The 72,089-nt window shown below is 39.4% G+C and overlaps 1 protein-coding gene across 1 annotated transcript; it reads right to left on the minus strand.

The window, feature by feature from the left end:
• Window positions 1–5,031: 5,031 nt before the first annotated feature.
• On the minus strand, window positions 5,032–20,407 carry ednraa (endothelin receptor type Aa). Its single transcript, NM_001309968.1, is given in 8 exon segments — window positions 5,032–6,042; window positions 6,713–6,821; window positions 7,568–7,701; window positions 7,794–7,946; window positions 11,027–11,225; window positions 13,385–13,512; window positions 17,888–18,418; window positions 20,157–20,407. Coding segments are annotated over 7 exon segments (1,278 nt in total). The 5' UTR covers window positions 18,305–18,418; window positions 20,157–20,407; the 3' UTR covers window positions 5,032–5,904.
• Window positions 20,408–72,089: the final 51,682 nt, after the last annotated feature.

Consider the following 72,089-nt stretch of genomic DNA (forward strand, 5'->3'; position numbering starts at 1 on the left):
CTCTGGAGTCGGAGCCATCCTCAGCCAGCAGGGGGAGGATGGTCGTGTGCACCCCTGTGCTTTTTTTTCCAGGAGGTTATCCAGTTCTGAGCAGAACTACGATGTGGGCAACCGTGAACTTCTGGCAGTTAAACTGGCCCTTGAAGAGTGGCGGCATTGGCTCGAGGGCTCCAAGATACCATTCCTAGTCTGGACTGATCATCGCAACCTGGAGTACCTCAAGACAGCAAAAAGACTCAACCCCAGGCAGGCCAGGTGGGCACTATTTTTCAGTCGGTTCAGTTTCACCCTCTCTTACAGACCGGGGTCTAAAAACACCAAGCCGGATGCCTTGTCAAGGGTCTTCGAGGCTAACGAGGGGAATCCGGAGGAGGAACGGGGGTTCATCTTGCCGGATTCTGTGAGGTGTGCTGTCTCCCGCCTGGAACTTGAGAGGGAGGTAAGGGAATCCCTCGTCTCTGTCCAGATGCCCGAAGCCTGCCCCAAGGACAGGCTCTTTGTCCCTCCTGAACTCAGGTCTAAGGTGCTAGAGTTCTGCCACAGCTCCCGGTTATACGGCCATCCAGGCGTGAGCAAGACCATTCGCCTCATCAGGTCTCAGTTCTGGTGGCCGTCTCTGGTCAGAGATGTCGGGGAGTTTGTCGCAGCCTGTTCCTCCTGCAGCCAGGCTAAGGTGTCTCGTCGTCCCCCTTCTGGCTTGCTTCATCCTCTCCCAGTCCCTCCTCGACCGTGGTCCAGCCTATCAATGGACTTTATCACGGGTCTCCCCTCCTCAGACGGTCACTCGGTCATCCTCACGGTGGTTGACCGTTTTTCTAAGATGGTCCATCTGGTTCCCTTAAACAAGCTTCCCTCTGCCAAGGAGATGGGGTTCATCCTTGCCAGGGAGGTTTTCAGGCTGCACGGTCTGCCCTCTGACATTGTGTCAGATCGGGGTCCCCAGTTTGTGGCTCGTTATTGGAAGGAGTTCTGTGCGATGCTGGGGATTTCTGTAAATCTCTCCTCCGGTTTCCACCCCCAGTCAGATGGACAAACTGAACGGATGAACCAGGAGGTCGAGACGAAGATCCGCCTTTTTTGCCAGGCAGACCCCTCTAAGTGGGCACAGAACTTACCTTGGGTGGAACATGCGATAAACGCTACACCCTCCTCCTCTACTGGCCTCTCTCCCTTCTATGTGGTTTACGGTTTCCAACCACCAGTTTTTACCACAGAAGAGGTTGAGTCCAGAGTCCCGTCCGCCCGTCTTTCTGCTCTGAGATGTCGGCGAGCCTGGAGAAGGGCCAGGAAGGCCATACTCGCCGCATCTCAGAGTCAGTCCCGTGCAGCCAATCGTCGACGGGTTCCTGCTCCAACCTATCAAGTGGGAGATAGGGTTTGGCTGTCCACCAGGGACCTTCCTCTGAGGGTGGACAGCAAGAAGCTGGCGCCACGCTTCATTGGACCGTTTCCCATCATCAGAATCATCAATCCAGTGGCGGTCCGTCTCCGTCTGCCTTCTACCATGAAGGTTCACCCCACCTTCCACGTATCCCGTATCAAGCCTGTCAACACCTCCAGTCTGTCTCCCACCACCACGCCCCCACCTCCCCCCCGTCTGGTGGATGGCTCTCCGGTCTACACCGTGAAGAGGATCCTCAAGTCTCGTAAATGGGGTCGAGGCACCCAGTACCTCATCGACTGGGAGGGTTATGGTCCTGAGGAACGGCAGTGGGTTCCGGCTCGCCACGTCTTGGACAAATCCCTCATTCGGGATTTCCACAGAGCCCATCCAGACCAACCTGGGGCGTCTGGAATCCGCCCTTGAGGGGGGGGCTCTGTAACGTTTCTGGCACTGGAGCTGCTGATTGCAATCAGCACACCTGTGTCTGTCTCCACCCTGGCTGCTTAAAAGCTCTGCTCATCGTAGCCTCCAGTGCCAGAACGTCTCTAGCCATACGGTGAGCGCTTCCAGCATTTTTGAAATTTCCTGTCTGCCTGTCTGCCTCTCGACCTGTTCTGCCTCTGTTTTTTGGATACCTGCCTGCCCCTTTGGATTTGTCTGCCTGCCTGGGTTCTGCCTGTCAGCCTCAGAGTTTTGGACTGCCTCACCGTGATTCCGACCCCAGCCTGTCTGTGAGTAAACGAGTTCGCCTGCTCCCCCCCTGTTCTGTCTGTGCCTTCTGGATTTGACCTGGACCTGGACCTGGACGCTCTATTGGATTCCCCCTTGGAGACCGCTGCCTGAACTAAACGGATTTCCCCCTGACAAAGACCCGGACCGGACCTGGACAAAAGAGCCCTGGATAACCCCCTCTCGGACGCCTTCGTAACAAGGAGTCAGAGTTCTGCCCTCAGCACGTCCAGGTTAGTGACCTCACTTCTCTCTAACAAACCTGTTAATATCTGCTGGTCACTAACCTGAGACTCTGCCTTCAGGAGCGGCCTGTCGCAGAGTGCGAACCACCAGGGGCCGAGCCGCAGCGTCATAAATAAAGACTGATATTATTTTTGTACTCACTTGTTTTCGGGTATTTCTTGGGTCCTCCTAAATTCATCACAAAAAGTATTTATTTGTCTATTTATTTTTTTTCCTATGCCTCCTTAAATCAAGGACTACAAAGTAATAACTTCTAGTGTTTTTAGCAACAAGTCCTCCAGGGCTACGACTAAATAAACGCTTTTATATGAACAATGTGAAATAGCGTCGAAATATTTATGACCTGGCTAAGATTTATCTCTAAAACAAATGACAGAACTAAGTCTGATAAAACCACTGCTGCAAGGGCCTAGGATGGTTATCAGGTTTGTATTTGCCTTATTTGGCGCTGTTATTTGTCTCTTTTTGACACTAACAGAGTAAAATGAGTAAAGAGTAAAACCCAATTAGATGCAAAAAAATAAGTGCTCCACTAAATGAATTTCTAACAGAAGAAAAGGTTTTCATCTGCTTACTACTGAGTTTTCAGAAGCGTCTAATACTTTTAGGACATTAAATGACTAATGCAGACCTTTCTGCGGTCAAACTTTGGTCTGGGCGGGAGAAACGAGAAGTGAATTACGTGTATCAAATTCCCACCATCCAAGCGGTTCACATCCTCTCTGCTGACATTAGCAACCCTAAAGGGCTCAGTTTCTGAGTAGGTCACAGCGTGCTTTAAATCACTCCCAGACGCCTCTTTCACACAGGCACAGAGGAGCAACGGAATAAGACGGCTTGATTTCTCAGACAAACCGGAATGACATCTCAATCAGATACAGTTGGAGGAGAAAGCGATTTATTGGTTTAAGCAGCAGCACTGACATGAATATAAAACAACGAAAACAGATCACTGGTCACAGGTTATCATACATCGCGTTGATGAATAGTGGTAAAATAACACTTCAACGAAAAGATTTCTCTGTACACAAGTGTGCAAAAACACTCAGTTCTGTGCAAGTAATGGTGCACGTGCATGCAGGTACGCATTTAAACTCACACAGGTTTGCAGTTATTCACATATCAATGACAGAAAACATAGATACGGTAGTTAAGGACGTTTTTTTTTTTTTTTTTTTTTACTTGACTACATTTTCACATAAAACTATAGACTGATACTTCAGAAAACCCCAAAACTTTTACACACAACTTTTCCACCATGTTTACAAATCAGAAATTACAGCTAAAGTGGCCAAAAGTGACAAGCTGGTGAGTTTATTCTGTCTTAGAAAGTAAGTACTTGTGTTCACTTAAGAAAAATAAAAAAAATGTAATCCTTTATGCTAAAGAATTACAACCTTGTGTAGATTTTTGCTACTAGTTCACTGTTAAATAGGGTTCTGTTTGATAGCTGTTAGCTATTTGTTGGCCTTTGTACGACCAACCCACATTTTAGTTGAGCTGTACTTCCTGTCCTATAAGTCAAGCTACATTTTTGGATTTAAATTATCTTCTAACTGTAGCATACGGGTAAGTAATGATCAGCTTTATTTGTCATTGAACTTTGTTCTACATACCAGTGAAATTAGTCCTCTGCATTTAACCCATCCCTTAGGGAGCAGTGGGCTTCCACTGTGCAGCCCCAGGGGAGCATTCTGGGGCTAAGGGTCTTGCTCAGGGACCCAGAGTGGCAGTCTGTGGGAGTTGAACCAGGGAACTTGCAAACTTTCCAGGAAGCAAGCGCCCTTTTCTAACCACTAGGCCACTACCCCCCCCCCCCTTAAAGTCAATGAAAGTAACATTGTAAAGTACTACTTATTACTACTGAGATATAACACTTTATAAAAGTGAACGTAATAAAGATATTTATGTTCATGTGGTTATACAAGCTTAAATGACACATTTACTGATGCGTTTTTATGGTAAAATTCACAGTGTTGCGATAAAAAGTTAGTTTCAGTACATATGAGAGTTGATGCCAACGTCCCACTATTCATTAGCTTAAGAGACAAATTATCATCATATGTGAGCCAGAAAACCAGCAGATAAGCAATTTTAGAGGAACCAACACAAAAAAAAGCCTTATGCCCTGCTTCCTTAAAGCAAAGACACTACCACCTTTGGATGATTTTATCATTTTATACAGAATTGTTTTTTCTCTTGACAAAAAGATAACTTTTTAATAGAAGTATGCCTAGTGGATGTGCTTCTTGACAACAAAACAAATTTAGAGTTAGCACTCCTACCGTCCCCAAAGACTCTTTTTGCAGGAAAAGTGGTGTAGATTTGTGAAACTAATGAGGGTGGATTTATTCACACTGACAAAAAGAAATAGTCTCTCCCTTCAAACACCTTTTTTCGCCATCATTCAAGGACAAAGCTGATAACTGAAGACGCAGAATTAGTCGATTCAAAGGCTTGAATGCTTAAGCGGTGTCGACCTCTCAGAAAGTATTTCTTCTGACTTCCTTCTCTCTACTGGACACATTGCTTTAAAGCAAATAATTGTATCATTTTATATGAGCTCACATTCAAACTGGAAATTTTTGCCAAGACTGCTTTCTTCTTGGGAGGCCAAGCATTATTTTATCTTTGGCAACTTTCATATGGATTCTTGGCTATTTTCCTTTTTCTTCACATATTTCTCAGGTTTGGACATAGAAATTAATAAAAACTATTGTGAACTACAGTCCAAAAAACAATCTGAAATGAAAAGTTATAAAAGTGATCATAATCGTCATGATGTCAAGAGCTTTAAAAAGCAGGACTGCAGCTGTCACTATTAGTCCTGTAGATGTGAACCCAGTCATTTGGGAATATTGTACAACTTTACTGTTATTATATTTAGGCCCGTGTCCACATTCCAATTAATTGAAGCTTCTGCCACTATTTAGTTTTGTAATAAAAAAAAAAAATCTTGAAGAATCAGGAAAAGTAAACTGTGTCTGTCCAGCTAATAGCAGTGTGTGTAGGTCAAATAAATTACAAACCTTCAGACTTGATGAATATTGTGGTTTGAGTCAGTGACATACTTGTTTAGTTATTAATCCCAGCGAGTAGCCGATTTCTGGGAACAGCATGTACACGTGTCTGGACATCATTCTCCCTGACAGCCAGCGGTCAGTCCTTTGGTCGTTGCTTCATCCTTCCCGACGGTGCTGCCCTTTACAGGAACAACGCGCTTGGCTCCAGATAGAGATTAATTTATAGAGTTCAGCTGCATTCCTTCAAAGAGTCCTCCTCGTCATCCTCCTCACCCTTCTCTTCCTCTCGGGCTACTGTGTCACTGTCTGTGGGTGTGGGAACACAGGGGGGGGTTTTCTCAGGAAGCTTGGCCCGCTGTGAGGTTCAGGAAACTCACTCCATGGTCGGTTTCGTTTATTCCAGTTCCAAATATTTCTCCTTCCGGATGGATTTGTTCCATCATAGCTTGGTGTAAGTTAGTTGTTTTTTTTAATATACATATACATTTTCCCATAAGCATCACATGTGTTTTAAACTCTCGGTCAGTTGCTGTCTTTCCTGATACTTTTGTCGGTGTGGAGGTTGTTGGGCTCCGGGCTTTTGCACTGGACACTGGTACCGTTCACGAGTCCAATGCTGTTCAGTTGGTTGTCGGAGTAACACCAGCAGCACAAACACGACTTGGAGAGCATAAAAAGAGAGGGAAACATACGTTTTAGCATGGCTGCATTTATCACTGGGTTTTTTTTTTCCACATGTGGACTTATCTCTCATTCGTTCCCACAAAGCCCCCTTTAACCTCTGAAGACAAGCCATGCTTTATCTGGGGTAACACTCCCTTGACAGACGTTTGTAGAGTGTGACCTTAGCCGGTGAAGTGGCTCCATATATCACCAGGCTGCTTTTGCTCGTTGCTCATGGGACGTCATCACTACTGCGGCCTCTGAGTCATGGACACGGAGGTTGAGTTCCCTGTTTATGTTACAGGCCCGACTAGCTCAAAACAAACATGATGTGGGGGTTGTGTTTTAAAAGTAATCCTGTATATGTATGTCCGTGTATGTTGGTGTGTGTACTTGTACTTACATATGAGTGAGAACACTGTTTTGCGCATTTTACTAGTAAATTGAGGACATTGATGTAAAGTGAGGAAATTGTTTTGGTCCTCAGTTTTGCTTGGCTCAGTTGTTTGCTGTTTTTAGGGGTAAGGTTTAGGACTACGGTATCAATTAGGTTTAGGTTAGGTTTAGGCCACAGAAAGGGTTGTTAATCAATGGAATTCAAGGCATGGTTTTCTGTAAATATTTTAAACAAGGATGTGTGCGTGTGTAAAATCAGAGAGAATCTCACCTTGAAGCAGTTTTTGAACTTCTTGCTGACGAAGTATAGAATGATGGGATTTATGCACGAGTTGATTGTCGCCAGGTTGATGCCGAAGTAATCCAAAACTAACAGGAAGCTGAAAAAAAAAGGTGAAAAGATCAACTATATATATATAAAAAAAAAGATCAAAATCAAAGAGGAATGCGAGGTATGTATGCCCCCTCCACATCTTTTAGTTTTTGCTTTTTGTTACACTGGAAATGTTTCACATCATTAAACAAATCTTTGTGTAATGTTTGTTTATGGTGTTGAGAGAGGTAGTATTGACTTTTGTGCTGCATCGGAACAAGGTAGCCACCGTCTCCTTTATTATAGTTATTTCTTGCTATATATAAGTACAACTTGACCATCTGGGGGTTAAAGTTCAATATAATATTATCTAATATAATCAAAAAGTAGGTTGGGCTGCCATCAGTTGGAGCTTTCAGCATGCAGAAGTGGGTAAATATTTATTAGAGCAAATTGAAACTGGGCTAAAGTTTTCTATTCATACTAACAACAGATTCAGATGAAAACCAGCCACACCTGATTGCTCAGACATTCTTACCCAGATACAAGTTGGTAGTTAACTAATGATGAACTTGTTGATGATCAAAGCTGGGGACACAGAGTTCCTGCATACCGTAGCTTGAGAGTACAGTAATTACTGTAATCTCATGCTAGTAGTGCTTTATTGCTCCAGCGTCTTTGAGGAGCACAATGAGCACTTGAGCTCCATAGAAATGGAGCATGTGTGCTGTCTCTAGAAAGCTGATGCTTTATAAATGCCCAATTAAGTCATCCAGAATGAGTTCAAGCAGGGTTGTTCCAGTAAAAACTCACTTGAGGAGCTCACAGCGCATGTTGTCATTCTGGCGGTATACCATCTTCTTTAGGATCCTGCTGAGGTGCAAAGGGAACCAGCAGAGGGCAAAGATCAGCACAAGGCAGAAGACAGCTTTGGCAACCTCCCTCCTCTGCAAAGAGACACAGAAGATAAGGTTACGCCTTTAGAGACGAGGCGCAGAGTCGTTGTTTATTTGAAGACAGAATCAAAGTGTCGTCCAACCTGTTTCAGGTGTTCACTGAGCGCGATGCGAAGGCTGCCGTTCCGGTGGTTCAGCATCTCACAGGTCATCAGAGTGTAGAAGACAGCGGTGCAGGTAAGTGGGACACAAAAGTAAAAGCCAAACAGCCACCAATCTTTTGCCTCTGTGTAGAACTAGAGGAAGGCAAACACAGTGATTGACTTAGACACAGGTTACAGGTCTACAGTAGTTTGTTCACCTGGGAATTAGATCGTAAAGGGATCCATGATTAGTTGAACATGTTGGCCTAAATATGTTGTAACTGTCCTATTAACTTAAAAATAGCTGTTTGTGATATGTAAAAACTCATAATTACTTAAAAAATTGTATATCCTTTGTTAGATTTTTCACCTGTAGAGGTCGCCAGGGCTGTTTCGGTTACAGACCCGACACCAGACCGAAGACCACACCCTAAGCAGGTGTTAACGGACCGAAGACCGGACCAATCAGACCCTAAGCAGGTGTTAACGGACCTGACATAGAGCATTACTTGCCAGATGATACAATCCTACAAGCGGTATACAGTCAGTCATTGTTTCATTATTATTATTATTATTATTATTACATTGTCATCAATTTCAATGTGCTCCAGTTCAAACTGAAAAGGTTTAACTTTAATATTGATCATTGCTGTTTTGGCTGAACGAAGCTTGCGCTACAGGACTTAGTATACATAATTTAACCAGAATGCATTGCAGTGTAAACAACATGGCAACTTCCATGTAACAATATTTTATGAAAATTTATAACAACTAAACAGCTGACAGTATGTTTACTGTATTTTTTTTAACATCTAAAATAGATATTTCTCAAATAAAGTCCATTGTTACAACTAATTTTGGGTCCCTTTAAGGAATCTGTGGGGCTGTGTGAATCCATCTAAACAGCCATATCTGACACACATCCTTGTCCAACAAGTAGTCATCTGGACTTTAACTCAACTATCTTCATGATGCAGCTTTGATTTATACCTGAAACTGTATACATGTCACTGAAATCCAAAACTGAAAATCATTCATAGTGACATGGTGCGACAGTAGATGCATCAAGTATGTAATCAAACCTCAGAAAACACCATTCGGCTGCTCTTGTTTTCCCAGTGAAGTTCATGGGAATCGTGCTGAGAAGTAGCAAATCAAGCTGGTTCCAATTATGCTGAGTATAATATAAGCTTGTGGTTCAGAAAAATATGCTATCTTCAGAACCGAGACAATCTTGTCAGGCCTTTTCACACAACAGGCTCTCTACTTTACAGACCACTCGTAAATTGATCATTATGAGGGAATTTTGCCATCATAAATAAAAATACCGCCCACCTTCCACCCCATAAATCGCGCTTGGTAAAGAAAACTCAAAAGCAAAATTAAAGTGTAGCAAATAAACAATACTATTAGGACCCAGGTTTCTGAGAGGTCAGCACTGTATTGGTATCTGGTAGAAATTACAGCAGTTTCGAGCGTGTGGAAAAGCACATGTGGCTACCTGAGGGCCAAGGACCCCATAATTGCATTTGGCCTGCAATCAATTATGTGTGTCAGGCATGTGGAAAGGCCACAATCACTAAGAGAGAGAGAGAACATGAAAGAAAAATGACTGCATTCAAATCTGAAAGTGAGGCTTTACTCAAAATATTGACTGAACTGGGAGACTGTCTAACCCTGGCCTGTCTTCTTTACATGTTTACTTTCTTCTATGTTTTTATTTCTTTAATTGTAATGGATGATAACTTCGGTTATTTATTGCGCAGGCAGAGAATGTTGGAGTTAATGGCTTCAGAGCTTTATAGACGCACTTAAATAATACTTGCAAACATAATCGAGACAGTCAGTTGTCCATTAAAAACATTCTCCTTTGTCTTTAAGATGATGGAGGCATTAAGCTAAATGTTAGCTACCATGTCAAGTAGTTTTGATGCAGGACTGGATTTTCTGTCTCCTTAAATCCAGTAATGTTTTGGTGCAATTTTCCCAAATGTCCCATTTCCCCAGACGGACACTGCATCCGTGTAAACAGCAGCAATGTCTGACTGCCTTGGCTAACTTTTTAATCACATTTGGGGTCAAAATGCAAAGAGGACAACTGGATTTAAAGGTTTTGCCATTTGATTTCCCTCTTGTTCAGCAATACTTAAGCTTGAGCAAAGTTGAACAGTTTTTCAGTCTTTACTTAGGGGCCAATTGTTTTTATTCTTACAGTAGGACTGAAATGTGATTTACCACAGTCTCCACGCGAAACTGTGGGAGAAGGAGTTTCTTTTTTGCATTTACACAAAATGAGCTAAGAGCTAAAGTGGTCTATAAAAACAGTTTAAAGGGTCTATTTTAGTTTTCTACCTCAGAGTAGAAACTCTGCCAGCATAAGTGGATCCATCTGTAACATAAGGCCGTTTTAACATAGGAAGCAGTGGGAGCTTCCAAGCCCTTTCTCGTGATCGTGTTTCATTAAGGTAGAGAACGGCGCCCAGCTGGGTATAAAGCACAACGCGCCTCCAAATGTGCCGACCTACCCCGAGCAAACATTGTGACATTTAAATTTGTATTTCGATTGAACTCAGGATTCTGTGACAATGTTTCAGTACAGCCAATCAGATGAGATCATGCGCTCGTAATCCCTGCTTGTGTTTGTGGCCGGATCACTGTGAGTTTGAGATGTTGTTTAGGCATCTCATCCGAAATCTCTGAACTTGACCACATTACTGGGGCTTGCTCTTGCTTCTCTTCCTCTTGATTGGAGAAGGAGATGTCAAGGCTTTTTTTTATGCCTGATAGCTAAACGTTGTGTTCATTGAAGCAGAACCACAGAGCAAAGGCACTATTTTTGAGGCTCTATACTACTGACAAGTGCAGTGCACCCTGCTTCCTGCTCCCAAGCAGCCTTACACGAATATGACTGTTAACGACAAGTGTTTAATGATGTACCTAAGTTTTATCCCATTCTTTTTACAGCGTGTTCGAGGAGCCACGTAGTTTTTGTTTTAAACAAAGAGTTCTCCATGTTTTCTGGAGATGAGTGAATTGGGTGAAAACTTTCACTAATTCTGTTCAGTTTTTGTACTTTAATACGCCGGAAATGTCCCAATTAATTAAAAAAGAAAATCAAAGTAAACAATCATCTACTGTATTCCCTGTTTTCAGCCAAATAAAAGGGTACTTTATTTCTGTTAAACCCAAACTGAATTGAAAAGTGAAAACATAAAATGAATAGGGCTATTTACCCTCATGAACTCGGTCTGCGGGTTAAGCATGCACGTGTGTATGGTGTTGTTGCTGAAGTTGAAGGTGACCATGTCAAAGCAGACGGCCTCGGGCACCGCCAGGATGAGCGACAACACCCAAATGGACAAGATCTCGATGACGGTGAGCAGAGGGATGCCCACTCCCTGCACTCGGCTCCAGGACGCCACGGCCCTGTACCTGTGAGACAGGCAGTCAGAAAGAGAACGGTCAGCGTTGCACATGGGTAACAGAGATCATTTCACAATACAAAATTATTCAGCTGTGCTACGATACCGTGTAACTGATTTTGGATTTGGAAACTGGAACATGCATGCTGGGTATGAGGGATTGCTGCAAAGTCAACAACACCATGTAAGCGAATGTCCACTGTGGCTACTTGTTCGTACAGGTGAAGTGGAAGCTGCAAGTCAACGACTCGATGCAATCTGATGGGTTTCCTTCGATAGAAAACCTTTTAAAACAATCTGTCTGGATGCTTCGATAGAATTGATTTTGTAAAGTGCTTGGAGATGATATGTGTTGTGAATAGGTGCTATAGAAATGGACTGAACTAAATTGAAAAAGTGCACCCCCAATGAAAAAGTTTCAGTAGCGTGTGAATAAACCTAAACCCCCAAAAAAACTCAGCATAACTTTAATTTTTATGTCAATTTCAGTTGTAAATTACCTCCCATTGTTGTTTGCATGCACTACCACACTGGAAAATCACACTTGCTCAATAAATGCTGCAGCTGACAAAAGTGGCTTTCCGCCCGCCAGAATACCAAACATAACAAAGTGCTCAGTCAGCAGACGATCAGAATGTTAGGGATTCATGAGGAGAGATGATCAATTGTTTATTTTCAATATGTAATATTTATATTTTTGTGAAGCCTCCAAACCGGCTGGCCCATGTTGGCAGCGAGGTCTCTGTGTGTTGGCTTGCGTTTGCTGCGCACTAAATAAATTGTTTGCTTGTTTGTTTCATTAATGGAAACCACTTGTCGAAATGTTTTAGTAAAACTGTGCATCAAGATTTTATGGCAAAAACAATGTATTTTTCATGATACATTTGAATTTCCCTGTTGAACAACATGGCAGCATTTATATTTCACTAAGTGGTAATGTATCCACCTTTTCCTCCTCTTGTAGCAGTGAAATGATGCAAAGGTGACTAAAATAGCTCGCAATATGTACTCGAATAGATTTTCTGCACATTTCCAGGAACAAAGGGAGATGATGTGTTTTTGAACTGAACAGTTCCTGGGCCTTTCTCATAATGGAGGTTATTAAACTCGTCTGGCTTGTTGATCCTTGGAGCCTTTTCAAAGCAGGTTGAGTCTCTTATCGGTGAAGCCAGATAGTGCATTAAGTGACATAATGAACTTCACCACTCCAGAAGCATCATTTATTCATTGAAAAGTTCTTTTAAGGCTCTATCAAACTCAAACTAATCAGCATCCTGGCTATGCATACAGACTATACTAAGTGCACATATCACAAAGTGGCCAGCACAATTATTAGCACCCATTGTAAAGATGTGTGAAAAAGCCATATCAGAAATCACAGCAGCACAATTCCACACAAAACAGAAAAATCACATTTTTAATTCAAATGTGTTGATTTAGTGTAGAAATAAATGAAACAGATGCACCTAAAAATTAAACAGAAATTAAATTCATACTTCACCTGTACCCAGAGTGTCTTTTAACTTTTAATCTAAATTAATTTAGTTGTTTTTCCCAGGTGTATAAATGTAATATAACACAGAGGCCCATTTTTTTATCACCACATAGGTGTACAGATTTGTGTTAGCTGCTAATTAATATGGAAAAGAGAAGAAAATAAAGCAATAAATGAATAAATAAAGCTGCTGCTGATGATCTCAGTGGTTTTCCTGAACATGATCGTCTAATCTTCCTGTCATTGTTAAGGAATGTTATCCATGAGGTTCCTTAAATAAATAAAGCTAAAGCTAAAATAAACCTAGCATTTCCTACCCATTATTTCTTTCCAAAAACTTGGCTGCCAGTATAAATTCAGAGCATTAGTAACTTTGTTCAAGGTTAAAAAAACAATTATTATGTTGCATCTTTACAAATGGGTTGATACGACCACAACTGAAACAGTTAAACATCAGTGTGAAGTTGCTGCCTTTGTATTAGTTCATTGCAAAAACAGTCTTAATGAAAAACAACTGTTGTTCGAATAATTACACAAATCCTCATGCAACACTGTGCACATAAATTTCCACAATACCATTGGTAACACATTTTTCTTCTTGAACATCATTATTTTTCACTTCCTATCATATCAAACAGATTTCACATGTTATTTAGGAGTCTGACAGCACTGACCTGTCCACACTGAGGGCACACAGGTTTAGCACTGTGATGCCAACAGAGGCTTTCTGCAAGAAAGGCACCAGCTTGCACAGACACAGGCCAAACCACTGGTCATCAAAGGGAAAACGAGATGCCAGGAGCTGGGGAAAAGATTCATCATTCAAATGTTACTCGATCAGCTGCTACTGTGGTTATTTTTCAGCACATATTATGCACATATTTAATGGCTTGATGAAACATGTATCAAAGATCTGTAATTCATACAGATGACAGGATTTGGTGTTGTACAAAACATGTTTAACATCTCTACATTTAGACCCACATTGAGAGCATTTTAAAAAAAAGACGACAAACATCGCAAGAAAGAGGTAAACTTTACCACATTTGTAGCCTCGCGAGATCAGGATGGTCTCGCGAGCTTTCAAGGTTTCACTCGCAGATCAGTCTGGCTACTCTCCGTTAAAGAAAATTTGGAGCCGTTCACCAAACGAACGTCCAATCAGCGTTGGCTTTGAGGCGGGTTGAGGTGTGACGCAACGGGAAGCGTGACAGTTCAGTCTAAAGAACATGGCGGCTTCAGCCGATGAAACTAGCGTTAGCGTGGCTATCGAGAAAGTTTTATCGGAATTACAGAGTATTTCTTTGCTGAGCTAACGAGCCTTTACCTGCAGCAGCAAGAGTAGCTTGGCTTGTGGTTGTGTTTTCGTCGTCGCTCTGTTACGAGTGATGACGAATCTGATTGGTTTATTTGGCCCGTCTATCACCAACACAGGCCAATCAGCTAACCAGTATTTTCGCCCCTTCCCAAAATTACTTCAACGGAAGGTTTCCAGATGGATATGCGAAGCAAATCTATCTGGCGGCGTCAGGTTACCACATTTGTGCAACGACAGAGGAGTTATTTTTGCCATGGCTTCAAAGTTTATGAGTGTCCCCAAGCCGCCAGTCAGCTGAATCAATCAGAACTCAGGCCCAACTCCCCCACCATCTCAGCCACTCCTAGCATTCGTAAGCATCTAGTGTAGTGAACCTTCATTATTACTGACAGAGCATCTGCATAGCTTAACATGAAAAAGGAAAGTCAACAATGGGTCATTGAATCACAATTTTTGATGTGTTGTCATCGAATCGGCAATAGTGGTGCCAATTTGTAATATAAATGCTTATGTCCTTAAAATCTGGGGATCATGTTACATCTACTGCAAAATCAGCTGTGAAGAAGAGCAATCGGATAATGTCATTAACTTATAGTGGTGGCACTTAGTTCACCAGAAAAAAGTCTGCCAGATTTGCAATAGTCTGATGGGGAATACTAGTTGTTTAGATTACATTTGTTTCTTTTTGTAGTATATAACCTTGTTGTGTTGAACGGTAGGCGTTCATGGAAGTTAGCAGAATCTGATATCTACAAATCCATGTAGAAAATGTGTGTAACTGAGAGAAATAAAGGTGTAAGTCGTTTCCCCTTATTGCATAGGAAGGATGGATCTAATAAAATTGATTTTCTCATAAATATGCTAATGCAGGAACGTTGGGAAATGCTGAATCAAACTGTTCTGTTAACATGGATTCAGACCTATTTTATAGCCCTAAAACTTTCGTTCCTGACTTTCAGACTCAGGAAGAATTTTTATCCACCCTAAACATTTCCACATTTTTGCCATGCTTCAAACACAGATGTCAGTGCATTTTTATTATGGTTTTATGGACAATGCAGTGCATTATTGTGAAGTGAAAGGAAATGGATGGATGGTTTCCACAACTTGAAGGGTTTTTTGTAATCGCTGTTTTTATGGCTGCACAGTGGCTCAGTTAGTAGCACTGTTGCCTTGCAGCCCTACAGAATGTCCTCAGTTCAAATCCTGGCCCCAGGTCTTTCTGCTTGGAGTTTGCTTGTACTTCCTGTGCATGAATGGGTTCTCTCCAGGTACTCTGGCTTCCTTCCACACTCCACAAACATGTTAGGTTAACAGGTCTCTCCAAATTGCCCTTAGGTGGTTGTTTGTTCTCTGTGTTGCTCTGCAATGGACTGGTGGCCTGTCCAGGGTTGACCCTACCTCTTGCCCAGTGACTGCTGGAGGCGGGCACCAGCCCCCAATGCAAGGATAGGTGGATATAGACAAGGGATGGGTATGCATTTGTAAATAGTTCTGGTCACAATCTCCAGGCATTTGTGTTAGATTTTCTTTTGTCAATGTATTTGGACTGGATTGTGCTTTATTTCATTTATCATCCTTAAATGTTTGTTTGATTAGTTGGGGAATTCTGTTCTTAGTTCATTCTTTTTTGTTTGTTTGGTTCATATTCTGTTAGATTTCCCTGTGTGTTTCATTCTCAGTTCCCTTAGTCTTCATTGGTCTGAGCTGTTGCCCATAACCACCTGATTACTTACTCCGCTCCCTCTCTCGGTATATAAACTGTCAGGTTTTCCTTTCTCATTAGCTGTTTCCTCCATTATGCTATCTCCCTGCTCCTTGTTTACGTTCAGTGCCTTTCTTTCCTGTCATTCTTGTACGTTTATTTCTCTCATTTCATTAAAACCTGTCATCTTCGGACTCCTGTTGGCACTTTGGTCCAGCCACAACCTCCCAAATCATGACAGCTTGCCTATGCGCTGATCTTCCAAAATAAAATTCTGGGAAATAAACTGCCTTCAGAACTCTCCTAATGTTAACTTAAATCCCAAGCACTTATAGTTTGTGGTTTTAATGTGCAAAAATGTCACAAAGTTACTAAAAGTAAATTAAAGATAGAAGGAGTGAAGCAAAAGAAGCGAGTGCAAACTAGGGCTTGTTGAGAAAATATGAAGGTGTCTCAGTGTCATAATGACAAGCATTCAATGTGGCCACAATCACATCTAAAGTGAACTATAGACATCAGGGTTCTGTACCAGTTTCCTTTACGTTCATGTTTTTAACAAGGACATCTTTGTGAAAATGTTACCTTTGTTCTTTTGAGGTACTTTCCCCCTTGAACATAAAAACAATGGGATAGTGTTTTTGGAAACGGTGTCCTTACTCCTAGGAAGTAGGGGCAGGGGAGTTGCAACCTTGTGGACGTGGCTTAGTCTTTGTTTGTGCGCAGACTTCTCCCCCCGTAAGATTCTTTGTTTCCTCTTTGCACATGTTTTGCTCAGACAACAAAGTTGCTGGGCCCTCAGAGTCCCAAGTTAATTTTAACCAGGTGGCTCCCCTGACTTCTTTCTGTGCCAAATGACGTCCTTTTAATGTGGCTGCGCAAAGACCAGTGTGACTGAGCTCTAAACTCTGCCATGCCTCTTTATTATTACACAAAGCCTGACAGTGTTTACTGGCATAAGCCAAGTTAGGGCAAGAAGGGTCTGCAACTGTTTAACACATATGTCACGCAACGTTATATATTTTCAAGTGGTCGTAAAAGTAAACAGCAGAGCTGTGAGTCACTTCAAACCACAAAAAATCTCTAACTAAAAAAAAAAAAAAAAAACTCAACTACACTCTCAGGTTAATCTTCAAGAAACGGATGCATCTATACCTTAAATGATTGAAGGTTAAGATATGGTGCATGCTTTACATAAATACAGGAATAAATAAAACTTAAATTGTGAAATGTTCACATGATCTATATTTGTACTTTTAATCAGTCATAAACACAGAGCTGTGAAAAAAAACCATTTTGGCCTATAACAGATTGCTGTGTTTACTGCTTTTTTCCACAAACATAAATGTCTCATATCATAAAAATTTTTCAAATCTCACAAAGATAACCTGAGTGATTACAAAAACAAGCTGTTTTCTAACTATGCTTTTATTTACTAAGAGAAACAGGCTACCAAGACTAAAGTGGCCTCAGAAGTAATTAGCCGCTGAATCTAATAACTGGTTGTCGTCCACTCTTTGGAGAATAACCTTTTCAACAAGGACCAAGTTAGTTTGGATAAAAAAAAAATCTCTTTAAAAAAATAAAACCAGTTCAAAAGTGCTTTTTGTATTTACTCGTGTATATGCATTGCAGTTTGTGGTGGAAGTTAAGGTTATTTCTGTCTGATCCTAAAATTTGTTTGATTATGTGAAACATCTACGTGTGACAGTAGAGATAAAAGCGAAGAAATCTGTGACTGGTGAAAATACTTTTTCGTGACACTGTAAATGAATAAATACCAGAGGTCCTGGTGTGATAAAGTTAAATAAACGATGAGTGGCATGCCTGACTCCAGCCCGACTCTTGTGTTTATTTAAAACCGTCATATCCGTGCTCCTCTCATCACTTATCGGACTTCATGAGACAGATAACGCCCCTTGGTCTTGCGCTTTCCCGTCTGCTCCTACACTCTCTTCAACCGCCTTTCCCACTACCCCAGCCCAGCCCCCTACCCCTTTCCCGTCTGTAATATTCCTGCTTTATCTGACCACGTCTCCTCCATTGTTGCTGCTTTTCATCATATCAACAGTGTGTGAGCCGTCACTCAGCAGCCTGGCTATGAAAATAAAGTTAAGACCATGAAAAAACACACAGAAAGTGAAGTGAGAGCTCTACCTTGTACACATTGATCGGTATATCAATGAAAATGTAGATAAGGTCACCCAGGGCAAGGCTGGCAATCAGGGCGTTGGGCCCGTTCCTCATGCACTTATGCTGGTATATAATCCTTAGGAGGGTGGCGTTTCCGACCAGGCCGACCACAAAGACGATAATTGAAATGACGGTGTTGATGTACTTAAAATAGTTGCTAATTGAGGGATTTACAAGGCACCTCGGGGGTCGCACTGGCTTCTTCACGACTGTGTCATTGACAGAGCTGGATCCCAACGCTTGAGCCTGAACTCCCGGGACAAATGGCGGGGGACCGGTTCCTGCGCTTGGACTGATGGTGCTGTGGAAACCGGGGGACTGGAGGGTGGAGTGGACCAGGATGACAGACAGAGAGTCCTCGGCTTCCTTTATCTGGCACATTCCTCTGGCTGCCAAACAGGCCATTAGCATGAGCATATGCCAAGCTGTGGTCCCCATTATCGAATACATCGAGCTCTTTGATTTCACTGACTGGAAGACTGCCTCAATATGTCACTGCGGGAATGAAAAGAAACAAGAAGAACCAGTTATATTTTACAGTAAATGGGTTAAAACTAAAGATAAAGCAAAGTCTAATAAGAGATTCAAGGTACAGAGCCTTGCAAATGTATTCATACACCTTTTTTTTGGCTGCTAACACAACTTTTAATGTATTTATTTAAGAAGTTCAACCGGGGTTGTACATCCTGTCAAAGTGAATGGAAAATTCTGCATTGTTTGAACAATTTTTGAAGATTGTTTCCCCCCCCCCCCCTAGGACTGTCCTGTAATTATCATGATCCATCTTTTCTTGATCATCTGTGATCAAGAAAAACAAAGCTATGATCAGGTTCCATGTTTCTGCTGGAAACAAATATCCCCACAGCAGGATACTGCCACCACCGTGTTTTAATTAATTTAAGTATTGCCACTCTTCCATAAAAGCCAGATTTGTGAAGTGCACAACAATTAGTTGCTCTGTCAACAGATTCTCCATCCTGAGCGGTATATCTCTGCAGCTCCTCCAGAGTTACCATGGATCTCTTGGTCTGCCTCCCTGATTATTGCTCTCCTTGTCCAGGTTTAACAATTTCCTTCTTTTTTTTCAGACTAGGGATCGAAAAGTGCCTGTTTTGCATTAGACATGTTTGCTGTGTTTTTTCACTAATGTTCTCCAACAAACCTCCGAGGTCTGCAGAGAACAGCTGTTTTTATACTGAGAATAAATTTGCACGCAGGGGTTTCTCAATTTATCAGTTGGGTGACAATTGAAGGCAACTGGTAGCTCTGGATTTGATTAAGTTGCATGAGGGTAAGTGAGGGAAAATTACACATGAAAGCCATGTGTCATTTTCCTGCAACTTCACAATTACGCCTTGCTTTCTGTCGGTCTATCATAGAAAATCTTTTTAAATATATATAAGTCTTACGCTATAACAGAGCGGTTGAGAAGGTTTAGGAGCTATGAACACTTTTGCAAGGCACTGTAGAAGAAAGTTTGAAGCACTAATGTCTCAATCAGGAGCTTTTGGGAAGTTTAAGGTCTTTAAGACTTCAAAAAGGGGCCCACAGATGGGTGTTGCCACCTCTAGTTATACTCAGACATTCAATACAAGGCATCAACCGAGTGTATTGAAAGCCTTTGTTGCTTTTAGTATTTCCTGCATAAAAAACAAGCTACCTCTTTCAGTCAGTAATACAGCCAATAGTGCTGTTTGGACAGATGTTCTTTTGCACTGCAAGATTTCCACAGCTCCATGTTCTCCCTCTGTTTCTAATTTCCAAATGTTTAGAGCATGTGGTTGTGGGTTTAAGCAAATAAAATGTGCCGCTGGGCCGGTTTCATGAAAGCTATGCATCGTAAGCATTAAAGTTCAAATACAGACCAGATTAAACTAAACAGTAATCCCAGAGATTCCGTTTCCTGTTGGATTATACTCTCATTTTCACTGAGGGATGAGCAAATTTCCTGAAAAATTCAGAACAGTTCAATACATTGAGCTGTTAGACGCGTTAAAGTTTCAAAAATCTTGGATCCACAGCCCATTTCATCATGTCGTGGTGCAGGCAAGTCTTTTAGCCCGAAGTTCTTCCTGTTCAAAGTCCCCGCTGTCACCAAGTACACAAAGAACTATTTAGAAGCCAGCCCTTCAAGTAGCATCGCAGTTTAACATCAGCACGACACTGCTGGGATCTGTGACAGCACGCAAACTGATCTGTGCATAAATAATAAATACGTTTGGTTTTCACCTACCGGTTCTAAAACGCCTGCCTGGCCCCCTTGGAAACCGTCAGGCAAACTTTCAGCTGAAGCCCCGAGACATCTGTATCACATCACATGAGTAATTAACGCACTATCAAAGCTGCGCCGTATCCCACTTGGTTTGAGCAATGCACCCGTCTGCTCTGAGGTGCCTTCGCATTATGGCTCAGAGTTTCCTGTGGAGAGTTTGCAGTATGTCTAAGCGTGTGTGCAACTCTGTGCATATGTGTGTGTGTGTGTGTGTGTGTGTGCATGTCAGAGCCCCAGCAAGACACTTTGACTGGGTGGGATAGTAGTCTCCACCTCCCTTCGGTAACAGACTGGGCCCCCTTTGGAAACATCACCCTCCTTTCTCCTTTTTTTCTGAGAGGCACCGCCTGCTGACAGTCATATCCAACAGCACCACACACACACACACACACACACACACACACACACACACACACACACACACACATAGGACATAGGGCCGATGTGCCCCCTTCATTAATTCCCTCCTACCTTCCCATTCAATCCCCCTCCTCACTCACATTTATGGGTTGCATCGATTAAAAAGGCTGCAGAAATCAGCTTTTCTGAAAACGGGACAAAGTTTATTTCCACGTGTGTTTTCATACGACTGAGGGGAGATGAAAACTTGCAATCGATCAGTCTTTACGTTTTATGCACTCCGTGTGTGGCCAGATTAAATCTGTGCCACTTCATCAAATTTCTCACAAACAAAAACAAACCAAGTGAACACAAGGGCTTGTCAAACAAAGCCGAACAAGTCACAGACAGAGAGAGAGAGAGAGAGAGAGAGCTCCCTGAGATGACCAGAACCGTGCGTGACGGAGGGGGAAAAAAAGTTCAATGTCAAGAGCAATGAGTGCCCATACATCAGCGCGCATTATGGTTTTCAAAATGGACCGTTTGTCCTGATGGGAGCTGAGAGCAGGAAGGAGGCTTTCAGATTCACTACCATGTGCCTTATGCTTTACAAAAATGCTGATGCAGCAAATACCGTAAGAGCAAAGCTATTGATTTAAAATTAAAATGGCTGTCAGAATTGACAAACACACACACACACATATATATATATATATATATTTTTTTTTTTCTTAATCTTTTGGATCTCCTTCTGGATTAAGTTATTCAATTGTAAATTAGCATGATTTATCTAAGACATACTTTTTTATACTTCCTGGAATGTTTACAATAAAATTCATCATGTATTACAATGGCGTAATCTCACAATGACAAAATGGAAACAAATGTAATGTTCACAAACACAGCTGGATAAGAAGCCCAAGTTGATGTTACTCAGTGAGTAAGATGGTCAAGGAGGTAAAATAGAATCACTTTTTTAGAAACCAGCAGCAGAGAGAGGATCATCTTTGGGAGACCATCCCTATAATAACTATTTATTTTAAGGCTTTTCTTTACCAGGCGTGCCTATAATTGTTGAAGGCTCTGTATTAAAACACAGCAAGGCAATACTGCAATATGTATTTATGAGCATCCAAAGCAAGCTTTTATTATTGACCACACACACACACACACACACACACACACACACACACACACACACACACACACACACACACACACACACAAGCAAGCACAATGAAAAGAAGGAAGATGTGTGTGATAGAAACACATCCAGCATTTCCGTGCTGTGATTGGCTGAGATTCGTCAAGGTCTCAGGGTGTTCAGAGAAACTTGTAAGTTCTTTTCTAATATTAACCAATTTAGTTTTATTACTTTTAAAAATTAATTAACTATTTTTTCACACTTGAAAATTGTTAGTGTCATTGTGGACATTATGTTCTCTCTTTAGCTAAAGTTTAGATCTCTGATAGCATCTAACTGAAGTTGAATAATGTGAAATGTGCACATACGTACTTTTCAATTTTAGGACATTTGCTTGTTGTGTAATCTGTTTTAGTTAATATTTTGGCTTAAAAAATGTCACCAGAAACAATTTTGTAAATGGGTTGAACCTAAATAGCAATTCTCTAATCATACCGACCACTCAAAGTATCACGTTCACCCAGCTGCACACAAAATACACACATTCACACACAGAATGTGTTCGACAACTTGGGGTTAAATGCCTTGCCCAGAGGCACACTGTCATGTGGTAGGTAAGCTGGAATAAAACCCGCAGCATTTTGTTAACAAGACGGCTACTCTTTCCAAATGAAGCAACCCGTGTTGCACCATTTTGTGCCAGGAAAATAAAGCAACTTTTTTTGTGCTCTACTTTCTTTGGATTACGTAGAAGTCACAAATTTCATACATTCATCATGAGTGCAAATGCTTTTTCAATTCTGACGTTGTGTTTAGATTTAAGGTGGATGTCATGAAGGTGTTTGTTTCTAGTTTTTCTATTCCCTTCAAATCTAAACTCACGTTTCAAATTGGTCTAAACATGAATAAATGAGGTATGCTTTTTGAAACATCAAGTCCTTTAATGTTTCTGTAGTAGCCCTATGTGTGACGATTACTGTGTGATGCATGTTAGGATGAAAGCTCAACGAGATGATGAAGATGGCTGGCTCTGTTCCAGGATTCCTTTAGAAACTCTGGAGATGGTGGTGCAAAGAACGATTCTTCACAAAATGATGAACATTACGGACACACCTGAACATCCTCTTCATCAGACTATCAAACGACAACACATCGTCTTTAGACAGAGGCTTCTTCAGCTCCACTGGAAGACAGACCGCTACAGGAAATCCATCCTGCCCACAGCATCAGCACCAGCATCTACAACAACTTCCTTTTCAAAGATTCCTGCAAAAAACATGAGTTACATCCACATTTAATTTCTCTGTTTTGATTAGTAAAGAGATTGACGACCTGTCAAGAGTGTACCCCGCCTCTCGCCCAGTGAACGCTGGAGATAGGCACCAGCAACCCCCGTGACCCCATGAGGGATTAAGCGGGTCAGAAAATGGATGGATGGATGGATGGATGATTAGTAAAGTATTTTTAATTGTGTCTAATTTACAGTGTGCTACTGCTTCAGGACAGGGCAAGTTACTTTTAATTTTTTTTCTATACTTGATACCTGTTCATCTTAACATGTAAATGTAGCACCTTATAAAGAGCAATAAAACATTTCATTCACATTTCCCTACTGTACCGATCACCTGAAGTGAGATAATCTCCACAGTGGTTATTTGTGGTATATTTATGTGTTAATGCTCATGCCAAAGAATTTGTTGACAAAAAAATGTCAAAAAAAAAAAAACTGTGGCAGAGTGTCTTAGCTTAGCTGGAGATCCACCAGCGACCGTATCAGATACGCACAAAGTTTGTAAACTTGCATAGACACCAGATCTGTAATAGACTGAGTTCTATTTGATAATTATCATTTTGTGAAGCATTTGCGTGTTTCTTAATAATAAATGGAAAATGATTGCACGTGGGTAATTTGAGAGTAGTTTACCTTCTGCCATATGCTTCGGGTAATTAGGTAATGCCTATATTTACCACTATTCAAAATTAAAGGAATGATGTTTTCTTTAATTGTTGTCATGGATATCTCAAAGTCTTTTAATTAGTTATGGTCAGCAGTGGTAAATATTTAACCAGTTGGAATGAAATTTGCTGACAACTTAACCCTAGTTTTTTCTGTCCTTTTTTCCCCACATGTCCTCTGAATGCTGGCAGCATCCGTGACATTTTAACTTTTGGGAAGGGGGGGGCGGGGGGTGAGGGGTGGTGGAAAAGTCTTTGTTAGTTAATCCATTAATATATAAATGATGAAACCTTTACCTGCTCCCAGTTGCTTTGGCTTTCATGTTGTTGTTGTGTTGTTGTTTGGATCGTAATCAGGTATTAATGCCATTCTGTCTGAACTCAAAGATGGCAGGCTGCCTGGTAATTCATATGCTTGTTCTCTGATGGCATCTGTCGAAGTGTGCTCTCTGCATATTGGTACATACCCTATGGGAAATTTCAATCCAGCCCCAGACTGAGAAGGATGTAAGCAATTTTATAACTGGGACACTTGCGCGAAAACAGAAAGAACAGAGGGGAGCGACCCAGTGAAGGGAGCAGAAGAGATGGAGCGGGGAAGCTCAGAGAAAGAGTTTGAGGCCAATCCTACTGTGACAAGAAGCAGTGACAGAGTGAAGGAGGCCTCAGTTTACTGCCTGGATTCATTAATTTGGGACATATGGTTCACACAAACAAAAAGTTACAGCACAGACAAAAACAGAAACTCAGAGTCTTCGTGAAACATTTTTTCCCTCCTCATGTTCTGATTACTGCAAGCACTTGATACAAAATGAAATATTCAAGGTAAAATTAACAGATTAATTAGAAAAAGAGTTATTTCTTGACAAAGATTAGATGAATAAATGATTGCCGTTTAAAGGAGCCTTTGGTGCTCTTGACATCTTAGTTTAATTTATTTTCAAACAGGTATCAAATACTGAAAAGTAAATTAAAGAAGGTAAAAAAAGTGCTGCATGACTGTCACAACTGGAGCAACACCTACTTAGAGATGATTACAAGTCATTCTTGGTTATGTGTACGTTATAAATGCTTGATTGTGAGCATGCATGACAGGGATTAGAGACTAAATCTTTTATGTTATTTCTACAGAGAAGTTTTAAATAAACTCTTTAAGAACTACAATGCATGACAAACCCTGAATGGTGACTACATAACCACAAAACTTATTATTACATGGTCTTACTTTTTAAAAGTTTACCCACCACTAACAGGGTTGTAGTTTAAACTGTGTGCCACTGACACGGTTTGCATTTAAAGGATATTCAAGATCTGCTTCATATCTCAGCTGCATTCCAACAGCAACCCCCCCCCCCCCCCCCCCCCACCACCACTCCCAAACACAAGCTGATATAACTGATGACTCACTTTTACCAGCATCAGCAATTCGATCATAAATCAGGGAGTAGGTGAAACTGGGCATAAACATTGTGTTGTTAGGATAAAATTCAAGGCAATGCCCAAAAGGCCCCTAAGAAAATGAAGTAATTAATTTTAAATAATAACAAAACAGGAATCATGATTATGATTCACACATTAAGATACCTGAGTTTATACCCATTTGTACAAAAAACTTTTAGTACTTGTGTTATACTCTTAAACAGACTTTTAATTAATTGAAGATTAATTGATTTGAACATTGGACGTACAATCAGTGTTAAATTTAGGGTTGGCGCTAATAAACAACACTAGGAACTTAAGGATTTATTGATGCTGTTACTGTAAAAGTATGACTTTGACATTGATTAAAAAATGTTTTTGAACAACCACTACTTTTTCATCATTACAGTGTTTCAAAGACAAATAAATAGCTCATAATTCCTTTGCTGTAAAGTTCCATGAACTCCTAGTCTCTTTTTGCAATAAGAAATTAAGAAATTAATAAGAATATAAGAAATTAAGGTTACCCATTGAACATCAACATATGTTTTAGAATAACTGCTTTTTTGACAAATACTGCTAAATATTGAACACTCCCTTTACTGTACTGTCCCAGAAGCGTTTATCCCCTCTTTTCCAATAAAGAAAAACTAAAATAAATATAACACTCCAAATGAATTTCATTTAGCTGGATTGAGATGAAAAAAAATGCTCTTTGGATTGTTAAGGTAGCAGATCCCTGCTCTAAGCGATTATTACAGGGAATAGACTGCAGGGTATTGTAAGAGTATGTAGCAAAATTGCAGGCATTCACCTGAATGACCTCACTGAAAACGCTCTTTGCTCTTTACCACCTCAGAATCAGAGCCACCCCCTCAGCTGGTAAATTCCCACTTCTTCCTTCAACTACGAAAAACAAGTCCAGTTGCTTTGTTTTTCACTTTTTTTGGAAGGAACAAGAAATTTTTAACCTCTTTTTTCTGAATACATAACGTATTGACAACTTTCAAGATGGAAGGACCATTTTACCCAGTATAACAAAAAGTATTTCTGAACCGGATTACCAACTATAGCTTTAATTGATTGTGTGCCCATATAAACAGTACAAGCTGATATTTTTTTGTTTTTTTAATCCAAATACATTTCAATCGGATCGTGAAATTCCGTGCATGTAAACATATCTACTGTCAGACTTCTACAGGCGTGGCTTTAGAGGTCTTCTTAATATAAACCAAACTGACTCTTAAAAAACAAACAGGACAAATGCTGTAACTTCCCAAACGGTTTGTAAATCGTTTGGCTCTACCATCCTCACATGAGCAGTTGCTGCCTAGTAACATTCCTATTTCTGATCTGGCTCTCGTCAGACAGAAAACACTGATAGGAAGCAGGAACCTCAGTTCATCTTACTTGGCTTTTCCCTAATCACAAAGTTCGTGAGTGCATGTTTAAAATGTCTTGAACATATCTCCATATCTGTGAGACCAAAAAAAAGGGCTCTGAAAAGTTGGAAGAAGTTATCTTTAATATGTTTTAATTGCTAATGAACCATTAATTCTTCTGACGTTCCTCTCAATGTATTTTTCCCCCCGAATCTCTAAGGAATGAAACATAAGCAGCCGCTGATTCTGTGATAAACACTCTGCAGGCTTTACCTCCATTGGGCAGAACTGTTAAAAAAACATCTGTAGACAATCTGAACATGGCATCCTACTCGTAAACACAGCTGTGAGGGCCAATTGACCAGGACCGATGATAACAAACCTCAGTCCAGAAAGACTGATGGGATTTCCACAACGAAACTCCAGATGTTGCTACATTCAGCCACCTGATAGAGATGTGAGATCAGACAAACACTTCAGCACAGTTTCATGCGCTAAAATAAGATAGAGATTTTGATTTTTGTGAGTCTGCATTCTGAATGAAAATTATTCCATATCAACTAAGCAAAGGTGGAGGAAATTATAAAAAAAAACTGCTTTATTTCTATTTATTTTCTTTTTTTTTTTTTTTTTTTTTTTTTTTTCCCCAGTGTCCTGTCTAGCACTATGGCAATAGGAATTGATGTCTCAATGCCAGATGGAGCTCGACAGATTTTGCTTTTACAAGTGGAGCAAACAGCTTTCGCCATAGTGCTCCACTTGATTTATGCTTGTAAATAGCTTTATTATGATTCCTGCAAGGAGAATTTCAAATTATATGGACATGACAATGGGAGAGTAAAGGAAGAACAAAAAGTGAAAGAAAAGAAAGAAAAAAAAAAAAAAAAAAAAAGAGTAGAGGTGAAAGAAAGAGGAGATAAAAGGAAGAGAATGATAAAATGTCCTCTGTCTGCTCCATCACCTGGAAAGAGACACAAAAAGAACAGCACAACCAACAGACATAAAGCAACAGATACACTCGAATAACACCTAGATGCCATTGCTAAATCATATATATTATTATGTAAGCTGACATGTGTAATGTGATATTTGAAAAAAGAAAGTGACACAACATAAATAAATAAATAAATAAATTATAAGATTACTGTATATAAGTGAACACTTAATACCTGGGACCCAGCACCAGTGGGAGATGTGAAAGTGCACTAGTCTAGGTGAAGATTATCCAGAAATAGCTTGATAGTGATTGTGGAGAACCAAAGACCCACCTTCCCCGAGCACAGAGGCAGGCGTCAGGGGACCCGTAGCCCCGGACTCCCAAAGGGGTCCCTAAAGCAGGTCGCCCAGGAGGGGCCGACACAGGATATCTGCAACCCCCCCCCCCCCCCCCCCCCCAAGGAAGGAGCAGAGACGACCCCGAGGAAATCCCCCAGCTACCGCAATGTCGACGCCCTCAAGAGCCGCGGAGACGAGCCCGTGGGCTCCGCCGGCAGCCAGCCCCGCTGAAGTGGTCCCGGCCATGGGCCCTGAGGGCCAGAGGCTCCAGGGGCGCCCCGACCCCGCGACGAGGGCCCCGGCCGCCCCCCGGGGGGCCAGGCCCCGCGAAGAGGCCGCCAGGAGCGGGCCGGCGCACGCCCGGGAACCCGCCCCAAACCCGAAGCCAACTAATGCGCCAGGGGGCCAAGGCGCCCGCCAACGAAGTGGAGGAGGGCAGGACGTGGGGGGATGGGCTCCGCACCTATCGGAGACTTGAGATGTTCTTGGGAGAGGGAGCGGACCACACCCATACCTGAAAAAAAAACAAAAAAAAAAAAAAAAACTCATTCACCCATTCCCTCCCTTGTGCCCCACTCGCCACACACAGAGAAAAAAAAAAAAAAGACGCTGTACACACATTCCCACATAACACTCACATCCAACACTGACCAAAAGTGGGGGGGGGGTCACCCCAAATCGACTATACGACTGCTTGTGCCCGACCCCCGGCCCCGGCCCCCGACCAGACGCCCCCCGGACCGGGCCCCCCCAAGAGGGCGGGCCAACACGACCCGCACGAGCCACCCGGCCAGAGCCCCCCCCTCCCCCTAAATACCTAATAAACCCACTCCCTTTCTATTTATTTTCAAGTTTACATAAAGGCATCTACTGTGCACCAACAATTATGCGTTGCTCCATATCTGTCTGCAACTGGCCATCAGATCCAGTTGCTATTTCAGTTGGAGGACTCGTACCTTACTCCCCCCCCCCCCCCCCCCCTCTCTCCAGAACACTTAATCCCTGCACTTATTTCCCTTGATTGCTAGCGGTGTTGTTGTTGCTTGACGTTGGGCAGTGAGCCCATTTGGATTCCACTGTTATTCTGCCTGAGGTAAGGGAACCATGGAAATAAGTGTTTTTTTTTCCTTTTTTCATGAATAAATTAAATGACTAAAAGGCTCATAAACTGGAATCTTAGGTGAAAGTGAGTGATACGATTAAAACAATTTGTTTAGTTGTTGCCATCAGACGGAGTACATGAGCAGGAGTAGAAATGTGTTAATTTACAATATCATCAACATCCTTTCCTCAACACCGCTGTTCAACTGGAAAACACTGCACTGTTTAATATCAAAGAATACTAAAGTTTCAAAATGTTACACTTTCAAAACTTATTTAATTTTTTTCTAAATACCGTGCAACAGTACTTTACTCGAGATTGTCATACTGTGAGGATACAAAAGTGACGCCCACCTATTCTGTAGCATTTTGAGAAAAAAACTGTCATTTCACATATAAAATCTAATTTTAGTGCTTAAAGCATACAAAGCATCCATAGGCCTCATAGAAAAATAATTGATGGTGCAAGAGTCATATTAGTTAAACTCAATCGGTCAGAGACATTTTTTCTTTATGCGTCTATTTATAGCTCTACAAAAAAACAACATATATAATCAAATTACTTTTTGAGGAAAACATATAGATCCAGATCAGACTTTCAAAAAAGTAATAAAAAAGTAAGCTACACGTCACAAATTACCATTACAACAACTTAAATTACTACGTTTATAAAAACACTCAAGAAAAGAAATTTTAAATAAAAAAGCTGTAATGCCAATAGGTTCAGCTATACTCAACATAAATGACAAGATCTCCTGTCACTTATGTTATCTTTTACTTTTAACTTTATGTATTTAGGTATTCTCATTGAGATCCAACATCTCATTTTCAAGAGAGACCTGTTTTGTTAAAACAAAACAACCAAAAAAGAAAGAAAAATAACATTTTACAAACACTGTAAAAAGTAATTAAAACATTTGACTCTATCAAATAAGATAATTTGACTTAAAATTACTTAAAAACAAGATCAGTTAGTGGATAGATAGTGGATAGTTCCTGCTGTAGAGTGTTTCTTAGTTATTTCTCTCAGAATTTTCCGTGCATTATCTGGCAGGACTTATTTTGGAGAAAATCGACCTGGAACGTGCAGTAGAAGGTAAGATCTCATTTAATTTAATATAAACGGGTACAAATTCTAATAAAAAAAGGGTAACTTTTAATTCATCGTGCTCATTTTTGTATTAGTGTTGTGTTTGTAGAAATGTTGGCGCTTTAGGAGGTTATCAAAAAAGTATATGTCGGTCTCTGCAAAGGTTAATTCTTTGTGCACATACATGTCATTTAAGTTGTATTCAAAAAATGCACCTGCATTCATCCCATTATAGCAGCAGCTAATTGTCCATAACTCCCTGCAGCTGTCATGGTCAGCCAATAAAGTTGTTTCCAACAACTTCAAGCGCTGCTGGAGTCTTCACTTCTTCACGCAAAGATGTGGCAGACAACTTTAGGTCTATATGGTCACAAACCCTAAGTTATCCTGCAACTTTTAGATGTGTCCCTTGCCTTACAGACCCGAATCAAATGGCTAAACCGCCTCCTGAGCTTCTAATGAGCTCACATCTGAGTTAGGTTGCAGGACACTGGCACTAGAGAACTGGAGTCTGAGACTACTGGTCTAAACATAAGTATAATCAGGCCCCTGTACTTATGGCTATTATAAATTCCTAACAGGAAAGGAGGGCTTTTAGGAATAGCTCAATAGGTATTGATTAAAGTGAAGCTGAAAACTTTGTAGTGGTAGATGGACTGAATTTATACAACACTATTCTAGTTGTACTGACCACTCAAAGCACTCTACACTATAGCTACATCCATCCAATCACACTCACAAACGCATGAACTATACAAGTAAGTTGGGATTAATTGCTTTGCCCAGGGGAACATCAACATGACTGGGGGTAGCTGGAATCTAACCCACTATCTTCTGATTGCAAGATGACTCCTCTACTCACTGAGCCACAATGGTGATCAATTTAATGTAACAGTGAGCTGAGAGTAACTGGCTGGAACAATATCATGACAGACTAATCTTATACTAGGATATTCAAAGTATATATTAGTTTGAATAACATAATAATAATAATAATAATAATAATAATAATAATAATAATAATAATAATAATAATTATTATTATTATTATTATTATTATTTAATCTAAACTTGTGTCCAGTATGAACACAAAAACGATTATGGGTTCAATACCCACTATATGGTTTAAGTCTAAGTCTACAGCCATGGAAAAGGAGATAAGTGCACTATTGCTGCTTCACAGTAAATAACAAGGAAAGTAGCAGCCATTTACTGCAAATGTAATGCACCTGGTTTTTTGATTATCAGCAGGTATGGTCAGCTTTATAAAGCTTGGAGTTTTAGGCTTTTTATTGTCTATAACATTCAGGTGTGTGTTAACTAATGCAATGTCAAGAAGGAAAGACATCAGCAATGTCCTTAAGTAAGTTTATCCCTTATATAGCACATTTGCAACCTTAGCTGACCAAAATGCTTCACAACAATCATATCTCAGGTGAATAAAGGGTTAAACAATAAGTAAGACAAAGTTTGATTAACCCCCCCCCCCCCCCGAAAAAGAACAATACCAGAATTTACAATAAAATTCCAAAACCTAACAATACAAATAAAAACCAAGACATACTGAATTCCAGATTACAGCAATTTCCCAAGAACTCAAATCAGTCAAGTACTAATTTCCCCATTCTGTTGTTGAAGGCCAGGGAAAATAGATGCGTTTTCAGACTCTGGACTTAATTTGACCCTCTGACTGAGAGATCTAAACAGACTTAGGGAGACTGCCACAGAAAAGGCTCTGTCACCTCTGGTCTTTGACCTGGCTTTAGGGACAGCCAACAAAAGCTGGTCGGCTCACACCAGGGCTCCGAGTGGAGTGAAGGGCTGCAAGAGCTCAGCTGAGAAAGATGGGCCTGTAGAGTTTTGACACTTAAAAACAATCAATAAAACCTTAAATTTCACCCGAAAGACAACAGGATTAATAGATTCACAGCAGACTGCCTGCAGCATTTTGTACACTCTGCAGTCGCTGCAAAGAGCTCTGATCTAACCCTAGATACAATGTATTACAATAATATAAACGCAACGCAGCGGGCTGCACAGTGAAGCAGTGGGTAGCACTGTTGCCATTCGGCAAGAAGGTCCTGGGTTCAAGTCCTACCTTTGCTCTTGGTCTTTCTGCATGGAGTTTGCATGTTCTCCTTGTGCATGCATGGGTTCTCTCCAGGTACTCCAGCTTCCTCCCACAGTATAAAAACATGACTGTTAGGTTAACTGGCCTCTCTAAACTCTCCTTAGGTGCGAGCGTGTGCGAGAATGGTTGTTTGTCCTGTTTGTCTCTGTGATGCCCTGCGATAGACTAACAACCTGTCCAGGGTGTAACCTGCCTCTCACCCATTGACAGCTGGAGATAGGCACCGGCACCCCTTGTGATCCCACAAGGGATAGATGTGTTAGAAAATGGATGGATAAACACGACGCAGTAAATGCATGGATAGCCCTCTCAAAATCAGACAGAGAAAGATAAGATTTTAACTCTTTGAATATTAAAAAATCTATGTCAACGCAGTTATAAGGACTAGAAGCATTAAACCCAAAGGGTTTCCTGTAGAATCTTTTTTTCATGAAAACAAATATTGGAGGACAACTCATGTTTGCTAAGATGCAGAACAGTGTTGCGAGAGTTTCGAAATGTCTGTTGAAGAGATGTGGAAAAAAACTAGAGATGTTTGATCATAACAGGCAGTACACGGTTTTGCAAAAAGAGCACTAATGCTCCATAACAACTGTCTAGCTCAACAGTTAGTATAGAAGTGACTGTTTTGGCTTATTATTCAGTCACGGAACCTGGGCACCTTGCAGTCGAATATGAACACATTTATTACGCTGTAATAAAATGTGAGATCCACTGTTGGAGAGCTGAAGACTTGAACAAGCCGGGTCATTAACGGGACATTGATTACACCACAGCAGCAAATCTACAAGAACAAGGGCCTCATCTCCTCCAATGTCATGTGAGTGACTGATAGAAAACAATAACTTCAAGTTATTGACGCTGAAGGTGGTTCAATAAGCCATAAAAAGATAGGATGGGGTTAGCTTTTCCAGTGACTGCACTGACACACATGGAAGCTTTCTGTTTTGATTTAATGTATCTGCCAAGAGTAAAGCACAAAGTAACACAGACTTTATAAAAAAAAATAAACTCCTTCTGTGTTTGACTCCAGCAGATTGATTAGGGAGCAACTCCTTCATTTTTGTTGTTCTTCTTTGAGTCTAGGAGGAAGAGACAGAGAGAAGGGGAGTCAAAGGTTAGAAGGAGAGAAGATGGACACCATCTGGTTCGGATTATGTCTCTGAAAAGAGAGATTTCATTCTCAGTGTTGCCCGAATCGCTGCATGTGTTTGTTTCTACTGAAAACGTCATTTAGGCTTTATTCTCTATAGTTTTAATACGTACTAAAAAGGTGCTCCTGGTGCCTCTGTATTTGGTCTTATCCTTTAGACACCGTGTCTGAACATTTTTAGTTTAACTGAACATTATTCAGTTTAACCATCAGGCTAAAACCAAAAAAATCTAAAATACTGACAAGTGATGGACTCACCTTCTGGAGAACCAATCACGCTGATTAACTATTAAAGCTCCCTCAAATCAATTAGCCTGAAGCGCAAAACTGGCCTTTGACATCCATAATGGGACCCTTACTCGGCCCTCAGGGTCAAAGGATACTCAGGGGCCCACCTGCGTGGACAATTAAAAACAGGAAGCTTGTTTTCAAACTGAGAGCCAACGGCGTAAGCTCATTTTATCACACAACTTATGCCGCTCAGACATGTCTGTAAAGTCTTCTTATTTTTCCAGGTTTTCTGCTGATTTATTTAAGACATTCTAGTGCCTTACACACCAGGGATGGGTGTTTATAAGGGGAGAAGAATAAAAGTTTTAATTTGACTTATTTTGGTTTCAAAGATCTTACAGTTACTTTTGTGCACAATTTGTTCAAACTTCTTTTAGATTTCGTTTTTCACGTGTAAACCCAACATGCAAGGGACAGTGGTTGCATCAAATGTAATGTTTTGTTGCCTGTTATTACTTAACTGCAATAAAATAAAATAAAATAAAAAAATAACGACCATTTCAGTTGACATTATGATAAAAATTCAAATGATCACAGTGCTTCTGACTAGGTTCACCTGTATTTTCCTCTCTGTTTCCAATAAGTTTGTCATTCATCTGTGTTTATTTGTCGTTTTTGAATGGCGCTGACAGCATTTTGGGCTTATATATAAGAATGCTGTGTGGATTCTTACGTGATAGTCTAATGAGAAAGAAACAAAATACACCTTTGGAGAGGATCAGGGCAGACAACATTTCTGTCATTTCAGATCTGCAGTGTTCATTTTGAGCAAGGCTTTTGGTAAAAATCAAAGGCCTGGTTTATGCATTGTGTTAAGAGGCTGAAACTGAAAGATGATTTCTAAGTCTGAAATTATAACTGCCACCAGAACCTGCAGAATTGCTTATTCTGAATACTTTATGTTCAAACTAGAACTTATCACATCAAGATTTTTCAAAAGCAGTGAAATATCCGTACACCTCACCACTGGATCAGAAGCTGCAAAATAGAGGCAAAATCGACAAAACCTTTGCATTATCCATATATTCAAGACTAAAATGCCCAACAAGCATATTTATGATCAGTCCAATCCAAGTTAGCCTAACCGTGCCTGCATGTTACTATTTCAGTAACTTCTCTCAGCATCAGTAGAAAAATACTTAGGTTATTTGCCTGTCTTTATTTCTCATTGGTTTACTATTTGTTCCCAACCTGGTTGCAGTGCCACTCTTTGAAACAAGAAGATTACTGCTGTCATTGTGAAATATGCAAATATTCACAGATAGATATTAGTTCATTAATATCACATTAAACTCTGTGGCGTCTCATAATCCTCTGTACTGCGGTACAGTCGTCCTGGCTCTTAGCAGCAAGGTTAAATCTCCTTGCAAGGTATGGTCTCACTCTATTGGATCTTCATTGTATGATGAAATGTAGATGAAAATGCTTCAGATTCTAGACTGGAATCTGGATGCAGTTGCAAAAATGTGCTGATTACCTCAAACCCGGCTGCTTACTATGGGCCTTTGCTGCCTTTGTCAAATGTTGCTTTACACTGTTGAGCTTTAACTCTTGATCCTTCTGTCCGATAACCTTATTGGATTAGTCTTGTCTGATATGATAAACCTGAACATGAAGGCTTCACTGTCAGATGCACGGGAGGCTATTAAATAGAAGCAATATATTGGTTTAAATTTTGAAATTAACCCCCCCCCCCCTCCCTCACACACACACACACACACACACCTGCCCCTTGTTATACAATGTTTAAATTGAACTGGAATCACTTCAATGAATCGTTAGTATCCTTCAATGATATATTTGTTTTAAATGTACTTAATTTTTTTTTCTAAAAAAAAAAAATATTTTGAGTTACCCTGAACAGCATTACAGAAAATAAGTTTGTTTTATTACTGATATTTATCGTTTTAGATCAGAAACACTCTCACATATCCAGATACAATTTGAAGATTTTTGTAATTAAAAAAACAGAATGTGCACTTAAATAACATTTATTCTGCTTGGTGGGCTTCTCTGAGATGTTTATTGCGGCCTGTTGATTGATAAACAGTGAATGAAAAAATTACTGAGAACTTCTTGTTAATTATTACTAGCAATACCATGAGAAAATTATATGAAAAAAATAGTCACATTTAAATGGGGTTTTTGAAATGTAAGATTATAAGAAGCACACATTATTGGATTAAAAGTAGTTGGTTAAATTTAAGCAACCAAAGTGTCATGTCAGTCTCATAGTGACCTTTCCTACGATATGTTAAACAAACAAACAAACAATAGGTTTTCATAAAATAATGAATGAAATAAATAAAATAATAGATTTTTGCTTAATTTTCAAGCTTGACTGCAGCAGTGAAAACTCCCATTATCAAATATTCCCAAATTGCTTTAATAATTGTAAACAGCCAGCATGTAAATGACTTGCTGGCTGTTTACAAAGAGTTAACAGCTCGAGTTCCAGAAAATAATGAGTGGACCCCATCCTCATCGTCAACATCATTTCCTGAGCTTGTTTATACTGGATGTTCCCGCTGAAGTCAACGCTGCTGTGACTATCAGAAATGTTAAAGAGTATAAAAAAATGTCAGATAACAGTTTAGAGTTCATATGTGAGTGTGCCAAGACAAGCTGAGAGTGAAACAGACTGTTTCATTGGTCCCACAGCAAAGGTTCATGTAGCATATGCGCATAGCTGTGTATGCACCCCTGCCAAAGCTGTGGTAAACTTGGAGCAAGATAAGCACGAATGGTACTTGTTTGGATCAAATGGCTGAACTGAGGTATACGCAGGCTGGGGCTGTACAGCCTCATGCATCCTCTGCTTCAATGTGAACGCTGTCCACGTAAAATACAGGAGTGTGTGCAGCAGACCAACGTATTTGCACATGGGGAGTGTTTACCTCTAAATACCAGTTCGAGTGAAACTGTCTGAGTCTGTCACAAACTGCGTGTTGCTGTGTGCATGTTGGTGATTCACAACAGCTGCATGCAGAAAGCGGACCCGTCCAATGGACACATCAAGAGCCTTGGAGAAATAATGCTTGTTTTCTATCGTGTGGAGAAAGATTTTAAGAGCCGTTTGTGGTGGAGCTTCTGATTGGACAATCACAACTTAACTGAAGTAAAAATGAAAAATCTCATAGAGGACGATTGAAGGCTGATGCAGACTTTAAAGCAATGCCAAGCTGGAATGGTTCAGTTAATTTAAACCTCGTGCTATTTTTTATTGCAAACAAAGACATCTAGACAAAAAGGATATCTTGATAAAAATAATGCCTTTTATCGAGATATTGAAAATCCGTAACTGATCCCAAACTAGCTGTTTGGGAAGACCAGAAACTCATTAAAATGTTTACTTTTTTATTTACAAAGAAATGTTTTTGCTGCCTCAATAAATATAAAGACATTTTAAAGTATTACCGCTTGTGAGTTATTGTGAGCTGTTTCAGAATAGATAAGTCTTATTTGTAAAATGGTGTTTTTGTTTGTGGAGCTCTGATGTTAATAGCAGTAACAGATATACAAAATTATAAAATATGGTGATAACATTTTAAGTCCATATATCGCCTATCCCTGGATCCACTGTCAGTACTGTCAACAAAATTGACTGTCCAACTGAAATCAATGTTGAAGCGCCACAATCTAAGCTGATCCAGAGTAAGTATCGATACTCAAGGCTTGACATCAATTTACTTTTAGATGTTGTTTTCTGTGTTATAATTCCACACATGTCTCAGGGTGATGCTGGCGTATTTTTTTAAAAATGTTTTTATGTTTAGTTTCACTAACATTAGCAAGATTTCAACAAACTGAAGTTACTTTTACCTCAGTATATTTTTGTCTGAGTATACAAATAAAAATATATTATCCTTGTTATTCCTCTACTAACCGTCCTCTTTGTTTTAAAATTTTCTTAAAAAAAAAATTCACGTGTCCTGTTTGGCAGTGTAGTATGAAGAATTACTGTCTTAACGGCAAAGAGAGCCCAACAGATTTTCTGCCACAAGTGGAGCATTGCTGCTTTTGCCATAGTGCTCCGCTTGATATACACTGCTCAAAAACATTAAGGGAACGCCTAAACAAAACAATGTAACTCCAAATGTGTCACACCTTTGTGGAATCGTTGTCACCATTTAGGTAGTAACATTATTGTGAATCAATTTCCCCTGCTGCTGTGCAAATGGAGCATACAGTACAGCTGGTGGAAATGAAAGGCAATTAGCAAGACCCCTATAAGAGAGTGATTCTGCAGCAGGTGACCACAGATCATTTCTCTGTTCTCGTCCTTTCTGGTTGAACTTTTAGTCACTTTTTCATTTTGGCAGTGCCGTCACGCATTGAGGCATCATGAGGCATTTTTTTACAACCCACTGAAGTTGCTCAAGTTGTGCCGCTAATCCAAGACAGAACATCAGTGCAAGATGGTTTGCTTTCAGCACGGTGTACAGAGCATGGAATAGGTACCAGGAGACAGGCCAGTACACCAGGAGACGTGGAGGAAGCTATAGGAGGGTAACAGGACTGCTACTTCTGCCTTTGTGCAGAGAGGAACAGGAGGAGCACTGACATGGCCCTACAAAATGACCAGCAGGCCACAAATGTGCACATGTCTGCTCAAACTGTCAGAAACAGACTCCATGAAGGTGGTATGAGGACCCAACGTACGTATATAGGGCCTGTGCTTACAGCCCAACACCGTGCAGGACGATTGGCGTTTGCTAGAGAACACCAAAACTGGCAAATTCACCACTGGCGCCCAATGCTCTTCACAGATGAAAGCATGCTTCACACTGAGCACATGTGACAGACATGACAGAGTCTGGAGACGCCGTGGAGAACTTTCTACTGTTGCAACATCCTCCAGCAGGACCAGTTTGGCAGTGGATCAGTCATGGTGTAAGGTGGCCTTTCTTTGGGGGGCCGCACAGCCCTCCATGTGCTCGCCAGAGGTAGTCTGACTGCCATTAGGTACAAAGATGAGATCCTCAGACCGGCCTGCCTGTTCTCCAGATCTGAATCCAACTGAGAACATCTGGGACATCATGTCTCGCTCCATCCACCAAAGCCACGTTGCACTACAGACTGTCCAGGAGTTGGTGGATGCGTTAGTCCAGGTCTGGGAGGAGATCCCTCAGGAGACCATCTACCACCTCATCAAGAGCATGCCCAGGCGTTATAGGGAGGTCATATAGGCACGTGGAGGCCACACATGCTACTGAGCCTCATTTTGACTTGTCTTGAGGAATATTCACTGATGTTGAATCAGCCTGTCATGTTATTTTCCTCTTTTATATTGAGTATGAATCCAAATCCAGATCTTCATGGTGTAATAAATTCAATCTACGTTAATGATTTTTGTGTTATTGTCTTCTCAAGTTATTCTACAGTGTTAACAATAAAGTTTTTCAATGAGAATATGAAATTAATTGAGATCTAGGATGTGTTATTTTAGTGTTCCCTATACTTTTGTGAGCATTGTATATGCAAAAAGCTTTATTAAATATTATTTTGGGATTATTTCAAGTTGAATAGACGTAAACGGAAAGGTAAAAGACAAAGAAAAGAAGAGAAAAAAGATGAGGAAAGGTGACAAAAATAGAGTAGATGAAAAAGACAGAATGAGATAAGCAGTAACTGTGCAAATTAAATCTATCGTGTTGTCTTTTTACTGCATAAGCTGTACTCAAACATCAGAGGAAAGAGAGAGAGAGACCCCTTGTGCCACCTTACAGCTCATTTCCAGCACTTTCAGCTGCATATGAATGCCATTTCAGATACACCACTCTGGATCTGAGAACAAAATAAGGAAACTTGACAACCCACTGTAATCTGTGGACATCATATAATAATATTTACCCAATTTGATGCTTTATTAAAAGAAACAGAGTTCAGAACACGAGAAACCCATCAATAAATCTGCAGCATTACTTTGTAAAATGTGAGTCGGTTCTGTTGCAGTTCAAATGTTCAACAAAAAACGTCCGAAATGAGGACCCTGAAGTTCATCCACATACAACAGTGTTTTAAAAGGTTTATTTTCAAAATGTCCCTGGAGGGAAATAGGAAACAGCCAGGGGCACACTCAGGAATAACTGCAAGGGAGAGAAACAGATTAGTGGCTGCTGGAGATTCAAAGAACTCAGAAAGAGCCACTAAGTCTCTAATCAGTAAGTTCTGATGTTACTGTTATCGTCAAACCTGAACTGGTGAAAACATGTCACTCACTGTGATAAATGGACAAATCTGGTTTGTTCTAAAAACATCCAACATGTAAAATTGCATAGCATCAGTTTATTGATGATGAATAATATTTCTGTTACGTCTAACTAATAACTGTGATTAGTCAGAGTGGATCAGAAGGCCGACTACATTAACACACCAGCTGATTGGTTGCTCCCAGTTTATTGTTGCGGGGTTTGGAAAATTAACCTGGAAAATGTTTTCCCGGTAAAGCTACAATGTATTATTTATTATACTTCTGTAAAAAAAATATATACAGCAGTTTCATAAACAGTCAAATTACAGTAAATTAGCAGCTATCCACATTATAAAATGACACGCCAGTTATTTTGACTTGTGGCTACTACAAGTAGATCCATTGCTAACCCAAAATCATATCAAAACCCTGTGTTTTTAATAGAAGTATGATGCCAAAAACAGTATCCAGTCAGTAATAAATGTATGTTGTTGTTACATTGTGTGTCTGTGATCAAAATATTGTAACAAGAAGGAAATGTGCTTAGTATGTATAAAAAAAACAGTTTGATCATCGTTATAGTTGCTGTCAGGTGGGTCTTTCTGCCAATTCTACACCAGGATAGTTTGTAAGGAACATCTGACTACAGCAGATCATTGTGTTCTTCATGCCCTATGAGCTGCTCCACTGGGTATGATTAGCTGTAATCAATGTTGATAGCAGACATTACATTTGAAGAATAAAGCATAATATCTAAAATATTATCTTCAGTTATTCACATCACTATTTTTAAGTTCTTTCTATCTGAAATAATACAATTTTGCTTATTGCTCCTTAATTATTGACAATAAAATAATTGACCATGTCATTTATCGTGCTATAATTTACCGTTGTGTCCATTGCTGTCATACGGCCAAACAATCACTCATTCAACATTTTTTTATTTGTATAAATTCATGAATGCTGAAGAGGCCAGTTGCATGAATCATCAAAGCATGACAGGAAACGAATGGACAGAACAGTCCATCTGGCATGATCTTTCTCTGCACATCATTAATATTTGTATGTCTTCATCATGTAAGTAGATTTTTATTTACTAAATACATGCAGGTCCGTCCTGCATCTTTAGCTACCCAAATCATTCACCGTCTGGAGTAGCTTTAAGACAAGCAGTGGAAATAGAACAATAACAAAGTAAATCTTATGTAATCTCCCGTGTTTCACATTATAGTGTGGTTTTTGTAATAATGAATCTGTCCCTACACTTTCCAAAATATATTGTATGTCCTTTATTGTTGCCAAGGTGTTTTTGTTGTTGTTGCTTTTTTCCAGATTTTACCTAATAACAGTTCACCATTGCTGCAATTTAAATGTAACTTGAATGCAGTGGCATCCATCCATCCATCCATCCATCCATCCATCCATCCATCCATCCATCTATCCATCCATCCATCCATCCATCCATCCATCCATCCATCCATCCATCCATCCATCCATCCATCCATTTTTGTGCAAATGACATACTGTATTCATTTGCTAGGTAATTGTTTCCAAGACCTTCTATGTGAAATTTGCTGCTGATACAAGCTGTACTAGAGATGTGATTTAGCCATATATTAATCTTAGGTTTTTACCAGGAACTTCAAAGTGAAACATTAAACAATTTTAACCATACAAAACAAATTGTCTTATGAAACTGAACTTTATATGAGTCTCGTAATCTGCCCCTTTTTGTTGTTCTCCAAGTTTCCTATGAGCTCGGTGCAGAGCAAAGACCATATTTCTCATAACTGTTCTGAATCTCATAAAACTCTAATGTTACATAGTCCAGCTGAAGGAAATGTGATTACATCTGTTGATGAAAAAAAATCTATATGCTGACTGCAGTCACAGACAAAGCACAGACGTAATAAACAAGAAAAACTAAAAGAGATCAATACTTTGGAGAAAAACTTGACTCGCTCACTCCCTCGCTCACTCATTTATATATTTATTTAGTCCGGCTGTTTGTTTAACTAAGAGAGACACGTTAAGGTGCACCGAGGCCAGGGGATCAGTAGAGCTTCTGCATGAGAGGCTTCCTGTGGTTAGGGAGCCTCAGTGGAGAACAGATTATGTGTTTAGAAGTCTTGGATCACAGTACAGCCTACAGCCATTTTCCTCCACCTGCCTCAGCAGCCGGACTAATGACCTGAGTCTGCAAGGTCTCAGCTCAAACGGGCAAAAGCCATCAATACGTCTGACCTGAGGATGGACTTGAAAATTAGTACCAGCATGGGGTCCACTTTCACTTGTGTCTCAAACTCAACCCAGTTAGTGTCCAAATTGGTTAGAGCTATAACATTTAACAACATTTCAGTTAAAAAAAAAATTCCATGTAAAAATTTGACTTACTTCTGGATTCAGGGTCAATTTCAGTCCCAAAAGTAAAGAGTAAAGAGGGCGCCCCAAATATTCTGATCTTGTTAAATCACATTGATGGTGCAGCAAGAAGGTCACCTTGCAGCAAGAAGGTCACCTTGCAGCAAGAAGGTCCTGAGTTCAAATCCTAACCTGGGGTTTCTCCCTGTATACTCTTTGGATAATCTGGCTTCCTCCCACAGTCCAAAAATTGTAACTGTTAGGTTAATTGGTCTCCCTAAATTGTGTGTGTGATTGTTTGCCCTTTGTGTCTCTTTGTTGCTCTGTGATGGACTGGTGTCCTGCATGGATAAGCAGGTATAGACAATGGATGAAATTAAATATCAGTGGGGTGATTTGCATTTCTATACAGGCCCCTTTACTCCTCCAAATAAGATTACTAGCTAGCTAGAAGTCACCTACTTCGTAAATAGAGTATTTATTGCTATGTTCTATGTATTGTCTATATTATCATGATTTCTTTTTTACACTGACTCAGGATGTGCACAGATAACATAACAAGCAGACACAAAAAACATATTTTCACACACGTACAAATAGTTTTTAGGGTCTGATAAGGCTCGTACCGACTCCAAAAAAGTACAATATCAGTCCCTCTGCAAATAATGTGAATTACTGTGTTGTTGCATGAATTAATCACTCAACACTCCTTGAATTATAGACTCATGCCCACAATAAATTATGTGCAGTAAGCGTAAGACTTAATTTCATTTAGAGAACTGTGCAATCAGACATTCCCTGAAAAATTTGAATTTGCAAATAGGCGTTACCTGTAGTGTGAATGTAACAGACCATAAACCTTTCAGCAGGGGGTGATAGCCCTTACAGTTTTGGGAAAGAAGCTGATTTTGAGTCTATTAGTTTTTTATTTAATTTTTCTGAAGAGTTTACCTAATCGAAGTGGGTAAAACAGTGCATTGCCTGGGTGGCTGGGATCTGTGGCAATGTGTCTGGCCCTTCTCTGGACATGTGCAGCAAAAACCATGTCCAGATATTACAGACAGCATCCTACAATCCCCAGCGCTGTCCTCACCAACCATGCTAAATCCTTCCTTTCCTACATTGTGCAGCTCCCATACCATACAATTATGTTGAGACATAAAATGCTTTCTATGGTAGCTCTGTAAAAGTTTTATTAACAGCTTAGTGGAAAGTCCAGTCCGTTTAAATTTCCTGAGGAGAAATTACTGTTGTTCAGTCTTCTTTGCATGGTGGTAGTTGTTCACAGTCCAGGAGAGGTCAGAGGAAATGTGAATGCCCAGGGACATTATGCTGTCCACACACTTCACTACATCCCTGTGAATGTAGAGGAACATAGAGGAGCATCTTCAGTCTTCGTGGATCTCCTGTAGTCCACTATGACCTCCTTGGTCTTGCTACTGCTCAGGATGAGGTCAAACTTCACAACCATGTTTTTATGGGGTGGATAGCAGAGCATTTGCTAAAGTGGTCCTTGATGCCCTGCTTGCATCAGTGCTTTGTCTTCTGGATGCCTTTTTTCAACTCATTTCTAGCCTCACTGTAGGCCAGTCAGTCTCCTGATATGAATGCTGCATCCCGGCTGTCAACAGGGACCGCACTGTGCTGTCCACCCCCGGTTTTTGGTTTGGGAACATTCTGGTTGTATTTGTGGGTCGGACAGCAACAGTACAGAAGTGAAGTACAACACAGATGTAACCCTTTAGATCAGCACCCTTTTTACTGTAAATACATCCCATTCAGTGTGTTCAACAAATCCTGTAGGGCTGAGCAGGCCTCCTCTGTTCAAACCTGAATGGTTTTGATCATAGGACTAGTTCTTCTAAAAAATGGTTTATAGGCTGGGATCAGGTCCACAGAGATGTGATCTGATGATTCCAAGTGAGGAGCTGCTGCAACCTCATAGCTCCTACAAGGTTGCAGTAGACCTGATCTCCTATGCTATTGTCTCTGGTCGGAAACTTAATGAGTTTATGGAATTTTGGGGGCACAGCTTTTAGTTCAACATGATTGAAGTCTCCAGCAATGATCACAGCTGCCTCTGGAATGCTGTTCCTATGTGTGGTGATAAAACTGTATAGCTCTTCCAGGGCTAGCTTAGCATTAGCATTGGGCTGAAGGTATGCTGCAATCACAATAACAGAGCTGAATTCTTTAACTAGTTTAAATGGTTTGCACTTAACTGCAAGATAGTCCAGATCAGGGGAGCAGAAGGTTCTGAATTCGTTTGCCGCTTTGCACCAACAGTTGTGAATGTATATTGCTAGGCCCCCACCATTTCTTCTATCTGCTGCTTCCATCCGGTCTGCTCTAAACAAAGACTGACCTGCTAGATTAAACTGTGGTGTCAGGAATGGTTACCTCCAGCCAAGTTTCCCTGAATGTTGCTACACAACTGTCCATCTTACGTTCTTACGTATGGCAATTCTCAGCCAACCAGCAAGGCAACCAGCAAGGCAAGGCAAAGCAAATTTATTTGCATAGCCCATTTCAGTACCAAGACAACGCAAAGTGTCTTGGTACTGAACATAGGAAAATAATAACAGAAGTTGGAATAACTTAATGGAGAAAAACATAAACAAAATAAAACATGGGAAAATGGAAACTAAAAGCAAACATTAAAAACAGTTGGACAACAAACTTGAGTTAATGATGTTTCAGTAAAACAGTTTAACTAGAACAGTCAAAGTCAATCCTAAACAAATTTGTTTTTAATCCTGATTTAAAAGAACTCATGCTTTCAGCACTTTTACAGTTTTCTGGAAGTTTGTACCGGATAAATGGAGCATAGGAACTAAATGTTGCTTCTCCATGTTTGGTTCTGGTTCTGGTTCTGCAGAGCAGGCTGCAGCCAGATGACCTTAGCGGTCTGGAGGGTTGATACACTGATAACAAGTCTGTGATGAATTTAGGTGCTAAGCCATTCAAGGATTTATAGACTAACAGGAGTATTTTAAAGTCTATTCTCTGAGATACAGGGAGCCAGTGAAAGGACTTCAGAACTGAGGTGACGTTCTCTACTTTCTTAGTCTTAGTGAGGACGCGAGCAGAAGCGTTCTGGATCAGTTGCAGCTGTCTGACCGACTTTTTTGGCAGACCTGTGAAAACACCGTTGCAGTAATCAATTTGACTTAAGATAAACACATGGATTAGTTTTTTAGGTAGGGAGAGAGTTGGGGGACAGTGGCGTAGGAGTTAAGGAGTTAACAAGTGTGTGTGAATGGGTGAAGGACTAACTGCAGTATTAAGCGCTTTAGGGTCGTCGGACTAGGTAAAGCGGTGTACAAGTACAAGCCATTTACCATTTTTACCATTTCCTTAGACCCCAAGGTTTAACCTCAGTTCACGCAGTTCTTCTGTCACATACTGGATTAGAGTCTGGAGTTGTGATAAGACGAACAAAAAAATGCAATGACAAACAAAATCATCCCGTGAGCCCGACTAGCTGCAGCTGCCTGCGCCGACATCTTGCTCCGAAATTCGAAATATTATACTATCTAGAACATAAAAAATTTAAAATTGGTATTTTTGTTTGCAAGATTTATGAAAGTCAAGATAATATATTTAATTTCTTATTTCAAGTCAAAATTACATTCTTGTTCAATTCGTCAGAGTTCAGCGCGCTGTTTTCCTGAATATCAGTTACAGGAGAGATACATTTTTGAAGGAATTCTCCTATTTCGCAAAAGGTAGGCCTTCTTTAAAAAGGTTCAAAAGGCATCTAGAAATGTAGTTAATTGAAGAGTTGTGATTGAGACTTTCGCTATTGTTCATGCATTGTATTTCCTCTTTCATTCCTGTTTTTGAAATGTGGTGTTTTTTTCATATTTTTTCATACTACTATGTATTCAACAAATGTATTATCAACTAAACAGGGATTGTTCTAGCTTTCATTGTTTGGATTTCTTATCCTGTCTGGGTGGAGGCTTCATACAAGCCTCTTCCTGCATTGTTATTTAGGATTTTTTCCCCCTTTGGAATTACTGATGTGTATTTAACTGTGCAAATAAGATACACTAAACTAATTTCTATTAATCCGGTATTGCCTCTCAATCTATACCATACGACCAGCAGAATTAGGATCTGGGGTCCTTGGTTTGTTCTGAATCATTTGTACTGGTTTTGTTTTAAGTAAAGCATTTATTTTTCAAAGGCTTGATTCCCATCAAGAGGACATGCAGTCTCATGAAATATGTCCAAGAAAAACAGGCACCTCAGTGACCTGCAGGGCCAGTCAGTGTGGGCTTTTAAATCCTCAGGGGACTTCTCCCAGGCCAAGCATGGACTGACTTAATTACATTAGGAAAACATGATGAGTGTGTGTGTGTGTGTGTGTGTGTGTGTGTGTGTGTGTGTGTGTGTGTGTGTGTGTCTGTCTGTGTGTTGGTGTGTGTATGGACAACCATGTTACGTTTTTCATCCTTAGCTTGACTGTGTGTGTAAAACCAGTGAGGCTGTTTAAACCCGCTGCTATTTGTCTTCTTCGTGTGTCTTCTAATTTTCAGTTAGTACACTCATGAGAGATGTGGCATGAATACTGTACAAAAATTATTAATCTGTGTAAGAGTGCACCGCAGCTTGGTCTATTGTGTGTCTTTACAGCCATTCAGAAGAGACAGAGCTGATCCAACTGAAAGTTACAAACATCTCTTAATGAACTGCTGCTCTTTCGTCTTTCTACAACTTTTTGTTAAAAAAATAAGTAATACAAAATAGACTAAAATATGGGAATAAGTTTACATATGTTAATGTTCTGTTTTAATGAAAAAAAGTATCAGAAGCTTAGTTTTACACTTATTTGTGACAACCTTATTCACGGTACAGTTTCTTAAAGTTCCAGGATTTTTTTCAAACATCTGCCCCCTCTGGCATCAAGTTGAAATTACATCAGTAGTGGGAGAAGAAGGAAAGCATCTGCCGGTGCAACTGCACAGTTCTTTTGCTTAGAGGCGAATGTCTTCTGAGGTATTGAAGTTAGTACGTGTTCTCTTGGTAATGTATTAATTACGGCAGAGATTCAACAAAGTAGCCAGGTGAATAAGAGCAAACAGCGTTTTGACTTGATTGTATGAAAATAAAATGGCCACAACCGCATGTATGGTGTTATGATCATGAAAGCATTTAATAAAATAAAATGATAATTCTTTTATATTTAAAGGTATTCCAAAGCCTACATGGGTCCAAATAAAATTTAAATTTGAAATTGATTGGGAAACAAAGCTATTAAATAGAGTTCACAATTTGTTTCTCATAACCAGTCCAAAATCTACATTCAGGCACAAATAAATAAATAAATAAATATAGTAGATTTGAAATTATTTTAGGAATAGTTTTAGATTTTTCACATAAATTCAACATAATTCAAGTACAATCATAATGCAATCAAGATGCAAAAACAAAAGACTTCAGAATAAGACTTAGACTTATGCCCTAAAGATTTCATTTGGACTTGTGGTCTGAGACTTGAGTCTTGATGCCAGTTTTTGTCTAAAGTAATGAGGAGAAAAAGGAAGCAGTGTAAGTGAGCTACAGTCATGTGTTACTGTGAAAATATGAGCTTCATTTTTAGCCAGTGACATTCACAGATTATTACGGACTGTTAATGGCTCATAACAGGTTAGCTGTAGCTTCATAATAATGACCAGATGAATGCCTCACTTTATGAAAAGAGTTTGAATAATTTTACCTTGAGCTCCAGGGGTATCACTTTATCTGTTGGATGTCACACATGCCAATCATTCTGACATGCTCACTGCACGTTCCTTGTTGAACTAAAAAAAATAAACCAATGTGGTTTATTAAATATAAGGTCTCTCCTTCCAAATACTTTGTTAATGAATTGATTGATGAATTGATATGATTAGTATCACAGAAATGCCCTGCAGGTGGCAACAATGTTTTTTCTTCCCATTCACAAATAGACGCTTTCGTTGACTGTGTCACTTCCTCGTTGCATTTTGCATTAGACATCGTAGCCCCCTTGAAAAAGAAGGTGATTGTTCACTAGAAGCTGGCTCCCTACTTTAATCCAGAGCTGCGTTCTTTCAAGCACAACATTAGGAAATTGCAGAAAAAATGGTTCACTACACATCTTGAAGAATCCTACCAAATCTGGAAAAACAGTCTACTGTTGTATAAAAAGACCCTTCGCAGAGTTAGAGCAGCATATTTTTTTTATCATTAATAGATGAAAATAAAAATAATCCTAGATTTCTCTTCAGTACAGTTGCCAAATTTACCCAGAGTCACAGCTCTGTTGATCCATCTATTCCCTTAGCTCTCAGCAGTAATGGCTTTATGGGATTCTTCATAAATAAAATTGATTCTATTAAAAGTAAAATAATTGCCATCCTCCCAAACAGGATTACATCGTCCTCAGTAAGTGAGGCAGTGCTGGAGGAATCTTTAGAACCTGATTGGTGCCTGAACTGTTTAGAAGAAATGGAGCTTTCTGAGCTATCTAAAATTTTAGCTTCATCTAAACCTTTAACTTGTATGTTAGACCCAATCCCAACCAAGTTATTTAAGGAAGTATTCCCTTTGATTACTGACCCAATTTCAGACCTGATTAATCTATCCTTAGTTAATGGATATATTCCACAGGCCTTTAAAGTAGCTGTTATTAAACCTTTACTTAAGAAATGCTCTCTTGATCATGATGACTTAATAAATTAAAGACCTATATCTTATCTTCTTTTCCTATCTAAAACTCTTGAGAAAGCAGTTGCTAATCATGTATGTGAACATTTACAAAGTAATGACCTATTTAAAGCATTTCAGTCAGGCTTCAGAGCTCATCAAAGCACTGAAACAGCTCTGGTGAAGGTCACTAATGATATTCTCATGGCCTCAGATAATGGACTTGTGTTTGTACTTGTCCTGTTAGATCACAGTGCTGCATTCGATACAGTTGATCACAATATTCATAGAAAGACTTGAACATACTGTTGGGATTAAGGGGAAAGCATTAGGCTGGTTTAAATATCATCTGTCTGAAAAATTTCAGTTTGTTCATGTTAATAATAAATCTTTAAACTTCAGGATTATTTGGTGAGTACCACAGAGTTCACTCCTGGAGCCAATTCTCTTTACCATATATATGCTTCGGATTGGTAAAATTATCAGAAAGCATGGCGTTAATTTCCACTGTTATGCTGATGACACTCAGCTATATTTATCCATAAATCCTGACGAATCAAATCAATTACTTTGACTACAGGCATGTCTTGATGACATGAAAACCTGGATGACATAAATTTTCTACTTTTAAATTCTGATAAGACAGAAGTTGTAATATTTGGACCAGAGTCCTTAAAAATAAACTTCTTAATCAATCACTTAATCTGGATGGCATTAAATTTGCCTCTGGTAATAAAGTAAAAAACCTTGGAGTTATTTTTGACCATGACATGTCATTTAAATCCCATTTTAAATTATTTTTATTGTTTCACCTCTGGAATACTGCCAAAATTACAAATATTATTATCCATGAGTTTGTAACTTCAAGGCTGGATTATTGTAATTCTTTTAATATCAGGAATTCCACAAAATGCAGTTTGAAGCCTTCAGCTGATTCAAAATGCTGCAGCAAGAGATCTGATGAAAATTAACAAGAAAGATCATATTTCTCCTATTTTAGCTTACCTTCATTGGCTTCATTTAAAATTCTCCTTCTCACGTATAAAGCCCTTAATAATCAAGCTCCATCGTGTATCAGAGCTCTGATTACCCCGTATGTTCCTAACAGAGCACTTCACTCTCAGACTGCAGGTCTACTGGTGGTTCCTAGAGTCTCTAAAAGATCCTTTAGTTATCAAGCTCCTCTCCTTTGGAACCAACTCCCAGTTTTGGTCTGTGAGGCAGACATCCTCTCTACTTTTAAGACTAGGGTTAAAAATTTCCCTTTTGATAAAGCTCATATAGTAGCTTAGGTTACCCTTATCTATCATTTTAGTTATAGTGCTATAAGCTTAGGCTGCTGGAGGACATCAAGATCTTTTTTCTCACTGTTGAGTTCTGCTACCGTTCCCTAATTTTGCATTGTTTGTTGTTATTTACAATTTTCTCTTCATAGTAGGTACACCTGGTCTGATGTTCTGTTAACTGTGACATCATCCAGGGGAGACCGATCTTCTACCATTCCCATGTAACATAGGAAGGATTCCTGATTTTAATGTGAGCTTCTGTGCTTTCTGTGTCTCTGCTCTGTCTTCTCTAACCCCCAGTGGGTCGAGGCAGATGGCTGTTCACACTGAGCCTGGTTCTGGTTCTGCTGGAGGTTTTCCTCTCTGTTAAAGGGGAGTTTTCCTCTCCACTGTCTCTTCATGCATGCTCAGTATGAGGGATTGCTGCAAAGCCATCAACAATGCAGACGACTGTCCCTGTGGCTCTACGCTCTTTCAGGAGGAGTGAATGCTGCTTGGAGAGACTCAATGCAATCTGCTGGGTTTTCTTAGATAGGAAACCTTTTGACCGATCTGTATAATTTAGTTTGATTGAATTTAACTTTGTCAAGTGCCTTGAGATGAGATGTGTTGTGAATTGGCGCTATATGAATAAAACTGAATTGAATTGTTAGTTTCCACTTGCTGGCTATGCATGCGCATTTCTAGCATTTATGTATCTGGTTAGCTTAGCGGCTTCAATGTTAGCCATTCATTGTAGCTCCGCTGCTCTTACTGTATACTTTGAACATGGCAGAGAGTCGCAAGTAGCAAACATTGTTCAAGTATTTGAGAAGAAGAGGAAGGGCTCAGAAAAAAAAAACCATAAGACCAGAGTGGATTTGGGAGGTGTTTTATTTCCCGCGATCCCCCGGAGGAACAAAATGCAGATAAGACTAATGTGACCAGACATCCCCGATTTCCAGGGACAGTCCCCGTTTTGGATGACTTGGCCCCGCGAAAGCTGTCCCTGGAAATGTCCCCAATTTCAGTTTATCATGATGGAGGAAAAAAGTTGCAGGCAGCAAGAGGTATTTACCTGGTCCTGCTGCTGTCCTGATGTAGTAGAAGAGCTGAGCCGAGTGTTCCTCCACAGCCCCTTCAGGGTTGTGGATTGGCCAAAACTAAGCTCCCCTTCAAGATACCCCCCCCCCCCTTTCCTGCCCCACACCCTGAAAAACGACTCTGGTGCATGATCTTGATGTCATCATGGTCAGCAGCGCCCCTAATTGCAAGGTCAGAGGTGACCTAGATGTTATGGATTAGGTTGGATAATGTTTATTTCATTAAAGATTTTAATCTGATTTGGGGGGAAAAAACTTAGGACTTGACTTGCCCCTCAAAGAGTTGAAACTTATTTCTTAACATCTTTGGATCAAAGGAGCACTGGTCCTTATCTCCAGCGGTCATTGAACATGAGGCTGGGTACACCCTTGACAGGTTACCAGTCCATCATAGAGACACAGAAGACAAGTGATCATGCACACACACACACACACACACACACTCATAACTAAGGAGAAACATGAATAACTAATTAACCAAACAATCATGATTTATTGACTTTGGGAGGAAGCCACTTCTGTGCTCTGAGTGAACCCACTCAGGCACAGGGAGTACAGGCATACAGACCTGAGGCTGGGATTTGAACCCAGGTACCTGGGCTAGCAACTATACCACCTTGCAGCCCCGGTTCCAACATACAAAAAAAAACAACACAGCATTTAATTATTATTTTTGTTATCAACCTAGGTGTACTGTATTTATAACAAAAAATCCACTGAATCTCTTTTATTCTGTATTTTCTATTTCTAATTAATTTATTTAGTTGTTTAATCTCGTTAGCAGTAAATGTAGTATATTTGATTTCATGGTTTCAGTTTTTCATTGTGTTTTGCTTTCTAATATATTTCTTTTTTTCAGAGTTATCTTCCAGCCCAATATGTTGCAAAATATGTTCTGACCTTTACTGTTCTGTTTTACCATGTGTGCACAGACATACAATAAAATGCAACAAAATAAAAATAAAAAAGCTTTCAGAATTTTGAAAAAGGTGCATGTAGCAATCAGTAAGACATTAACCAGAGCAAGTCTTGTCACTGTTATGACTGGTTATGAGTCCCAGAACTCATAAAGTGAAAACAAGTTGCTACAGTCTGACGGACAAAGGCTGAAAGGTCCAGACACTGATAAAATATCATTTTTATCCATGAAATACCAAAGGAGTCACTAATCACCTCCAGCCATGAACACGCAGCATACACTTAATTTTCATCTCTCTGGGCAACACATCGTTTGTTTGTTCATGTAGTTTTACACATTACTTTCCCATAATTTTGCAATTTGAAAATTCCTGCTAACAGAAACCCTCAAAACTCCTCTTCACAGTGGGATTTCTCCCATAGAGCATAATCACAAACATCTCAGAGCTTTGATAGTCTCCCGACCCTACACATGGCAGCACTTAATCGGTAAAGCTTTTGAGCTCGGTCACAGACTGGAAGGATTAACGATAAGACATCAAATGGAAAGAGAACTCTAAGCGCTAACTTTTCTGTTTGTAAAATGTGCAATTAAGGATTTTCTTTCTTCCTGTTTTCAAGCAAAGCCTTATTTGTTCAGATTTAAATGTAGCAGTCATCAAATCTGCAATATGTGATATATTATTTTGTGAAAATAGATTACTTTGTAGCTTTATCGGGAAGACAAATTAATTTGTTTAGTGATCTTAAGATGGTGGTTAATTTAGGCAAATGCAACATTAGATAAAAATGGGATGCTTGTGGGTTTACTGTTAAAAAAACAACAAAATAAAAATGAAAGAGTATAATAAATAACCTCACAGCCCGTGTGGATAATGTTGCATCAAAGGAACTAAAGATAAAAGAAGAAAACCCACAGCAGGGTAAACTGATTCCCAGCATCTGAGATAAATTTGCTTTTGACAGAGCAGCTCCAGGGTCAGAATCTGGGCTCGTCCCAAAAACAGCAGCAAGGCAAAAACAACAACAGAAGCAACACCGGAGCTTATTGTACAACAGCGCTGATCATCTCCACATGTCGATGGATAGATGTGGCTGTCCGAGGAATCTGATCTCTTTGATGCTTTCCCCAGGAGGCGGGGACAGCTGATCTGTAATGAGGCATTCAGCACATCATGAGCAATATGACATTTCCATGAAATGCATATATTTAGAAACATGTCGATCATCAAGCTTGTTTAACTTCTCTTAATCCTATGTTTGCGTGCTGAAGTGGAAATACTGTTGCGTTATGCGCTGTTATTTTCATTAAAGTACAGACCCTTCAAAAGACCTTGAGTAGAAAACATGTTTGGAAAACGGTTAAAGACATGCGTGAGAATTTTCTAACCTCTCTCAGGGTTCAGTGGGCTTTGGCTCACCGCCTAGAATCCAAAAGCTCAGAATGACAGCCTCTTTAAATGTAACTGTCTTGGAAAAAAATATTTTAAAATGCAAATAAATATATAAAAATTATTAAATTAAAATTAATTTATTGTGGTTTTGTTATTTATTGTTGGCTATAAACAGTTTTTGAAATAAAGCAAAACCAATTTGCTGTCATTCAAATCTTCTTCAGGCTGTTTTTCAGCCTCAGTTTAGAAGCACATAAACAGAAAATAAGCTTCAAGGTTTCTTTTACAAAAGCCTCATTTAACAGGTTAATTTCCTGTTTTTGTGTGTTAGACAATCCTGGAATTTCACTCTGACAGATGTCATGTTCAGATGCAGATATTTATTTATTTATTTATATATCATTTTTAACAATTGACTTTTAGGAAATAACCACTAGATGTCAGGGTTGCATGGTTTTCTGGAGAGCAGGATGTTTGCACATCTGTGCAGACTTTCAATCACGCAGAAAAGGAAAACTGATGAAGGTATAGCCTTTTATAAAAGTTGATGTCAGAAGTTTAGGGCTTCACTTATTTGAAGCCCTAAACCTATAAGACTAAATAGCCATTAAGTTAGTCTGCAGACAAAAAGGATGATGTCTGTAATGATTTATTGTTGTATTTAGTTTAATTTCATTCCAGTTTAATTCTGTTTACACATATAGTGGCCTCTTACAACGATGTCGTACCAAGGGAAAACAATCATTTTATATACAGAAATATACATTCATTATTCATTTCAGTCCAATCATATAGACACATATAAATTCACTTACATAAATCCAAGTTCAAATCTAATTATCCGATATAACTATTATTATTATTATTATAGTAAAATTGTTTGTCTCCTAGGAAACTCAGCTAATTGCACTGAGTCACTGACTTTCCAGCAAACACACTTCCTCCTGAAGGGACGTATTTTGTCCAAATGCTTGTGTGAAATATTTCAACAAAGCACAATGCAACTAAGCCAATGTATTTTATTTTATTTATTCAGGCTGTCAGGCGTGAAAATATTAATTTTGTTTTATAGCTTTTTACTGCTTTTGCACTGAAATAGACTGCCACCTATTAAGCTGAACAGGTACAATCACAATAATTGTCTTATTCTGTTCCAAAGAAGATAGATATTTTGCACAAATTTACAAATGTTCTTAATGTTTGAGCTTAACAAACTTAATAAAAGAACTTGCTAATCTACCTTGACATTTTTAAAATTGACTGAAAAGCTTAATTTGGCCTTTCAGCGGTAATGAAAAAGGAGATAACCTGAACTTAGAAAAATATGGGTGAATTAAACTGCAATTATAATAACTAACAGGTGATCCTTATACCCAGTTTGTAAAATATGCATAAAAGCTAAAAAAAAAAAAGGAGGGGGGGGGGGCTGCTTCTAATGCTGCACACTTCTTCTTCACAGCCAGAACAAAAGCATGGCATCTGCCCCTCATCGGCTACAACCCCCCTCTGCCTTCACTTCTCCATCCTGCTCCCTCAATTTCTTCCCTCTCTCTACACTTCTCTCGCAGCTCATCTCTCCAATTCAAGTCAGACAGATGCCTCTCCGGAACTTCAGAGCCATGGAGTGGAAGTGATGAAAGCCACAAGCTCGGGTCCCATTGCAAGACCCCAGCTACTCGTCTGCCAGCGCAAACTCCCTCATTTAGAAGCACATCCTGGAACTGGGGCTGCTTTTTAATTAAAGCCTTGGTGGATTGGGTGAGACCCAGTAGAGGTTTTGAGGGGGAAACTTTAAAGTTGCACTTGACAGGTATATTTAAGTTCACCAAGTTTGACCAGATGGAACATGTATATTGTATAAGTCTTTGAATATTGTGGCGGTAGGGTGGAAAGAAATATATCAAACAAGTGAAAAGTAAAAAAAAGAAAAAGAAAAATACAGAAAATCATGGATGGGGGGTGGGGGGGGGGGGAGAAAGAGAGGGAAAAAAGGGAAAAGTGGCAGGGATGGAGGGTGGGTATAAGCCAAGAGCAGCGAGGAAGGAGCAAACAGAGCACAGACTTCTGGGTGGATCTTAGATGTTTCTGCAAGGAGCAACTCAGGAATTAATTCACTAAGAAGCCCGGTCTTTATCTGGCAGCAGATGAAATGAGACATTTGAAAGACTTAATTGTTAATATTCATCAATATGTCTAATTATTCAGAGAATAGTGAAAAATGTATTAGGGATTTCTCTGTAGATTTGTAGATGTGTTCCTGAGAGGAGATACTTCTAAAGTATTTTTTTTTTTATATTTATGATTCATCAATCTCTCCGGTGATCATCAGCGTCATAACTTTGGACAAACCGCTAAATCAACTGATTAAAAAAAGACAAGCATGCAGTATTGATCGGCGCTCCCTTTGCTAAATGATCTTTGGGAAGACACAGCTGTTGAGTGGCTGAGCTTTGGAGGAAAATGCAACTTAATGTGAATGATCAGCATCCAATACGAAGTTTCCAAACTCCCAAAACAAGCAATGTGTTGCAGAAGAAACTATTGAAATCTTCTGAAATCTGAGAAGAGCGTGAGGGTGTTTTCTGCTTTTCAGCGTGTTGAAAGGTGGGTCTGGAAATTTCTGACAGACTTATTTATTCTTTTTTTAGAAATACGGCCTGAACCTACAGAGCGCTTTGCTCTCTCCTGTTCTCTCAGTGAGGGAAGAGTGAAGTGTTTGCTCCCTCTAGTGAATACATTTTGAAACACCAACTGGACGACAGAATTGTACATGAGGTTAAACATCAATTTATACAATCTCAAAGTCCTGTCTATTCTACCGAGAAGGAGCAAAAAGATATCTAAGAGTTTAAATCATTGTAGACGGAGCACTTCTTTTATGAAGCTCAGCCGGTCAGCATTTGCTTTAGCAGAAGGTTTCTCAGGCTTTAGCCGGAGCCCAGAAGTGCTTTCTAATCCCTCTTGATCACATGTTTCATTCTTTCTTTATTTTATTTTTTGTTGTGCACATGGTGCATCATCAGCAAGATGTGAATGTTATACTTAGAGTTATAATTGTATGAAGATACAACTGAAAAACCCTCTTTTACTGACCCTGTCAACCTTCTTTCACAGCTTCACCAAAAGTAGACATAACATCGTCCCAGAGGGATTAAGATAATTTGCGCATGAACTTTTTACTTCTTGGAAGCACTGTTGCGTTTTTGTCGTCATTGGGATGCGCAAGTCACGTATTAAAAAAAACCTTCAGCTGACACAACATGCTGCAGCTAGATTTCTGATTTAAATTGAACGGAGAGATATTTTATGTACTGTCTGGAAATTTAAATACAACTGAAAAGTTTTTTAGATTTCAGTGTTTCAGTTAAAAGCTGAAACTCTAATATGGATTCATTACACACAGAGTAATATAATTCAAGTGTGTATTTCTGTTAATTTAGATAATTTCAGCAAATGGAGCCCCAAGTGCTGCAAATGAGCAATACATACGAGTTTAATACAGATGCTGCATGTCAGCATGCTGACATTGACTTGATAAAACATAATAGACCAACACCAGCAGATGAGCTCAAATAATCACTGATGTTGGAAACTTCACACTGGATTACAAGCAGATTAGATTCTGGGTGTCTTTAATCATCCTCCAGACTCAGGGACTTTGATTCCCAATTGAAATGTTAAACTGACTTTCCTCTAAAAAGTGTTTTTATCCCAGGTGAGGTGCTTCTCCGGTCTAGGAGTGGCTTAATACAAGAAAATGACATTAGCACCCCTACTCCAGTCGCTGTTCATAAACTGTGAAGCTCGAGCTAAACTGTTGAACATGCTTGGCTTTACAATCCTCCTGTTGGTTTTGCACCTTTATTTACCATATTTTTTCATTCCACTCGATTTTCTGTTAATATGCTTGGATACAACACTCTGGACAGACAGCTTCTATAGACACTTTTTGGGGTACCTTCTTAATGAATTCATTGCTTCATATCTGTCAAGTCAAAAGTGTTTGATTTAGTAGTGGAGGGGTTGCCAACTCCAGTCTTGTCCCTCCTACAACACACCTGAATCAAATAGCTTTGATTTATCTTGGTAAGGAAGTATTAATTTTATTCAAGTGTGCTAAATGAGAGATAGAACAAAAAGATGCAGGGGAGTGGTTTTAGCTCCTGGCCTTCATCAGGGTCATTGCAAATCACTCAAAAGAAACAATACACACACATATGGGGTGAGTTGGTTTGTGAATCTGTGTATTAGAGTTAGGTCTGTGTGTTTGCTGCCTTCTCCATGCTTATTTATGTTACAGAACATCTACAACTGTTCTGAGGACATGTTTGTCTTTGCTAATCAGTTTGGTCATGCTTTTGCTGTTAACTGAGATGGGGCCTCCAGGCTCAGATGAACCAGGGGCTAGGGGAAGGTTTACTATTAGCCTGGGATTCAAATTATAACCATCTGCTGTTATTAAAGACCAACAATCACAAACGTTGTCAATTCGCTTCAGAGTAAAACATAACTATTGATTTGGTTTCCATTTGTACCTTTGTCAGTCTGCTGTCTTTAATTCTCTCCCAATACAAAAATGGTAAAAAATATATATATATATATATTATGGGTAATGGGAACGTTTTCCAGGATCTATTTCAGTGTAAGTAAGAGAAGAGAGAAAAAGAGTGTTTAAATGTCACAATAAGTTCTTATGTTTACAGATGGCAGAGGCCAGGTAAGATTAGTCTTTTAATTGGTTTGCTTGTACAGCTGATGGCACACCAAATGACATACACAGCAGTGAAACATTTTTACGTTTATATGAATCGGCAACAACAACTAAATTAGTCACACAAATCACAAAGAAACTATAAAGTGATCTTACTGTAGTAAATAAATCGCCTTCTCTTAAACTTAATTAATGTTGCGTTTGGATTTATGTAATACAATACTTGCAACAAGCTTTGGAGTCATCGTCTGGGACTGGCGCAAGCCATGATTTGAGCAAGAGATCAGCCTCCCATTTCTTTCTGGATATTTGTTTGTATTTTCCCACCTTGGTGAGATGCTGTCTCTCATGGTCAAGTCAAAGCTTAACAGGAGAGGCCATGAGGCCAGAGCAACACAGTGTAGTGTAGCTGAACTCTTAACCCCTTTTGGGGTGTTTACATTGACCAATATAATTTTACAGTGAAACTTGATTAACCAGCGACTTTCACTGATAGATAAAAGTCAAGTTTGTCATATATCTGTCAATTATATTTGTCAATATAATATAATATATAATATAGGACTGCACAATGGAACAGCTGGTAGCACTGTTACCTTGCAGTGGGTAGGCCAAACCCTGAGTTCAACCTGGAGTCTTTCTGCATGGCAGCAAATTGCCCTTACTAGCATGGTTGTTTGTCTTGTGTGGACTGGAGACCCCGCCAGTGTGTATCTTGCTTCTCACCCAATGACCACTGGAGATATGCATGGATAATACAATATAACGTTTATGACTAGGTGCCTGGTAAAAATCACAAAACATAGTTTGTGGGTGAGACCAAAATGAACTGGGACTAGCTTGTTCCAAGTATAATTCCTTAAATCAAAAATCCTCAGTACCATGTTTATGCTGTAAAATAAAACATCAGTATTGTCTCTCACTCAACAAAAATGTTTAACCATAACAGGATTAAATGACTACAGACCTGTTTTCCTAACATCTGTGGTCATGAAATCCTTTGACCGACTAGTGGTGAAGCATCTGAAAGATCTGGACCCCCCTGTATTTTGCTTATCAAACAATAGGTTGGCAGACGATGGAGTCAGCTACGCTTAATCCTGCAACAGTTATCCTCCACCAGAAGCTTGTCTAACTTACAGAGCCAGTCACCACCTTTCTGTTGATCACCAGCTTCTTGATTGACAAGCAGCAGCAGGTGAGACTGGGGAGAAGCACCGGCGTTCCCCAGGGGTGTATTCTCTTCCCACTCTATTTCTCTCTGTACACGGTGGTCTCAAACTCCAATCCTCGAGGGCTTTTCTTCTGTAGCTTTTAGATGTGTCTCTGCTCAACACATCTGACTCCAATATGAGGTCATTATCTGAGCTCTGCAGAGTTTACATGCACACTAGTGAGGTAGTTTAGCCATTTGATTCAGGGATGTAGGGCAAGGGACAAGTCTAAAGGTTTCAGGACACCGGCCCTTGAGGATTTGAGCTTTAGACCACTGCTGTACACAAATGACTGCACTTCAGTGGACCCATCTGTGAAACTCCTGAAGTTTGAAGATGACATCAATCACATTCCTCTTGGGTCAGGAAAATGGCAGCTAACCTCTCTGCAGACCCTACACACCAACATGTACATTGTTTTGAACCTGATTAGTCATCTGTGAATCAGAATAAGCATATTTGCATCATCACATCCTGCCTTTCTTTTTTATCTCTCTCTCTCTCTCTCTCTCTCTCTCTCTCTCTCTCTTTATATATATATATATATATATATATATATATATATATATATATATATATATATATATACATATATATAATATATAAATATTATATAAAAACATGGCTGTGGATATACATACATGCACATACTGTTCCTTTTATCCTTATTTTTCCATGTAAAATGTATTTATATCTTTTTAATTATCTGTATGCTGTAATTGATTGGAAAACAAGTCCCATTCCTTGTTTGTTCACACAATCTTGGCTAATAATGCTGATTCTGGTTCTGACGTCTCTCCTGGGAAAGCTAGGGATGTTGGCAGGGTCAGTTTTTTAATGAATGCCGTCCTGGCTGAGCCATTCCTCCAGAATTATTCGACCATTTGATATATTTTGAACTATAAAAAGATATATGATGAGATTATATAACATTTTATAGCTTAGTTTCAAATTAAAAAAACAACTTCAGTCACGGTGTGTGTCCGCACTAAAAGACCTTACCGTGTGCATGTCACAGAATTACCTTTCTTCCACACTGACTACAAGTAAAAGAGAAAATCTGGTTTTGAACCCAACTGACCGATTATCATAGTATGTTTCGGTGCTCTGCTCTCAAGAGACAGAAGACACCTACATTAAGTTTGACAAAGTTGAACCAACAAGCATATAAACCACAAATTGAAAGTAATGCGAGTAGCAGGGGCTATTTGAAGTATATTCTGCTGAATGGTAAGCTAATAAAACCTTAATGGTAACCTAACAAGCTTTAAAAAGTTTAAAAAAAAATGTATTTTCATTCTTTTTATAGCCCTGCAGGTATTCTGCTCTTCATTTTAATTGAAGGTTAGTCCAGCGAAACACTTTTCCAATTAGATGAACCACAAGTGGTGGGTCAAATCTACCAGGAGAACGGCTAGTTGTACTGCAGAGTTTCTAAGATTGAGACAGATATATACAGCCGTAATTTGGAGATTCAGTTTAACAAAAGGATCCACATTTGACGTTATGTCTGAGCTGCAGACAAGAAAGAAATGAAACATGCTGAAGTTATTTGATATACAAAATCTTTATTCAACAGCAGTGGATAAAAATCAATACTGTGTCATCCAAATATTTTGTGATAAAAATATTTTATGTAAATGCATTTCTTTTCAAAGAGAGGCTAATATTAATAAACAAATGTACTAAAAGTAATTAAGTAATTTTTTTTCCTTCAATTTCTTTCTTATCTTTAACTCCAAAGTCAGTGTTTATACCTTAAAGAGCAAATCAGCACTGATGTTTAAACAGAAAACTAACCTTTAATGTCGACAGTAACTGCACTTTTATACCAGTTTCCTACAATCTGAGTTTGTATTGTAATATTCTAAGTTACAGGGCGATATTAATTCACTTCTGCCGTAAAGGAATTGGGAATGTGGTTTACCTTGATGTGTTTTGATTTATTCCGTAGGCCCCGAGGTTATACCCGTGAATTAGAGAGCATCAATAAGGAAAGACCATCTCCCCCATCCCAAAAGTGATAATTACCAACATCACTATTGATCTAACTATTGATGCATTGCGAATTGTTACTTGCAGTTATTTATTTCATTCCTTCTCTGGTCATATGAATGTGTTGACCTTGTGCTGAAGTATATTTAAGGGTTGCTCGTTACAGCAAAAACACACATTAGGATTCTACTTAATGAATTAAAATAGCAAGGACTTTTTACTCTTTTTTCAGTCCAACGGATAGAGGTTAGTTATGATCTCAGGAGGTTGAGGAGCATAAGCAGAATGGCAATGTGATCCGAGACAGCATCAGATGATGCTACAGCCTTGAAGAACAATCTTCTTGAGGGTCTCCACGGACATTTCTGAAGGTTCAGGGTGATAGTGTATTGATTCATTTCAACACCACATTATCAGAGATATAGAATAATAATGAAGATTATTCATCATTAAAGGTGTATTGGATTTAAGGGCTTAAAAAATGTATTCATCGCTCCTAAATTAGTTTCTCTACACGTTGATTCCAACTTAAACTCAAGGTCTCGGTTTCTTCACTTCTTGACTTTGGAATCACATTCTAGATGAATAATGAAAGTTTAGGTTTTAGTATTTCTTTTAACGATTTAATCTTCACATTTGTCCAAAATCATAAATTCAGAATCTCCACGCATTCATTTAAGTTATATGTTTGCAGTAAAAACTTGGATTATTTAGCACTTTTACCAAAAAAAAAATACCTAAGTGTAACATCTTTAACCACCTTAGGTAACTTTTTAAAAATCTAACATGCAAATCCACAAATTCACCATGCAAAGGTAATCTTTCATACTGTACTGGGAGGAACCCGCTCACATTCCTGACAAACGTCTACAGAACTGATGGATTATCCACATTATGGCTGGTTTTCTATGACCAGGATAAAAAGGAGTTTGAACAAATTTTTCTCCTTTCTTTCCCCTGTAACTGTTATAGCTATTGCTGTGCTAACGTTTCAGATTTTATTCAGTAAACCAGCAATACATTCTCATTTGGTAACTTTAAATCTGAGCAAAGAAAAGATCTGAGCCTCAATGAATATACAGTATGTATATATATATATATATATATATATATGCTGTAACAATACAGGTATTTGTGGCAAAAATATCCAGAGCAGTCCTGTCAGTTTGGTACGAATGTAAGAATGCAGTGTTGTTTCATACCTGAACACATGCAGAATGTTTATGTGCACATCTAAGTGCATACTATTACTACTACTACTACTACTACTACTACTACTACTACTACTACTACTAATAATAATAATAATAATAATAATAATAATAATAATAATAATAATAATAATAACAATGATAATAATCCAAAGTTCTGTGGTGCAACTTTAAGAAGTAACACCAAAACAAGAACAGAGGGAGTTTCCAGCTGTCACTAATCTTTACTATTTAAGAACTATGAAGTTTTCATGCAGCTACATTGAGAAAGAAATATGGACCAAACTAAAACATTGTGCCAGCTTACCCATCTTTCAACAGCAACAAGGTCTGTAGCCGACTCTATTGTATCTGAACTGCTCACCTGAAACGACTTCAAGCTGAATGTAAACATCTCTGGTGCTGGGGAGAAATCAGCTAACATCCAAATGTCTACCTGTAGCATCCAAACAGCCCCAAACGTCTCACGTCTTATAAAATGCAAGTCGGAGGAATCCTTATTGAAGAGAGGGGTTTTCTCACTGTGCTGCGTTCAGGGACAGCTGGTAGCCCAGGCTGTCGAAGCATCCATACAACTCCAGATATCTTATTCTCAAATATGAGTCTAATTTCCAAACATTAACATTTAAGTAGTTACAATGTTGTATAATCTATCTAAACAAGAATTATACTACTTTATTCATTTGAAAGATCCATGAAAAAATCTAACCTAAACATAAATAGAAATTTAACCTGTCGATTTTGGCATTAGTGCAAAGCCTCTATCTGTGTGTCGGTTCACAGGTGTTTGGAACATCTACTGCATGGAAACGCGTTTTACATCCAAATGTAATGTGTGTACAAGTGCTTACGTGTGAGTGGGAGGTGGTCACTAAGAGAGGCAGCTGGCCCTGGCCAGGACATCTGGTACCTGTCACAGCATTTTGGCGTGTGTGTGTGTGTGTGTGTGTGTGTGTGTGTGTGTGTGTGTGTGTGTGTGTGTGTGTGTGTGTGTGCACGAGTTCTTCATTGGCAGGACCTTCCTGGTTCTGCCCACCCATCAGGTACCTGTTTAGACTGTTAGTCAGAGCAGAAACAGAGCATCGACTGGAGCTATTTTGGTATCTAGAGCAAGGTGTGTGTAAGGTCTGCGTCGCAGCAAGGTGGCGGAGAAGTGTCCTTGAAGAGCGTCTCCCCACATAACAGACGCTGCGGATTGCTTGGATATTTTCCAAACACTGATGTGATGATGTGAGAAGATGTGACATCAATGGCCTGAAGGATGAGTCTGCCTGTCTGGTGACCTCTACAGCTCCATTATATGGCCGGATTTCTCTGGACGAACCATTGTTTGCGGTGAACCGAGAGCTTTTCTACACATCCACATATTTACAATAGATGCCAGGAGTTGATGATCTGGAGGTAATTACAGTGTGTTTATTTTCTCCCGCTCTTCCTAGTGTCTCTCCCTCCAACTCCCGCCTCTGCAGATTGTGAAGCCATGCCTCTAGCACTGTATTGCTGAAGGTGTGTTTGTGCTGTTATGCCCTCTGGCTTGGCTGCCAGCTTACTCCCACTGATCTGAGCCAGAAGGCAGACTGCCGAGGAATACCGATCACCTTGCCCAGACCGAATCCTTTGAGCTCTCTCTGGCATCTTTCCCCCTTCTGCCAGTTTCCTCCTCTGCTACTCTCTTCCCCCTTCTGAAGTTGACAACAAAGACATCCTCAGGGTCCTCCTTGATGTGAGACCCACTCTTGATCTTTTTCCCCATGTTTTTGTACCTTATAGTTGCACTACTTTCATATTCCACTAGCACAATATTTACACACCTGAAGACAAAGAAACAGGGGTCTTTTCATGTAGAAACCCCTGCCAACATGATAATCACCTGAAGAACTGCAGTGGCCACATTGGCCTGACAGACGCAGGACATTAGTGAAACACTTGCTTGGATGTCTGAGCATCCAGCCATCTATCCATCCATCTATCCATCTATCCTGTGACATTCATGTGTCAGTGCCCTGTCACTGGAGCGCAGCATCCAACACGACTGACTCCTCTGCACATCGTTCTTCTGTCTCTCTTCTTACCCCACTTCACCCGCCAAGGCCCCCAACACCCCACCACCAACCTCCAGCTTCCATGAAAAGAAATCTCTGAAGAGCTAATTAGTGGTGGAATGGAGTCCAGGAACAGCCAACGGAGCTGAAGAAAGGAGATTGGCGCTGGAGCTCACTTTATCGGTCAGGGCCTGACAGAGGGGTGACAGTGAGTGGAAGCAAACCGTTGGCTCACAACTGACAGAGACAATAAACTGAGCCTCCAAGTCGGAGGAAAAAAAAAAAAAGAGTGACAGATAGACAGGTGACGTAAATTTGGGTCTCCAGGGGCTTTCTTGTGGCCTAAGCAAGCTGCACTCCAAGTCACTGAGGGAAGTTTCTCTGCAGCACAGACGTGTATACTGACCATCTCATCTTTTTTTGATTAGGATGGTTCTCTGTGCGTTTTGATAACTTAGACACACTGTTCAGTTTGTATTGTGTTATAAACTAAGAAGTACTGTAGATAGGACAAAAAAAATCATTTTATTTTATTTTCCTCAAGCTGGTTAGCAAATAACCAAAAATGACTTCACAGATAAGTTAAACTTCAAAATACTCTTTTACTCTGTCTACATGCCTAAACAATAAGCAAAAATACTGCAACAGATTTAAAATACATCTTAAATTGGAGGTCTTCCTGGTTCCCAAGTGCTCTCAGCCATCCATCTATTGATCAATTTAAACGTAATCTTTCTGAACTTTGTACATCGTAAGGAAAGCTTTCATTCTTGTAAAGATAAAACTATTCAGTACATTTCGGTTTATCATGTTATCAATTAAAATTGATACAACATTTTTTTAATTACTGCCAAACACGTTAGTAATTGTAACAGATCAACGTTCTGAGCATGTACACAAAAAAAAACATAAAAACAAAAAACTTTACAGTGGAGCAAGTTTTACAACTACAGCCCTACTAGAGTTAGGAACAGTGACGTTATTAGCAGAGAGGTGGTTATGGTTGGTAAGTGGCTGAAGGGCCAAAATCCTGGCACAAACCAAAAAAAAATGCAGGCAAGATGTTGATGAAACAAAAATTCTCCTTTTTTTTGTTATTTCCCAATCATTACAATAAAACAAATTTGAAAAAAGCAGCAATAGATAATAATAATAATAATAATAATAATAATAATAATAATAATAATAATATTAATAATAATAATAATAATAATAATAATAATAATAATAATAATAGACAAAATTATCTTAAATGAAATTAAGTAAAACCAGGACTGTAATGGGAATTTGATTTCGTAGAGTCAGATGTAAGGCAAGGTAAGTTTATTTATAAAGCACTTTTCAGTAACAAGACGATTCAAAGTGCTGTCCATGAACAGAAAAAAAACATTTTAGAAAGAAATGTTACATACAAAAAGAAAAATATTACATTAACAAATAATTAAGCTAAGTAAATCATTGACTAACAAGCATACAGAGAGCATAAAATCACAGTACTTAATTGTTTCTATGCATAATAAGAAATAAACTAGGTAAATCCTTGTGGTGGTAATTTAAAGGACCATGTGAGGAGTGATGAAGGTAATCCCAGGTAAGAAGAACCAACACCAAAGCACCAGGCCGAGTACAGCACCTTATAAAATCTATTCTCACCCCTTACCCAGGGACCCACAGTGGTTCAAAACTCAGTCTGTCACTCTGGGTCCCTGAGCAAGACCCTTGACCACAGATTACTCCATGTGTGCACACTGCTCTCTAAGGGATGGGTTAAACGCCGAGACAAATTTCCCCTCTGTGGGACTAAAATGGGAAACATGTGTCAATTAATTAATTAATACATTCTATTTATTTATTTATTTATTTTACTTATTCTCCTTTTGTCACATTTTAACCACATTTCATTTGTATTTGATGTTACAGATCAAAGCAAACTAGGATGTAACTGAAAAGTGGAGGAAAAAAGATCCATGGTTTTTAATTCACTTTTTCTGCATTTTTTAAATTCAAAATTCATTAAAACAATACATTTCTGGAAATCTTATTATTAATTTGCGATTAGCCACCTTAACTATGACACCTCTTAACAAAATGCAAAATAATAAATGCTTGTGATGCCATTTGATTTAAATGTAATATAATTAAGGATTCTAAGTTCATTGAATAATTGAGACATTTATTTATTTTTTTAGCAATGATTTTCTTGGTTATTCTTGTTTTTTATGGGATGGGCATCTGCTTTGTTCTACTCTTTTTTTGGATACTGATTGTAAAATGATTTGTCTGAAGTGACTTTGTCTATTCTTCAGAGATGTATTTATGTATGTATCTCAAAGACTATTCATTCATCCATTTATTCACTCAAAATACAGTGCAACCAATTACCTATTTAATGAACAGCACATAGCTTTGTGTGTTTTAATCTAAGTATAAATAAAGATGTGCTGTGAATGCCTCAGAGGTTTGACAGAGAACATTAATGAACAAACAGCTTCATGAAGACCAAAAACAACGGAAAGATCAGTGATGAGAAATTTAAAGCAGTGTTTGGTTATAAAACAATAATCCAAGCTTTGGAGTGCTGTTCAATCCATCATCTCAAGATGAAAAGACATGTACAAACCTACCTGGACATGGCTCTCCCTCTTAGCTGACAGGCCAGGCATGAAGAGCATGAATCTGAGAAGCAGCCAGGAGGCCCATGTTGCCTCTGGAGCATCTGCAAAGATCCATAGTTCAGGTGAGAGAATCTGTTGACTGGACAACATAAAATTCACGTTTTCCACAAATATGCCCTGTTTATCAAACTGGCCTGCAAAAAAAGTGTTTAACAAAAAGCCAAAGAGAGCTGCTCTTTACCGTTTCCATGCTAGAGACACAGGATAGTCAAATGAGATCAAAATTAAGCTTTTTTTATCTTTGAGCAAAACATGATGTGGGGAAAAACGGCCTATTTATTCCCCTCAGGAGCCGATAATTTGTTTTCTCCCCGAGGGCTGCAAGAACCAAATGACATCTTTCTGTTTTTGCAACCATGATTTTGAACTTCTTGCAGCTTGTTGTTAACACATATTCTGGGCAGAACTTTTTTCATGTGTGGTGTCAAAGAAATATGAAGTGGGTGTCAAAAATGGAAGAGGCCTATGAAGATTTAATGAGAGCTTTGCACTTGAGTCCTGGGATGAATTGGCCTGGCCAGAGGGAACTTTGTATTTGTTCTGGCATCCTCATGTAAAAGAACAAATTTCACAGTTCTTGTGAAGAATGTATTGGCACTTTAACCATGCATCACTTTAAAGGTGCATAGCCACCTTATGTATTTGACTTTCTGAACGTCAGCAGCTCACTCTGGTTGCATACAACATTTTATTAAAGTTTACCGCATTGTGCAGGCATATTAGTTGTTATTTAAGGGGTTTTATGCTTTGTTTTTGCTCAGTTTGTTAGTAAATAAAGCCTGTCACATTTATTTTTAATAACAGAGGAAGTACAACACTGCACATGCGCAGCAGGGAATAAAACAAGAATGAGGCTAACGGATGTTAGCATTTCCAGGTGTTACAATGAAGAATAGTTTTTGCATTTTTGCATTTTTTTTTTTTTGCATTTTTTTTCACTGGATCTTGATCCGGTGAAAAATAATACAACATGCAAATACGCTTGTGGGCAGCAAGCACACAACTCACGTGAACCATTCTGTGCAGCCAGGGGAACAGAATATTTCAGCAAAATTAGTGTCTCTCATTGCATTCATTTTGATCAGTTCTTAAACATCTTCTTCAACATGAAGTCACATCTGTCTCTCAGTACACAAGATAACATAATAACTGCAATTTTTAATTTATGTAAACTTAAATTGATTCATTCAGTCTCAATTAAATTAAAATTAACATGCTAACGTGTACATCTTCCATATTACGTTCTCCAAGTACATGAGACAATAATGTTGAGTCAACACGATATGCTTAGATAGATTCAACAGATGCCAGATTTCTTATTTTTTCATGTGTGGAACAATTGTCCTTCCTGGCATGGAAGCTTACACAAAGTAAGCGAAGGCTCACAAGAGCAAGAAAGACACAAAGCAGAGAAGCCTCTCTAATGTAGAAAGTATTCCTGGTTCAGTGCTTCTGTGTTCTTTTTTGTGTCTCTGCTCTGTCTTCTCAAACCCCCAGCCAGCCGTGGCACATGTTCACATTGAGCCTGGCTCTGGTTCTGCTGGAGGTTTCTTCCTGCTAAAGGGGAGTTTTCCTCTCCACTGTCACTTCATGCATGCTCAGTATAAGGGATTGCTGCAAAGCCATCAACAATGCAGACCACTGTCCACTGTGGCTCTACGCTCTTTCAGGAGGAGTGAATGCTGCTTGGAGAGACTTGATGCAACCTGCTGGGTTTCCTTAGAGAGGAAACTTTAACCAATCTGTCTGGATGATTTGATTGAACTGACTTTGTAAAGTGCCTTGTGTTGTGAAGGTATATAAATAAAATCGAACTGAATTGAAGATCTAGTGACCAGTTTCAAAAAAGGGCTGCAAAGCAGTTTAAACTGTTAGTTTCTCCCTGATGTGTGTCAATCTAGCAAATATAAAGAAAGATGTAGTTTTTCTTTAGATATTTGAATAAACCTCTGCTATATTTATAACAAACACAAGATGTCTGTGGTAGGGTTAGAGGGAAGCTACAGGGAGTTTTCCCTGCCTCTAAGTGGAGGTGACAGCGTTCAAACACGTTGACCTTGTGAGAGGAGTGGTGACTGGCATCCCTGTGACTGCGGGAACATTTCTGGAGGCATCCTGCAAGGCTTTTAGGTACAGGAGAGCCTGGGGACTTGCAGAGTGGCAATAAGAGTGGCTTTTATGCTCTGGTATTATCAAAGTTGCTGCAGCAAAATAAAAATGCAGCTAGATCTGGCTTGCTTTTGCTTTGATTAGCGCATGTAAAGGATGGTTTATACAGGAAGTTTTTATTGATGGGAATGAACCTGTTTGTCCTAAAAGTGTATTGATTCTGGAAAGTCATTCCATGTAAAAGTAACAGAAGGTGTGATAAAAAAATAAATGGATAGTTGCAAATGAAGGAGTGCGGCAAGTCTTCACACTTTGAGTCGTTGGTTGGATAGCAAGATTATACATAGTCAATACTTTGGGAGTGAGTTCAAATTCATTTCATGCTAAATATATACAGGTTGGGAAAACATAGAAAAGACTGTCAAGGTTTTTAAAGGTTTACTTAGGTAAAGTAATGGATGAGAGATGTCAGTTTTACAGTTTATAAGCCCTCTCTGTCCCCAGAGGGCTGCTGTAGCCTCTGGCCATTCTTCCCTTACCTTAGGCATCATCTGGAAAAAAAAATAACCTGATGCTTCTAGTCATTCTGCATCTCTGCATCTGACCAAAAATAATTGGCTGAGAACTTTCTCTCTCACGAAAAGGAGTATAAAAGAATAACAGCTTGCAGCAATAACATGCATGTCTGACAGGTCATATTGGAAACCAAATATGTACTGACGTAAACAGTGTGCACAGTGAATTTGAGATCTAGTTTGAAAAGTTTCCTTTACGCCATCAACTCTCTGCCTATAAAAAGTGTTTCATCTGTATCTCTCCAACTTTATAGTGTGACTTTGAAAAGGACTGTCTGATTTAACTGGGTAACTGGCCCATGATACCAAAATGAAAGTACAACCTAATGAAGGCAAAACGCTGAATTTATCCACATTAGAGCCTTTTTGACAGTGGAATATCATGTTCCTCATCACTTGTCTTCTGCTTTTCCAATATTTGGCTGCAGAACGAATCCCAAAGACGTTCTGCCCAACAACACCTTCTAACTTATCCTGAGGATCCCTGGGTGTGCTCTGGTCAGAATTGATGTGACCTTACAGTATCCAGCCACTTTTTTTTAATGTAAATTAGGTTTGTTATCTCAAACAATAAACCACTAAATCCAGTGGCAGTAACACAATGCATTTAGACATTTAGACGTGGTAAAGGCAACTTGCTGATGTTCAAACCCAGCATCAGAATGGGGAAGAAAGGAGACTTAAGCGACTTTGAATGTGGGATGGTTGCTGATGCCGGTTGAGTTGGTCTGAGTGTATCAGAATCTGCAGATCTACTGGGGGTTTCATGCACAATTGGCCTTATACAGAATGATTTGAAGAATAAAAAGTATGTGTTAAGAGGTAGATTTGTGGACAAAAAGGCCATGTTAGCGTGAGAGGACTGACAATAATGGCAGACTGGATTTAGATGATAGGAAGCGAACATTAGCTCAAATAATCAGTTTTTACAACCAAGATTTGCAGAATAATATATCTGAACGGAAAACACATTGAACATAGAAGTAGACAAGGCTACAGCAGCAGATCACTGAAAATTTTAAATTATTTTCTAAAACATGGTCAAATTTGCTGTTGATGAGCAAAAAAGTAACATTTACTTATATAGCTGAATATTAAAGTGTGAATGTTATTAAAGCGGTAGCCCAGATAACTCTTCTTTAATCTCTCTGCTTTATTGTCCATTGTTCCTGTCAACAATGGCAACAAATATTTCCCATCTAACCTCTTCTTTAATATGCAAGGGAAACATATGCAAAATAACAAACAGTTTTCTTTCAATTTCAAATGAAAATGTATGAAATATACATGTTTATTTTTCCTAGAATGCAGTGTTGGCAGGGATGTGAAATTCGTTGAGCAGCCTGGGCCTAGATTTTCACTGTGTTGCCAACCTTTAACAACGTTGCACATCTGCATTTGCCATTCTTTTTGGCCATGTCTGATCCGGCAGAAGAAAGGCTCATGTGCTCTACCACTGGAGGGAGAACAATACCACTGGGTTTTGCTCTACCTGTAAGCTCACGGATGAGACAGAAACAGAGAAAAATTAAGGGGGGAAAAAAAAAATCATTATTCTCAGAATGAGATGTCTCGGGTTTGATCAGAGCGCGAATCAAAGCCCATCTCTTAGACTACTTAAACATTCACTTTTAAAATTCCAACCTGATTGTACTTTTATGGAAATTTCTTGCCATCAGTGGCTGCATTCTCTCCTGTCTTCAGGTCCTCTCGTATCCCTGTAGATCTCTGACTCTGCCCTTCATTAGAATTCTCTTGATAAGAAAGCGGGAGAAATGAGCAGGAGATGTAAATTCAGTGGAAAAGAAAAGGTTTAGATCTTTCTCTCTCGTTTTTTTCTTTTTTAGTCCAGGGAATAAAAAAAGGAAAGAAATCACAGATATAGCACTACATCATTGAGCCAAACCTGACACCAGGGCAGAAGACTTGAGAGCAGTGTGTAGCAATGCATCAAAATCACTGTCAAGCTTGCAGTAAAGTCTATTTCATGCGACTGTTAAACAACAGAAGAAAATAAAAGAATTGTAATGATTAGAAAACCGTTTAAATAAAAATATATATATATTTTACACCAATTAGATTGCAACAAATTTAAATCTTAGCATTTTCTCTATTTTACTGTATGCTTTTCCTCAGGCCTAGTGTTTCATTTATTCTTTAATTTTCCAA

Source organism: Fundulus heteroclitus, chromosome 5 (genome assembly GCF_011125445.2).
Source record: "Fundulus heteroclitus isolate FHET01 chromosome 5, MU-UCD_Fhet_4.1, whole genome shotgun sequence".
NCBI classification, from domain to species: domain Eukaryota; kingdom Metazoa; phylum Chordata; class Actinopteri; order Cyprinodontiformes; family Fundulidae; genus Fundulus; species Fundulus heteroclitus.